The 72089-nt window shown below is 27.7% G+C and overlaps 2 protein-coding genes across 2 annotated transcripts in view; both read left to right on the forward strand.

Moving 5' to 3' along the window:
- The first annotated feature begins 762 nt into the window (after positions 1–762).
- LOC100204960 (tetratricopeptide repeat protein 8) lies at positions 763–32624 on the forward strand. The gene is made up of 15 exons (XM_065806249.1): positions 763–913; positions 1907–2027; positions 2574–2634; positions 15952–16068; positions 19951–19993; positions 22076–22165; positions 24477–24521; positions 24602–24687; positions 24810–24948; positions 25348–25407; positions 26365–26504; positions 27186–27357; positions 27425–27547; positions 31734–31817; positions 32401–32624. The coding sequence occupies exons 1-15, from the start codon at positions 812–814 to the stop codon at positions 32515–32517; spliced, it is 1500 nt and encodes a 499-aa protein (XP_065662321.1). The 5' UTR covers positions 763–811; the 3' UTR covers positions 32518–32624.
- Positions 32625–48785: 16161 nt separating this feature from the next.
- LOC100198031 (protein N-terminal glutamine amidohydrolase) overlaps positions 48786–72089 on the forward strand; it is a 34084-nt gene continuing 10780 nt past the window's right edge. Inside the window, exons 1-3 of the mRNA XM_065806250.1 lie at positions 48786–48962; positions 65958–66060; positions 66316–66369. Coding sequence (XP_065662322.1) covers positions 48871–48962; positions 65958–66060; positions 66316–66369 — 249 coding nt within the window. The 5' untranslated portion in view covers positions 48786–48870. The remainder of the gene's footprint in view (positions 48963–65957; positions 66061–66315; positions 66370–72089) is intronic.

Genomic DNA, 72089 nt, shown 5'->3' on the forward strand with positions numbered 1-72089 from the left:
CCTTGATCCGTCACTGAGTCCTGCCGATTATATTTTTAATAAAGCTCTGTAATTTTTGTTTATTGAAGGCAATTAATAATAATAAAAAAAAAACTATGAATTAGAATTATCAGACGTAAAGAACGCTTAACTTCGGATAGAAGTTTGACTAGAGGCGATTTTAGTGGGTGTGTGCATGTTCCACCCCCTTCCCCCAAACTAGATGATTTTCAAGTTATGGTCGGTATTTTTTAGAAATTTAGTCGGCGAGTAGGGTATTCGACACAATTTTATTTGTAGAATCGCTTTTGGGTTTGACAAGAAAGCCTATCTTCACAATTAATTCTGAAGATAAGCTTTCTTGTCAAATAAAAAAAACCTCTAGACGTAATTCCGGCGTAAAAGCCGTAACTTTCAATAAAACAAAAAAACTGTTCTACCGAAATGTTTGTAACTTAACAAGTAACTTTGGTGAGTATATGGTGCATTGGGGTAGTAAATTTTTTAAAGCAAAAGGTAGATATTGCGATTTATGTTGCCACAAATACATTCAAAAATGCGACTCTCGCAAGTTTGCCGAAAAATTGCGCGCATACGCAATTTTTCGGCTTTAATTAATTTTTCAATATATTGTTTATTTTCAATTTTTTAAGACTTTTTTTAACATATATGAGTTCAATTAACTAAATTAGAAGCTTAAATGAATTTATAGATATTTTAAATTATTTTAAAATGAGATTTGGAATGATTCTAAATTCAATTCAATTTGTATTGAATTTAAAATCATACAAAATCTTTCAATCAAGTATTTAGATTAGCTACTTATTAAAATATGGATCCTATGTATATTGCCATGAGTTACTTTAGAAGAAAAAGATTTGATAACTGTTTGGAAATACTGTCAAATATACTTTCTAAGAATCCCTATGATCAGGTATTTTTTATAGAATTGTTTGTTTCAAACTTAGTTGGAGTAAAGATCCTTTTATGTTAAGGTGTGACAACATAAAGTATATTTCAATCCCTGTCTGAAACATGAATATTGACAAACAAGTTGAACAATGGTATCACTCATATACAAAGCGATCACTATTCTACTTCACTGCTACCGCTTATAATGGCCTATAGTGTTCTTACCCTACAACATCAAAATGTCTTCAGTATTTATTTCATAGTTTACTACAACTAATTTTACACTTGGAAGAACATTAACACTTGAACTAGTGTTGCTTTTGCATATTAAAACAAAAATAGAAAGATCTTAGGTTGGAATCAAGTGTATAAATTTTAAAATTAATATAATAGATTTTAATATATAAAAATAATGCTTATCTTTTATCAATTTTTTTATAATAACTTTCTTTTCAATAAGTTATTTATAATATAATTATCAGTTTTGAAATTTTCATATAATTTTGCTTTACTTTAGACCCATTATGAAAAACCTTTTTTTTTAACTTACAGTTATGATTTTAATTAATACTAATCTATATAGTCTTCTAATTATTTTATTTATTTATATTAATTTTTTAGTTGTGTAGTGGTAAAGAACTGAGTTACAGTGAGATTTGACTGTAACCACGAATTACAGTGAAATCATACCATGACACAAAAAGTACTAGGCTCAACTTGTCTTTTCAGCACATCGGCTTTGTTTGTATTATATATAGGGTGACCATTGTCTCAGTTTTTATGTAGGAGAGCCAAGCGCTAAAGTAATTTTAGTTAGTTTAGCAATGCACTCTCCTACAAAAAAAACAGGACAATGGTCACCCTAATTATATAGTATATATAAGGTTTAGAGAAAAACAATACTATATATATATACACATGAAAATATTATAAAATATAAAATAAATATTAATTCTAGAGTCTTCTAAGCTTTGAAGAGATATACAAAATATTAAATTTTCTGCTTGTAATCTAGGCTGCATGGTCATTAAAAACTCGTGTTTTAACTGAACAAGTTTACGTAGATGAAGTTGAAGTAGATGAAGAGGGTATAGCTGAGTTACTAATGGATGATACAGCTATTGCACAAATTACCAGTATGATTTTTTTAATTGTTACTTCAATTGTAATTATTTCTTATTTGTCTAGTCATCAGAACCTATATACTTTGTAACTTTTATTTTTTAAGTTATTTACTTGTAGCATGTTTGTTTGTAACTTGTTTGTTGGTTAACTTATTTACTTACAAATAAGAAGTATATAATTAAATAATGAAAAATTACTTATGTAAGTTTTCATTATTTAATCATATACTTCTTATTTGTTGTCATATAAAGGGATGTAAAGTCTGAAAGATAACTCTGGAGTCGTATTTAATCAGGGTCATTGGTGTCCAGGAGCATAGCAAAGTATTTTGAAACTTATTAAACCAAAAATTAAAAGTTATATCTTTGAGAATCAAGTTTAGGGGATTTAAAGTCTCTTAAAATTTATTATTTTTTGATGGGGGATGATTTCATATTGCTGATCATATCATTGTTGTTTTGTCATTTATTTGCTTTTAACTTATTTATAAATTTTATTATTATTATTGCGATTATTATTTATTCCTTGAAATTTTATTGTCTTTTTGATCTAATTAGGACCAGGAACATCATTAAAACAAACAAACAATAACAATGGAGGCCCTAGTCCTGCAGTTAGGTATGCCTAGTTCTCCTGTCATGTATTTTTAGCAACTTTTACATATTTTTAATTTATATAACAGTTTATTTAAAAGAAAGTTTATATAATAGTTTATTTTAAAAATATAAAAGGAGGCCCTAGTCCCGCAGTTAGGTATGCCTAGTTCTCCTGTCATGTATTTTTAGCAACTTTTACATATTTTTAATTTATATAACAGTTTATTTAAAAGAAAGTTTATATAATAGTTTATTTTAAAAATAAAATATAATATATATAATAGTTATAATATAATATATATAATAGTTATAATAACATATATATATAATAGTTTATTTAAAAAAAAAAAGTTTTATAATAGTTTATTTTTTAAAAATTTACTAAAATATTAAGTTATATAATAGTATAGCACATTGAAACAAATAGCTTGACAATAACTAATTAATTCAAAAAATATTAATATAAAAATAAATCGCATTCCACTGTTACAACATAAGGTGACTTAGTATAAATATATTCCTTTCCCTATAACTCTAAGACATGAATATTGACAAAAAAGTTGAATTATGGTACCACTCATATATATATATATATATATATATATATATATATATATATATATATATATATATATATATAAATATATATATATATATATATATATATATATATATATATATATATATATATATATATATATATATTAGGGTGGCCTTTAGCTGTATTGAAATTTTCGAAAATGAAAATGTTGCACCTCCCAACCCCTGATCCTGTTCCAATCAACCAAATGAGGAACTGTGCAAAATTTCAGCTCAATCAGACAACTGCAAGGCGACCCTCAAACGCCTTTAAGTTGGAACATAATATGCATAATGATTAATTCCATTCAAAAGCGACATACTCTTGTCTATATCGACCATGTTCTTACTTACTACACCAAAAAGCTATAAGGCAAAAGCATTTTCATGTACAACAATAACGTCCATAGAATCAAACTATAATGTGAACCAATGACCCTTGAACATTACTGTTTCATAAGACAGGATTTAGTAGCAGTTGGGTACTTTTTACGGTCTCCTGCAACGATCTGTAAAACAAATTGTTTCTCAGTTTTGTTCATTGGTGAGAATGTTATTATAATCCTGAATGAGTTTGACTCCTCTTTCCGCAACATTCACAACCACTATTTTCTTAAGTTTTTCAATTCCACTTTTGTAACCAGGATTATCCTTCCATACTGAAGGTCTTTGTTCAGAAAATCGGTGCTGAGAGAAAATCTGTTGAAGAATGTTTTTGTACCAGGAGTTAACATAGATGGAAACTCAATGTTTGGAAAGGAAGAAAAGTCTTTTTCGGCAAGAATGTATCTCTTGACTTAATTTTTTTCTTCCTCCGCCTTTTCATCTTTCTCAAGCAAAACTTGAGCCATATTAGCCTTAACTGCTGGTGGAACATTGTCACCAAATAAGGTGAATGCAACAGTTTTGGGAACTAAGTACCAGAGGTGGTTAGAAAGTTTCTTTGCAGCAGCTTTACTGACTTGTGGATCTATGTCTCGATAATTAATCAGTTGGCACATAAATAGGAAATCATGATATGATGCTGTAATTGCTTCTGATGATAGAAACCAGGCTTGAACGTACACTCAAGCAAGGAACATACATATTCTTCTTAAAGAGTTCATCTTCGTATGTGATAACTGAAATTGATTTGGAGACAGGTATATCTTGAATGCATAAATTGCCTTTGCCATCTATCTAGCATGACTTAAAGCTCCTGGTATACGAAACGATATTCCCTTCTTCGGAATGCCACCAAGAAAGATCATTGTTAACTCCAACAATTCTCGGTAATCATCTCTCTGCTGTTTTTGTGTAGAAAGGTAGTATCACATCCAAACGCTTCTGCAGCAGCCATTAATATGTAAACCCCATTTCTATCAGTAATTTTGCACCTATCAAAAATTTCTGCAAGACGAGGAGGGAAAAATGGCAATGTACCTCATGTTGTTGGAACTTTTGCTGCTGCTCCTGCTGATGATATTTGCTTAACAATGGCAGGTGAACTTTCACTGTCATCACCACTATCAATGTCTTCACTGCTTGATGCTGAATAATCAGTTTTTGATGTAGAAAGCTCATGAGTACCAAAATATTGTTCCATTTCTTCATAAGTCCTTTTTCTCCTGGCAGTTTCCATTACAGTGCGCTTCAGTGCCCTTTCTTCCTTGTGTTTTAGTTTGTGATCCACACCAAGCATAGACCCTGGTAGTCCTTTTTGGTGCTGAAGAATTAAGAAATTCCTATCCTCTTCATTTTTCATCTGTTCCAAAGCTTCTGAATGAGATATGTCAAACAGATCATCCATATTATCTACAAAGATATCTCTTTTTTCTTTGTCTTTGCCTGCACCTCTCATCAAATTCTTTTGTAAGCCTTTCCATTCATCATACAGTTTCAGTAACTTCTCAACACAGTGGTCATTTCTTTTAGTAGGAATTCGTGCTTTTTGCCCAAAAAATGGAAACTTCTTGAATAACCAGTATTGCACTTTCTTTTGTTGTAAGCTTTACAACTCTTACATTGTAGAGGAAAACGCGTAAAACTTGCCGGTTCGAAGGCAATTTGGCTCAGACGATTTGATTTAAAATGTAGCCAACAAGACAGACATGAAAATCTTTTCTTAACTTCTGTGACGAAATCCCAGATGAACTTGATGCCATTTTACTGTCTAAAAAGAAGACAATCTAAAAGTGACTTTACACAAGCAGCGCAAACAGTTTTGAAAACAGTTTTGAAACTTTTCACCTCAAAAATGACTCTCAGGGCAAAAATTTCAAAAGTTCATGGCAATGAAGGTCCACTTACAGTTGTCTGATTACGCTAAAATATTGTATAGATCATTTTTTTCATGATTGGAAAAAGAAATGGGGTTGGGAGCTAAACAATTTGAAAGTTTAAAAATAAGGGCCACCCTAATATAAATATATATATATATATATATATATATATATATATATATATATATATATATATATATATATATATATATATATATATATGTATATACATATATACACATACAGTGTCTCAAAAAATTATCCAACCAATATTTTTTTAAATATTTTTCTTAAAAAAAGTGCTGTATTTTCATAAATTTAGACTTTTTTGGTAAACTCAAGATTAATAAAAATAAAAGAACATGTTTTTAAATAGATTTTTTTTTTTAAATGTAAAATATGAGTCACAAAGTTTTCAGTCTTAAAATAATGGAACTTAGGTTGTTTTTTTATTGTCAAAAAATATTCGACTAAACACATTATTTGTTTCATAATAAGTTATTATATAACAAAACAGTTATTTTAATACTTTGTTGGGCCTCCCTTTCCTTGGATTACAGCTTCTAGACGTCTAGGCATTGATTCGACTAAAGATTTTGTTTCTTCTGGTTGAATCTTTTCCCAGGCTTCTTCAAATGTCACTTTGAAGTTATCTTTTTTGGAAAATGACCGATCTCCAATTTTTCGGTCTAAAATTTCCCACAAATGTTCAATGGGATTAAGGTCTGGTGATTGTGTGGGCCATTCCAAGACCTCAACATTATTTTCAGCAAACCACTCCTTGCTTTTAGTGGCACTATGCTTGGGATTGTTATCTTGCTGAAATGTAAAATCAGATTCTAGCCAAAGTTTTCGAGCAGATGACTTTTGCTTTACAAACTTTGCTTTAAGATGTTTTTGTATTGCACCTGATCCATTATAGTATCAATAAATTGGAGTTTTCCAACACCCTTCCAAGCCATTAAACCCCATACTATCACGTTACCGCCACCATACTTGACGGTTCTTCTCATGCAGCTTATTTTGTAGGCTTCTCTGGCTTTTCTCCAAACTTTTTGGGCTCCATCAGATGACTTTAAGTTAAATTTTGATTCGTCGCTCCACAGGATCTTTTTCCAGAAACTTAACGGCATGTTTTTGAACTTCTTAGAAAACTTCAATCTTCTTTTCATGTGTTTCTTATTCAAATATGGTTTATTAAGCACAAGTTGTCCTTGAAATCCCTGGTCTCAGATATGATTTCTGATTGTCTGATGGGATAATTTGATTCCATAATTCTCTTCAGCTTGCTCAGCCTGTTTTCAAGCAGAAATGAAGCAAATTTTCTTGACTTGTATAATTAAGTTTCTATCAAAACTCTTAGAAGTCTTTTCTTTGCGACCCTGCCCTTCTTTTGTGGCTGTTTTTCCGATCAAGTTATACCTCTTCATTATGACGGATACTGTATTATGAGGAATTCCAGTCTCTTGCTGCACCTGACGATAGGTTTTATCCTGATTAACTAGATCGACAGCAAAATTTCTCTGAGAAACAGTCCAGTGCCTCCAAACAGTCCAGTGCCATCCAGTTTACCTCCAACCATTTTACTTAAAAAAACATGAACCTTTGAACATGAAACCTTTTTTTATACAAAACTTTTGTTTTTACTACAAAAAAAACAGTTTTTTGTTATGCAATTTCATTAATTGCATAAAAATTTGCTAAAATATTTCAACAAATTTTGCATAAAATTAATTAAACTTACCTAAGTATCGCTTGGTTGGATAATTTTTTTACAAGCCTATTCAATACTAAGTTTCTTTTAGGACAAATAATAAACCAACTGAAATATGAATCAAAAAATATGAACGCTAAATAACATACTATTCCCAATAGAATTAAAATGACAGACAAAGTATCGCTATTCATTGTTTTTAGTATAATTTAGAGGGTAAACATTTTTTTTTGGTAAAAACTAGTTTGGTCAGATAATTTTTTGAAACACTGTATATATATATATATATATATATATATATATATATATATATATATATATATATATATATATATATATATATATATTTATATTTATATATATATATATATATATATATATATATATATATATATATATATATATATATATATATATATATATATATATATATATATATATATAGGAATAACATATAAGAGTTCTATATATACATATATATGTATATATATATATATATATATATATATATATATATATATATATGTATATATATATATATATATATATATATATATATATATATATATATATATATATATATATATTATAGTATCGCTATTCATTGCTTTTAGTATAATTTAGAGCATAAACATTTTTTTTTTGGTAAAAACTAGTTTGGTCAGATAATTTTTTGAAACACTGTATATATATATATATATATATATATATATATATATATATATATATATATATATATATATATATATATATATATATATATATATATATATAGAACTCTTATATGTTGTCCAAAAGTTTTTTCCATATTTTGTTGACAAAAAGTTTTAATTGACCAGAATGTTTTTAAAAACATTCTGAATGTTTTTAAAACATTTTGAATGTTTTTAACAATATAGACAATGTTTTTATTTTAATTTTTTTTAATAAAATGTTTTTATTTTTATTTTTTTTAATAAAATGTTTTTATTTTTATTTTTTTTACTGTAAATCATGCGCGTAGTGTTGCTACATCGACTATCTTATAGCCTGACTCGCAAGGGAGTGCTTCTACATCGACTGACAAATAGCCTGACTCGCAAGGGAGTGCTGCTACATCGACTGACAAATAGCCTGACTCGCAAGGGAGTGCTGCTACATCGACTGACAAATAGCCTGACCCGCAAGGGAGTGCTGCTACATCGACTGAGGGTTTGGTTGGGGCAGGCAGTCTATCATTATTAAAAAAAAAAAATTCCGGTCTTGCATTTTAATTTTTACTTTTTGTCAACAAAATATGGAAAAAACTTTCGGATAACATCTAAGGGTTCTATATATATATATATATATATATATATATATATATATATATATATATATATATATATATATATATATATATATATATATATATATATATATATATATATATATATATATATATATATATATATATATATATATATGAAGATCTTATTCAAAAGTTTAAACTAGAGACAACCCATTTAACTAACTTATATAATGATCCAGTTAATATTTCCTTTTTAATTTGGTAATATGAATTATGATAACTACTACAAAGTTTAAAAATTTTTAACACATTGATTTATGTAAGTTAATTTACTGATATTAATGTCTATATATTTATACAGTGATATGCTGCTATGGTCTTGCACCGGCTCAATAGAGCCAGTTGTTAAAAAAAAAAGTTTGTAAGGGTGGTTCTTAACCCTTTGGAAAAGAATTTGTTTTTCTAATATTGAAAAAGTTCAATTGAAAAATATTTTTGTAATTTATTATCATGTAACATATTATCTTTGCACAAACAAAATCTTTGTATATAAATGCGTTCTAAATTTAAATTTACTAAGTTCTAAAAATAAACTAATCACTAAGTTCTAAAAATAAACATTTAAATAAAAAATAATTACTGGGGTGAGGGGTATGGTGTAAGTATATGCATGCTGGTTCTTAGAATTTCAGCAGCACATTGCCAGTTTTATATTTTATATAATAAAATGTATATAGTAAAACTTAATTATTTATAAATTTTTTTGAGACATAACTTGAAGCTGTAGCAAGTGATTTTATATATCTTCAAAATGTAATGATAAATTATATATATACAGTCTTTTCTGGTTAGCCAGCGCTTTTGTGCTCAAATCTTTTCAGGCTCGAACACATGTCCACAAAAACTTTGGCAAGCGCATAAAAAATTGCTTGCCAAAAAAATGAAAGCGTGTTATTTCAAATTGCAACAAAACTTTTTTGTTCATTTGTTAAATTTTTATGAAAAGTAGCTTTTTTTTACCAGTTTTTTTAAATTATTTTATCTAGTATTCTTTCAAAGCATTCTTCTCATTATTTTTGTTTAAATACCAGAAAAAAAATTTTTTTTAGATTGCGCAGACTAACTTAAAAATGACTACCCTGCCAGCACTTTTTCCTGAGGTGGCATTACATTTCAAATGAAGAAGACTGTATATGTTAAAAAAGCTATAGAATGTCCATTTCTGTGACACTGAACACTCTACATTTAATTTTGTGACACTTAGACATGATTTTACTTGTTTAATGAATTCAGTCATGATAAAATTATATGATATTTCTCCATGAAGTATAAATTGTACAACTTCTCCCAGATTTAAATGGTTTTGCCTGGTCAACAACTTTCTATGCGAAAAGTTTCTCAAACGGGATCTTGTTTGAGGAACCCTAATTCTTAAATAAGATAAAGTTTTATTATTATTTAAAACAAGTATTTTATTATTAAATAGATTAAATATTATTATTTCAAAATTTAAAAAAATGCAATTTTCTTGTTGTTATAAAATAAGAGTAAAAAATTAAACATTAAAAACAGTATATTTTGTTTTCTTTTTATAATTTTAAACAATTTAAAAGTTAAACATTTTGCTGTATTCTGAAAAATAAAATGTTTCCTTTACTAAAATAACTTTAATAAAAGACCTATAAACTGCATCAATATCTATATTTGTAATATATCTATATTAGGCCCTAATCAATATCTATATTTGTAAGGGATAATTTAACATTAAATGTGTCCCAAGTTATTATCTAACAAATTTATTGAAACAACTGTTTTGGCAAGGAAATTTTGAAGTATGATATATATAATTAATATAAAAAGTATGAAAAACAAAATTCCTCTGATTTTTTCATCTAGAATAATTAGACTAATATCTTGTAAGTTGTTAAATCTTCTATCAAGTGCATCTATTTGTCAAAAAAATATTTTTGTTGTATTGTTTTGTATTATTTTTTTTGTGTGACAAAAACAAGAAATGCAGACAAGCTTGTTAGTAAAGAACATGATACTGTGAGATAACATGTTTTTTATTAACCTTACTTACTCAGAAACCATATATCAAATCTTTACTAAACTAACTTACTCGGAAACAATAAATCAAATCGATTGCAAAGTTAACATCTGCTAAGGTTTCATCTTTGTACTCCAAAAAGTCTTAATCGTCTAGTTTTTTTCCTCGAATATCAGTTCTTTGGAATTCGCTTTCTTTATCTTGTTCTCCTGATTTACATTATTTGTAATCTTTTAAGTTAAGTGAAGGTGTTGAAAAAAAGAAAAGTCTATTATGCTTTATCCTTTTTGTGACTGAAGCACTTCGTGCAGTCTCTGTATCGATGGGTAAAAATTTTATTAACAACTTATATTGGAGAGTTTAATTAACAACTTATATTGAAAAAGTATTGAATAATCTTCAAATTTAAGGCCATTTTATCTCTGATGTTGCCTTTGGCGAAGAGGTATAGCTCCTTTTTGATGGGGATCAACATCCGAAGTACACAAAATTATTATTTGAAGTTGTCAATTTGAAATCATCTTTATCTGGTTTGATGATTATTTATTTTGTAGATATCAGGGTTCAAATTGGCGTGAACATATTCCTTTTGTCCTTGGGTATTATGTCAATAACATTAAAAGAATTCAGTCTTAAAATTTTAAATTAAAAGACAAAAAATGTAAGTTGTTCTTAGGTAAAGATTTTCATTTTATTTTTGATGTTCTGGAACTCCAGTGTTTATCTGCTACCATTCCTAGTTCTATAGACCTAGTTGAAATCAAATCTCTAAGAAGCCATCTATACCTCACACCTGCTAGCTCTAATATTCTAAGAAGAACATTATTATCTCTTGAAAGCTGACAATCAAAAATTGTTTGATGATAGACATGTTGGAAACCTAAGACCTCTAGGTAAGTTTTATTCAATTATTGTACCTGTGATTTTTCTTATAGTAGCCTTAGAAAATGTAGTGCCTCCTGTTTTGCATGTTATGTTGAGAATAGTGTTAAAGCTGTATAATTTATTCGAAGGAATGTAAGACTTTAGATTGTAAGGCTGAATTATCTTTATCTAATACCAAAGATATGAGAACAAGTGAAATGTGGGCTGTTGAAAGCATTGAATATTTTCATACAGCAGAAGCCTTGGGCTGTGAATGCAATGCATTATATAGAGAATTATTAGTATTTAGGATGTCAAGATGAAGTATAGAAAATCTTGATGTTAATATTTCTGAAAAAGTACTTTTATAAAAGTGCAACAAAAAGTTTTAGACATGGACTATAATTGATTGCAAACAGAGTGCGAGAATCACGAAGTAAAAAGAACTAACATAGGGTCTTATGAAATGACTCTTTTTCACGCTCTTGATAATATATGAAGATTGAGCCACAATGGTAGTGTGTTTTTAGGTAATCATTGCAAATAGCTTTAAAAAACCACTTTAAACTTTGTATTGTTATCGATAATGCAGCGATTAGTATTAGGTTTTTACACATATTTTGTGTTTTTAATAAGTTGTAAATAATTCTTTTTAAAAGAAAATTTTATTCTGATGCTAAAATAAGTAAGCTTTTTAGTTATATAACAGTATTTTCTTACACATACCATGCTTGTTTTCCAAAGGAAAATGTCACTCTAAAAATGCATGAGCTGATTTTTAATGTACCACTCTTTGTAAAACAGCTGTGTCTCATTTTAAAATGCTTTGAATTGCACAGCAAAGTTGATAGGAAACTTTAAACTACTAAAAGGAGAAAGATTGTTGTGTCTTCTGAGCAAGCTGAAAGTTCCTTTTATAGAAAAGATCTTTGTATTGTTTGTGGTCATCAGATTTGATTTAAATATAAACATATTTAAAAATAGACTTTTTAAATACAAGTAAATAAAAGATTTATAAATAAATTTATGAGTTTCAAACTATTGTATGTTTGTTTAATTTTTTGATATAAAAGTCTTTTATTATATTATTTATTTTAAATTGCTTCTTTTTATGGAGACATAAAACAACTATGTTATTTATTAGTAATATTTTGAGACCACTAGACAGTCTCATCATTATAACCTTTTATTATATATATTTCTTCATTATATTTAACTTTTTGTTAATTTTAGATACTAACTTAATGGCTTTTAAATAAGTTGATTCTAGTCTACTGTCACCTAACTATTGCATTTCTTTTAAATAAGTTGATTCTAGTCTACTGTCACCTAACTTTCTGTTAAACAACTGAGTTAACACAAGTATTGCAGTTTGTTGATGTCAAAGCTTGAAGTAAATAGAAATTTTTGTTAAGGTGAAAAAATGGAATAGTAAATTAGTATCAACTAATATGAATAAACATTTTTCTAATAAAAAACTTTTGATTATTAGACCAACTGAATATAAAATAATTTTTATTGTTAAGTAGTATAACAAATTATGAAATGATTTTTTTAGAAAACTTTTTTTTGTTCAAATAAATTTATTGATCCAAGTTAAATGATATTATTTAAAATAATTTATTGATTGAAAGCAAGAAAAATTGAAAAATTTATCATTGATTGTTGTCATAGCATTATTGTATTAAACTTGGTTTAGAGTGTTTTTATCTATTAATGATCATCCTTCCATCATCTTATCGCAATAGATATGCACACAAAAAATTGTGTAGCTCAAATTATACAGATCAACAGGAGTTACAATGATTATACAGACCAACAGGAGTTACAATGATTATACAGATCAACAGGAGTTACAATGATTATACAGATCAACAGGAGTTACATTAACAAATTATACAGATCAACAGGAGTTACATTAACAAATTATACAGATCAACAGGAGTTACATTAACAAATTATACAGATCAACAGGAGTTACATTAACAAATTATACAGATCAACAGGAGTTACATTAACAAATTATACAGATCAACAGGAGTTACATTAACAAATTATACAGATCAACAGGAGTTACATGAACAAATGATTTACAAAGCAGCATAAACATTTCTTTTATGATTTAAATGGTTCAAAAAGTGGAATGTTCTGCAAATCACCTCTTATAAATGAAATTTTACAAATATTGTAAAATTTCATTTATAAGAGGTGATTTGCAGAACTGTATGTTTCATAAAGAACTTTAACTGATATTAGATGAAAAAAAAAATAAGGTAAGGAAAAAGGTATAGTTTAAAAGATTTGAATAAAAGAAATTCTCAATATTAATATGAGGTAACTAAAAGCAATAAAAGTTTTACTACAACCAATAAAAGTTGGAATGAAAAGGTTTGATAGAAGTAATGCTACTCTACCTGGTGCAGAAGGTACTCTAGCTGGTGCAGAAGATACTCTACATGGTGGAGAAGGTTTACTGACATTTACCTTAGATAAATAATTTGGCAGAAAAAATAATTTTCTTTCTGATACCAAGCAGAGATACCAATTTAGTTAGTGTACTAAAATTTTTTAAATTTTAGTAAACTAACTAAATTGGTATTTAAAACCCACTTGTAATCACAAATCAAATATCAGTTTAACATTCGTCTTACTATTCAAACAAAACAAAAACATTATAAACATTATAACACTAAAGTAGTTTGACACTAATATTGTTTATATCAAACATGTAGCTCTTGAAAACCTCTGTAATTTAAAAAACCTCTTAAAAAAGAAATGAACATTTTTGAGGCAACTTGAAAATGTAATAAAAGTTTAGAAAAATATTTAATGACCATTAATCTAATATTGATTGAATCAGAAAGAGCTTTTTCTGCTGTGGGAATCACTGACACAATTAAGTGATAATCAATTGTTTGTGCTTTTTAAAACAATTTATGAATTAAAAAAATAATTTAAATTAGTTTGCTAACATAAATTTTTATTAGAAACCACTCAGTTGTTTATTATTATTTTTTAAATAATGATTTTGAACAAAATAAAAATTATGCCTGGATCCCAAAGTACATTTGCTTTACTTTCATATAGGAAGAAATTTTTGTTTGTAATATCAATCTTTATATGTCCTGTGAAAGTAGAATTACTCTACCTGTTGACTCATTTTGGCATTGCAAATGTAAATATCATTCAATTGAAATATCATTCTTACATATTGTTACATTTTGATTTTATTGTTCTTCATTATTCAGATATTTTACTTGGATATATGATTTTTTATAGCAAAATTTATAGTTGCTTGCAAAGTAACAATTAATTTTTTTGTCCATTTAAAACTATAATTAGAAATCACAATCTAAGCACTATACAGTTTACAAAAAATACAATTTACAATAACAGTATTTTCGTTTTTTTTTAATGCTTTTAAACACTATTAGTATTAATGTGTTTTTTAAAAATGTTATCTACAAATATAAACATTTTAAAAGTTGAAAAACTTAATGTTGGCAATTTGCTTTTAGTGATCATGTTGGTAGTTACACAATAGAATTAAAAGTATTAAAAAAATTATACGATAGCAGGGGTCATTTTAACGGTTTGACATCGCCACTCCTCAGACCATTCTTGAGACCTGCTAGAGGAGGGCAACAAACCATTGTTAATTTTTTTATTAAAAATGAACAATGGTTGGTTGCCCCCATAAATCAGATCTGAAAAATAGTCTAGGGGCAGCAATGTCCAACCATTAAGTTGAGCCCTGCGATAGAGGATTGAGTTTAGAATAAATTGTTTTGTGAAGTAATGTTGCCAATGTTTAAAAAATAGCCATAACTAACCTTTGTGTTATTTCACACTTTTTTTGAAAAGTTTATAAAATTTATGATTTTTTGAAAAGTATTTATTAACTAGATTTAAGAAAACTTTGCCTACATTATCTTGATGTTTATTGATAAAAAAAGGTTTAAACTAAATACTATTTCATGCTTATGATTTTGTGACTTTTTGTGCAGCTCGATCAAGTACTCCTTTACTCTAGGAAATATTTCTTATGTGTTTAGTTATAGATGAAAATATCAAATTTTTTTCTAGCCCTTTATGGAGGGGGATTATCTTTTCTGGATATTTCTTGCAACTTTTAGTTTTTCTGGATTTCAAAAAAAGTTTTCAGTAAATACAAATTTAAATTTTTTTGCAATATATATGTTTTTAAACTTTTTCAGATCATTACTCATACAAAAAAAAAAAAAAAAAATTTTTAATTTGGCAAAGCTTAAACAGTTTAATATATGAGGTAAATAAATTCCAGATTTTTTCCAGGATTTTTTTTGCAAAGTATTTTCTGGACTTTTTGAATATGACCTAGATGATCTCTGCATGTAAAAAAAACCCTAGATCCAACTCTTTTTGTCTCTTTTTTTAGTCTGAAGTGGGTTTTTGTAATCTTATAAATTTTTAACAAATTCAAGACTAGCTTCCAGACAGTTTACAAACTCTAAGTTATAAGTATTTAACAGGAGACATAAAAATATTGTGATTTTTCTATGGTATTTCAATTGAAATATTATCATGGTGAAAAAAAAATTAACTTATTTAAAATATTATAGGCCTACAACTCAATCAGGACGCCCAGTAAGTGGATTTGTACGACCTGGAACACAAGGAGGCAGGCCAGGAACTATGGAACAGGCAATCAAAACACCTAGAACTGCAAATACAGCAAGGTTACAAAATACATTTTGCAATTTAAAATTATTTTAGTTAAATTTTTGTCATGTTTTTTTTTATTTGTTTATTGGTATTTAAACTATATTCAATCTAAAAAAATAATTTTACCATTTGTGTTATCATTTTTTTAAATTTTCAAAAAATTTACACAGTCAAGGCAAAAAAAACAATGAAGTGGTTTTGTGTGATTTTTTACAAAATTTATTAGTAAAATTTAAAAAAAAAACATTTAATGAGTGATTTTATTTAAAGTACCAATGTACAAAAATCATGCTGCAAGTATCAATTAACAGATATATTTTTATTTAATTTATTCCTCTTGAACATAATTAAAAAGATTATCACTATACATTCTTTTTTTCTTTTTATCATTATTGACCAACTGGTTTTTAATTAGATTTAGTTCAGATGAATGAATTGCCCATATGCTTTAATGCTTTATTGCATTTTGCAGTGTGCTTAGGATCATTATCTTGTTAAAATTTGTCCACGGAACTTGCTTATATACTTGTAATAAAAAAGAAATTATATAGTAAAAAAGATTTTTAATTGGTAAAATAAAATTTAAAGTTTTCTGATTTTATAGATGTATCATACGTGCTTGTTTTATATACCGCCTGCAAACTTAACATATGCTAAAGAAGTTTACACTTAAAGACCTTTTTACATAACACTATATAAATGGCAGAACTACAAAGATCATAGATCATTAAAAACTTTAGACCATTAAAAACCATAGCCTTAGCTATAAAATGCTAATCCAAAAGTTAAACCAAAAATATTTTGCGCAGTGGCGTCAGTTAGTGGCAAAAAAAAACTTTTGTATGTCAAGTTTGCTTTTGCATTTATCTTACATTTTTTGATCAATTTTAATTATGGTGCATGCAATTGCACAAAAAGATATAAAACTAGTACATATATATCATATCATGGATAAGAGTTTGTATTTTATTAGAATATATCCCATAAAAAAATGTATTTTATACATTTTTAATAAAAGGAATTTTCCTAAAAAATTTAAATAAAATCTTATTTCTAGTTTGTTTTTTCTAGTTTTTGGCCACAAAGTAATCTCACTAGTTTTGGCTTCAACGATTTTTGAAAAAGCTGTGTATATCATTTTTAATGGTCTAAGAAGAAGTTGCTGTATTTTTAGCAATCAGAAATTAACAATCTTTTTCAATCTAGTCAATTTTTTTTTCTATTTAACATAAATACAAAAGTTCAAAACAAAACAGTTTAAGTCAAAAAGACTTTTAAATATTAAAAGTCTTTTTGACTTTAATGAAAGGATTTGTAAAAAGCTTTTTTAAAAATCCTTTTGTTTTATAAAGTATAATATCTTTACATATGTTATGTATATGATATCTATAAAACCTCAGAAAATTTTTATTTTGTATTTTAAAAAAATCAAAAAAAAAACAATAAAAAAAAAAAAGCTCGCCACGCTGGCAAGTTGATTAATGAAAATTTTTTAGTTATATAATAAATAAAAGACTTTAAAAAACAGAAATAAATGTTACAGATCAAATTTAAGGAAATATTGCCGCAATGCAAATTTCAAGTGAAAGTAAACTGTAAAACTTAATAAATGTTTTAGAATGTTTTAACTTTACATAATTTGAAGTTTACGCAAGTTAGATATTTGCATACACTTTTGTTCACTTTTTTTTATAAAAAAAGTGGTGCAACTCTTTCTCGCATTACCTCGGTTTCAATGACTGCCAAGAATAGTGCGTCAAACACGCTCGAATGAGCATTACTATTAAATTGCCTAATATGATAAGTCTGTCTATAAATTGCCTAATATGATAAGTCTGTCTATAAATTGCCTAATATGATTGTCACTATTTATGTTTTGTTGAAGTATTGTAAAATGCTTTTAGAGTTATTGAACCAAGATTATAACATAAGACTTATTAAGAAATTGTTGCAAAATGATAAAAAGAATAAACTTAGATTCAGTATGAAACATCTTTTATGTAGAAAAATGGGATAAATGAAACTATTATAAACGTATATTCAAAAAGCTGAGTTTAATACATATTTAAACTTTGTGAAATGCAAAAAAATAAATCTTTCTGCAAAAAAACATGTTTACTCAACTGCTGGCACTATTCATCATAATTAGATGTTTAATTTGGGTAAAAAGTTTCAATTATCTATACTATAATGGTAAACCCAACGTCTATTGGAAATACAGAAGCATTAGTGAAGAAGCCTAAGACAACTGATATTAAAACCAAGGATGGGCAGGCATTATTGATTAAAAAATACAGTGGTCTATGTCAAATTTATAAAGAACTTGATACTGCTAAAGAGTCTGAGAAATTTAAAAATGCAGAGACACTACTAATATTGCACCTACTATGTCAAAAAATGAAGAAGATTGAAGTATTTATGATTTGATTATTATTATTATAGAAGATTTGGATCTAAGATTAGAAGATTAAGATAAAAGATTAATCTGAAAACTTGATTGATTATTATATTTATTGAAGCTTTTATTGATAAAATTATTTACATTTAAGGTAGGAAATAATTCTAATTACCTAGAAAATATATTTAATGAAATAAAATAAGTTTATAAATACTTGAATATTTACCTTACTGTTTCATCATACTCATTATATGTTGAAAGCTCAAATTAGTCAAATCCTTCCAAATAGAATATTACAATGCTTAACTTTTTTTCGCTTGTTTTTTTAATGCTTCAAATCATAATTCCAACTTTTTTTTTAATTCTGTAAGATTGATCTTAATGAATATATTCCGAAATTCCTTTTAACAGTTTATGAGATTAACAATAGTGCTTTGTTTTATGTTTAAGGGTCTCTTTGTTATGACTCGGTTAAAGGAATAATTGTTAAATAATAAAAGAATAAAGCCATTGCATAGTTTCATGCTTAGGATGCTAAGTACTATCTATGTTTGAGTCAAATTTTCTTTTACAATTGAAATCATGAGTATACTAATACTTAATAAGTATTAAACCTAGTAAATAGCAGGGAATTTAAAGCTTAGTTGTTTACTGATAGTATTTATCACAATTTTTTAAATATTTTTTTATTTATGTCCTCTATCTCTACATTAGCATCTTGCATGGAGACCATAATAACTGTAGTACCGGCTAAGGTTGTCTATATTGTGCTTACCGTTTTCTTACTCCTGATTATTCTCTACCTTTATAAGTCGTGTATCTTTCCCTGTATAAAACACTGTTTTATACAGGTAAATCATATTTGGGAAATCATATATGAGCTGGTTTGTATCCTCTCTCTTAGACAAGGTCCAAAAATGCATTTTAAAATTAGTTGTATTTCCCCTAACTGCCAAGCTTCAGCCTCTGTTTGATCTCTGTATGGTTGTATTTTGTTTTTAACAAACGCTACCATGGTTACTGCCCAAGCAAGATAATCTCTTGTTCTACTAAAACCCATTAAAATTGCATGATTTTTTATTCAATCCTTTTAACTGGAACTATCAACTATCTACTTTATATTGTCTATCTACTGTCTATTGAAAAACTTTTATTGTTTTATTCCTCAAACATTTTGAAATTCTCTACTGCTTACAATTTTTGCAGTCATGTTAACCATTTTAGACAGCCTTATTTTAAATTTTTCGGAATAAAAAATCTAATTTTCCAATATTTACAAAAAAAATAATTGAGTTTACTTAGATATAAAATAAATAATCTAAGTCTACTTTTTATATTTTGTAATTATCAACTAAATTATAAAATATAGGTAATTTTTTTTATCTAGGAATGAAATTCTAAAGTTTTAACAGCATAACATTTCTTATTTTTACACCATATTGTAAATTAACATTTGAAAGTTTTAAATCTTTTGATGAATTTTCTATTTTTATTTTAGACCTGCAACAACTGCATCTGGTAGATTTGTAAGACTTGGAACAGTATGTTTTATTTTAAAATAAATAAGTTTATATATATATAAAACTATATATTTCAGATAAATTCTCATTTGATGCATTTAACATTTTTTTGGTTTTTTTGAGAAGAATATTGTAATTTTTTTAATTGTGTTGAAAAATTATTTTTAACATTTTTATATAATTTTCTTCTTTTGAGACCCAGGTTGGTATAGTTTTAAAGAAGTTGTTTTTAATAATATGAGGGCCATTTTATTATATAGAACTTATTTAGAGAATGGAGAACACCAATAAAAAAAAAATTAAAGAACCATTTTAATGTGTGTTCATATATATATATATATATATATATATATATATATATATATATATATATATATATATATATATATATATATGTATATATATATATATATATATATATATATATATATATATATATATATATATATATATATATATATATATATATATATATATATATATATATATATATATATATATATATATATATATATATATGAACACACACTGTACTGTAGTTTGATGAACTTTTACCTAAAAAGCATGAAATGAACTATTAATTGCATATCTTTTTAAAAAAGTTCACCCCGCCATTGAAAAATCGATTTTTAACTATGCAAATCGGTTTTTATTGTCACCATCATTGAAATTTATTTAAATTCAGTTAAATATTTTAATAAGTATACTTTTTTTTAAAATAAAAAATCTTTGAGACAGTTTTTAAGATGCACATTGACTGAAAAATATAAAATCAAGCAAATTTAATTAAAAATCTAATTAGAAGTTAAGTTTACAAAAAAACTATTTTAACTAAATATACAAAAAAATCTCTTTATTAATTAAATAAGTTTGAGTTGTTTCATTGTTAGAAGCAGGTTTGCGGCATTTTTTCATGCAAAAAAACTCTTCACCAATTTTATATTTTTTGGGTAAACAATTGGGTAAACAATTGACAAACCCAAGAATTACAACTAAAATCTTCACATTGGTACCACATGTTGTTTTGAGTTGGCAATCCTTCTTCCAATTTCTGTGACCTCTTGATGTCTTTGCCTTGTCTCGGTTTTTTTGAATTTTGCACTTGCTGAGTTATATCTGAAGCTTCACTGAAATGAATCTTGCTTTTCTTTAATTGCTTTGAAATTTTAGCCTCATTGTCTTGCTTTAGTTTCTTGAGCACCTCAGATGTAGACGCTGGCCTTCAACTCTCGGAATGTTGATTCTTGGTTTTTTTCTGTGACTTGAAAGCAATATGAAAACATATTTCATAGCCTTCAAGTTTTTCCGTAAGATAAGCGCAGCTAAATTAATAACCGTTAATTAATTCAGCCACACTTATCTAAATGCATAAGTGTGAACAATTAGTATGTTTAATCTCCCCCGAAAAGTTTTGTATATTGGTTTCTCGCTTATAACGTTTTTCTGGAATTAGCAAATTAAATTTTAAAATGAGAATCCTGATCGTCATAAAATTTTCTGCAAAACAGCCTTTTTTGTTTAGCAAAATTTAATTTTAGTTTTGGGAATTTTGAAGTTGATTTTTCTGTAAAAACATTTTTTTATTACTAGGGTGAGAATTTTAAAATTTGCTAAGGCGAAAATAAATTTTTTAAAACAATTTTTACACCTTCAGATAAAGCACAAAGTTCTCTACAATATAGTGCCTCGCATTTTAAAAGACTATATATATATATATATATATATATATATATATATATATATATATATATATATATATATATATATATATATATATATATATATATATATGTATATATATATATATATATCTATATATACATGTATATATATATAAATATATATATATATACATGTATATAAATATATATATATATATACATGTATATATATATATTTATATAATTATATATAAACATATATATGTGTATATATATATATATATATATATATATATATATATACATATATATATATATATATATATATGTATATATATATATATATGTATATATATATATATATATTGCATATATATATATACTACATAAATATATATATCTGTGCGTGTAACACATTTTTTGCATGGTTTAATATTTTTAGGCATCAATGTTAACCCAACCAGATGGCCCTTTTATTAATGTTTCTAAAATAAATTTTGCAAAGTATGTTGAACGGCCAAATCTTGCTAAGGTACTTTTAATATTATTAATTATTTAAAAAAAAAATTGTTAAAAAAATTTTTTTTAATTTAACTGGTATTAAAAGTATAAACATACAGTTATATTTTCTTAGAAGAATTTCTTTTTCATAATATTATATTTGCCTTTAACTATTATATTGTATAACTCTAATAATTTTTTGAATCAATATAATGCCAAACACATGTTTCTTAATTTTCATTTAACAATATGCTTGAAATTTGACTTAATGTATTGACTTGTTTTGTTTTAATGTTAATTTTATTTCACATTAGATAAAAACTTCCAAAATGGTAGTAATTATGGTTTTATCACATATTTTATTCATCAACTTATTTAACACAAGTTTTAACCAAAAATTTAATTTAAAAAAAATTTAACAAAAATTGTTTTAGTAGTAAACATATAATCAAACATGCAATCCTTTTCATTTCCCATCTTTTATGCTAAATTATAAAAATAAAATTTTTTTTCATGTTTTTCATGAGATACTTTTGAGATACTTGGAGTCTTAAATAATTGGGGTCAACTGTATATAATCCTTTCAGTTAAAAAATTCAATTCTTTTAATTATAAAAAGTAAAATCAATTTAAGTTGTGAGCAAGTTTATATGGCACAAGCTGGAATTTTTGGTTTGAACTATTGTTGGTTATCAATAATATTGAAATAATATATAAATAATATAATATTGGTTAATCATATCGCTACATTCACATCATAAGTCTAAAGGAATGAAACATTTGCATTTAAGTTCACAATCCAAACTTTAGATTGTTTTTAGTATATCACCCTTTGTTGAAATGATTTGAAAAGGTTTATATAATTTTTGAAGGTAAAGATTGCACTGCAAGGTAAGTTGTGGACATATGTATTAAGTATATAACATATGTATTAAGTTTGATGAGGCAGCTTTACTTGTGTTGCTTGTGCTGAATATTTAAGATCATAAAATGTTAAACTCCTAGAACTTGTTCTCAGGTAGTTTTTACAAGATTGAATTTTTTATTAGTATTGCAGTTGTAAAAGTGTAGTTAGACAGGATTGTTTTTACCAACTTTAAATTTATCTAATTTTATATTATATATATGCATTAGTCATGTATTAGTCCAGTAATATGTCAGTAGCACTATCTATCTATCTATCTGTTTTCAAAAAACAGTTTTTTGAAAAACTTTTCAAAAAACTGCTGTTTTTGTTTTAAATTTTCAAAACAGCTGTTAACAGTTGTTTTTAAGGTTTTACATTTTCTGAATTTTACAAATAAAAAATGTCTTTACATTAATCTCATTTTATTATATAACTTATATGTGTAAATAGCTTTTAAGAACATTTTTCTTTTTATTAAAACTTTGGAAGAAAAAAAAAGATCTAGAAGTGATATAAGTGTCTTTGGTGCAAAAATTATTGCAATCCGAAATGTTCAACATCTGTTAATGCTAGTTTGATGCAAAGTAAAGCATCATTTAGTTTTTGTAGACTTTTTGTTTGTTTACTGATGTTCTTGAAAAGTATGAATTCTGATTTGAAGTCTGATCTTCAAAAATGCAGCAATGGTTCTTCTTTATAAATCAGCATATTCAATTCATCTTCTTGTGATTTTTAATTTTAATAATATTTTCTGACACAAGAACTGCTTTGTTTACATCACTGATTCAAAAAAGACAGTAAGCTAATTTTCCTGCATAAGTTAGTATGGCTTTTGATGGAATAAGTGCAGGGTTCTTGAGGCTTTGTAATAACATCATTTGCTCATCTAGGCAAGTTTTCAAATTTTCTATTAGCTGACTTATTTCACTTTTCAAAACAGAAAGTTTATTGAGCATAAATTGTAATATTTATTCAGCCTTCACTGTGTGTCGTCATGACTTAAATTACAACAGCTAATTTAATGGGAACAATGACTTAAATTATCAACAGCTAATTTAATGGGACAAGTACTTTTAGAGCAAAATAGTCTAATATTCTGTCTTAGTTAGTGACTATCATAGTTGGAATAGAATTTCATCAAGTTTTTTACATCAAGATGACCCTCTATCTAATGGCTAAATTTGTGCCATAACTTAAAAATACGTACAACATAGCTTAAAAATACGCCATTGAAGACTGCAGATTTCTTGTTGAATTTCAAGTTTTCTCAAATTCTGTAGTATTTCGTGACATTCCTTATCTTCCTGTTCTATTACATCATTGCTTATGATTTAAATATCCATATTTAATTGTAAATCATCGGATATGGATATATCCAATGGTTTACCGTATTATATATGTTTGGTTTTATTTTTTGTTTGTTTGATTTTTTTAGGAGTTATTTGAATATATTTTTATGCATGAAAATGATGCTCGAAATGTGAGTTTTTTTAATTATTATTTTTTTTTTTTGATTGTGTCCCAACATTTATAAGTATTTATTTTTTTATAACTCGGCAGGCACTTCAGCTTGCAGCTCTTGCTATTGTTGCTACTGAATACAAAGATTGGTGGTGGAAAGTGCAGCTTGCAAAATGCTATTATCGGTTAGAAATTCTTTGTAAAGTAGACTGTTTATTTATTAAAATTTTATGTTTATTTATTAAAATTTTAATTTTACCATTTTCTTAAAGATTAGTAGCAACTTTTTTATTAAATGTATTATTAGGTTAGGTTTATATAGAGATGCTGAAAAACAGCTCATATCTTCACTCCGTGATGAGCAAATAGTTGATACTTATCTGTATCTTTGCAAAGTTTATGTGAAACTTGATCAACCATTAACTGGTATTGAAATTTTAGTAAAGGTATTTTTCAAATTTATACTTTACTTGCAATATCTCACTAGCACCTTCCATCAAATAATCACCAGCAATAACTATCTTCTACCTATAACCAAATAATCACCTCCAAAAATCACCTATCACCTAATATTCACCTCCAATAACCATCTCCAACCTACTACCATATAATCTCCACCAAAAATTACCTCTCATCAAATAATCACTACCAATAACCACCTTTCACCTACCAAATCTATTATATAAATCTATTATATCTATATTATATCTATATTATATAAAATAAATTTTATATAATATTATTTTATTAAAATTTTTCATCAATTTTATAAAATATTATTTTATTGAAAGTTTTAATCAAAAATATTTTCAAAACTTAAGTTTTACATATGAATTTTTACATAGGGGCTTGAAAAATTTCCACAGGAAACTACTTTATTAGTAGGAATAGCCAGAATATATGAGGTAACCTTTTTATTTGTTGTTTTATTTAAGTGAGTGAGTGTATTTTATTAGGTGAGTGAACTATTTGGCTTAAGTTTCTTCCAAAAATTTTTTAGATATCAAAATATGATAACTGTCATAATGACTATTAAACACTAATACTCAAGCAATTTTAATAATTATCAAACACAATAACTGTTGCAAGATATGTTACAATAGTACAAGATATGTTGCAATAGTACAAGATATGTTGCAATAGTACAAGATATTCTATTAGTAACCAACCAAAGTTCCAGTCAATTAATAATTGCAAATAATCAAATTTTGTTATCAAGCATTTAATTCATGACTAATTTCAAATATTTGTTTTTAGTAATGTTAACTATTTATTACTTATTATTGCTATTAGCAACCTACCAGGGCACTCTTTATTATATAAATTATAGGTAAGAAAATGTCAAAATAATAATATAATATGTATAAAAGTTCATGAAAAGTTTTATTAATTATTAAAAGTTTTTCTAAGTACACAGTGATATATTGTTTAATATATACACACTGATATATTGTTTACTAAAGTATACTATAATAAATTGTTAATATGGTACATACTGATATTGTTTACTGAGGACACTGATAAATTGTTAAAATTGTACGTATTGATTTATTGTTCACTAAGTACACAGTGATACATTGTTCACTAAGTACACAGTGATACATTGTTCACTAAGTACACAGTGATATATTGTTCACTAAGTACACAGTAATACATTGTTCACTAAGTACACAGTGATACATTGTTCACTAAGTACGCAGTGATACATTGTTCACTAAGTACACAATGATACATTGTTCACTAAGTACACTGTAATATATTTTTTACTAAGTTAATGTGTAAGAATTAATGGTGTTATATATTTTTAAAGAAAATTATAATGCTATTATGTAAATAATGTAAGTTTAATAATTTTTATGTAGGGGATGAATGATGTCATAAATTCTACAAAGTACTACAAAGATGTACTTATTAGCGACAATACCAATGTTGAAGCAATATCATGCATTGCAACAAATTACTTCTATTCTGATCAACCTGAAATCGCTTTAAAGTTTTTCAGGTTACATTATAAATATTTTGTGAGTGTGTGTGTTAATACATTTTTTTTATTTATTTATTTTTTTTTAGTTGCTAGGCTCATGGCTGATCTTGCCTATTTTTGGTCATGGCAGAGATAGCCGTGGAATTTAATTCTGATCTATTTTTATTTTTTTATGGATGAAAATTTTATAATATTTTCAATGGAAGGATATTTTTCCTATATTAGAGAGAGGCATCTTTTCAAATTTTACAATTAAAAAGGCTACTATTAAGTTATTTTTTATTGGAAATAATAAACAACAAAAACTTTTTATTTACTTGACTTGATTATTTGTTTACTAGTTAAGAAAGAAACAGCATAACAGCAGAGCTAATTGAGATGAATTCCCTTTTTATAGAAACACTATTAGTAGATTGAGTAGGTTTTTATCAAAAATTTGAAGCTGTACTGCTGCTACATTGATAATTTTTGATAAGTTTATTATCAAAAATTATCATTGATAAGTTTAGCAGAATGCTAACCATTAAACCATTAAATGTAAAATTGGAAAGGTGAATACAGTGGGAAAAAAACTGAGCTATCCAGAAAACACTACATATATAATATATATATGTAAAAAACACACTGTTTTAAGATATAAAATATTTGATTGTATATAGAAATGCCAAATTTTTTAATTTCACTTTTTTGTTTTTGTAGACGCTTATTGCAGATGGGAGTTTATAATTGTGAAATCTTTAACAATATTGGTTTGTGTTGCTTCTATGCTCAACAATATGATATGGCATTAAATTGTTTTGAAAGGGCACTTGCACTTTCTTCAGATGATAATATGGCCGATGTATGGTATAATATCAGCCACATAGCGATTGTAAGGTTTTAAAGTTTTAAATTTATTTTATTTTTAACAGTTTATTTAATCAAGATTTTTAATGTAGGGTATTGGTGACTTGAGGTTAGCATATCAATGTTTACGCCTATCATTATCAGTTAACAGCGATCATGCTGAAGCATTTAACAATCTTGGTGTTTTGGAACTCAGGAGAAATAACTCTGAAGAGGTTAATCAATTTTAGTAATACTATGCACAAAAAAAAACAGCAATACTATACAAAATTCTTTTTTTAATGTTTTATTAAAATGCTTTTTTTTTAAAAAAATTAAAAAGATAAGAAATTTTCTTTTTATAAAAGTCTTAAATAAATTTCAAATTTTTTATATGTTAATTTACCTCCCCAATGTCGAGAAGGCCACTACAGTCAAGGAGGCTGCTTTAATTGCAGTTACAACCCTCTCTCAATTCTATAATTCTGAAACATAAACCTTGACCACCAAGGCCACTGTGCAGAAAAACAAGTTAAGCGGGGTACTACCAGGGATGAATTGGGGATCGAATTTGGAACTTCTTGCTTATTAGGCGAGCGATCTACTACTACACTGAGATAAGACTGTAGGGACTTCTCAGAGCACCTAAATAATTAAAAAAAAAATTTTACTAAATACTAAATATTTACAAATAAATATACATATTATTTTTATTAATTTTAAAAGTTTACTTAATACTAATTTTTTTTTAATATATTTTAAATTTTTTTATTAATATTAAAATATTGATTTATTTTTTTCATACAGTGCGTTTCATAGTTATAGCCGCATCCCCCATTTCTCTTAGTCCATGTTTTCCACAACGAATAAACAAATAGTATTAATGCTACTTCTTATGGATAAGTAAGAGTAGAAAAAGTACATGTGTTATAATCATTTTTGTTTTACTTACAGCCAGCTATGGCCTAAAATCGATTTTACGTGCGTTTCATAATTATAACCGCAGTACGACCTATAACCATGAAGAAAGAAAAGGCGCAGGTTTTTTTTCTAATAACCGATATAGCCATTACTGTTCTTAATAACCTCAAAAATGCGATTCGGCATGCTTCTGATCAGATTCTCAAGCAACTGGACTTCAATTTCATCCCAAGCTTTCAAAATCGCCATTTTTAGTTCGGGCACGGTCTGAAACTGACGATTATTTGCATACACATGTCATACAAGCACTCCCCATAAATTCTCAATAGGACTTAAGTCGGGTGAACACGCAGGCCACTGTAAAAGTGGAATATTTTTCTCAATCAACCACGCTGTAGTGCTTTTGCTGGCATGAACACTTGCATTGTCTTGTTGAAAAGTCAAACGACGGCGTGGAAAACATCGGATGAAAGGTAGAAGATTGTTCTGAAGTACCAGTTGGTATTCTTCACTGTTCATTTTTGTCGAAGGAAACGCCAGTTGCAGTTTAGAGTGAACACAGAAAGCCCCCCATACCATTAGACTAGCACCACCAAAATTCTGTTTCGAGAAGAAATGTGGCTCTTTACGGAGGTCTCTCCAGTAGTGAGTTGTTCCATCTGGTCCATCCAGATTGAACTTTTTTTCATCACTAAAGATGACCTGATGTAGAAAAGTGAAAATAAAAACACCATAATTCTTTAAATATAATTATTACTACCGAATTTAAAAATTCACTACCTTGGTCCAGTCAAGAGACATATTGTTCCGACCAAAATCCAATCTGGCCTCTTTATGGCGTGGCAGCAGACGTGGCACAGGTAGCATTTTTTCTCGAACAATGTGTGGAGCATGTTGTATGGTCCTCCAAATCGTAGATTTTGACACATTCAGGTCTAATTCTCGTTTAACCTCGAGACAACTCTTGTTAGAATTCGAAACAGCTTGAATAATTTTGCGCTGGGTACGGTCACTGAGTCTTTTTGGACGTCCAGTATGCTCCTTTTGGCAGTAAGTAGCTGGACTAGCCAAGTAATTTCGTACTACGCGATCTGAACGTCCAATTAGTCAAGCAATTTCAAGTTTGGGTTCTCCCTTTTTATGTAGAATTTGTATTTGGGCTTTTTCAGCTTTAGTTAATGTTTTCCCGCGAGGCATATTGCTACAATGAGCAAATAAATAAATGAATTAGGTAAGGAATAGTAATATATAATAAAAAAGTCATTACGGCATTAATAACACACATATTTAAAGTTAACTTACATTTTATATAAAAGTAATCACAAGTGCGGTTATAATTATGAAATGCCCGCAAAATTGATTTTGCGCTATTGTGTCCACTAACTAAAACAAAAATAATTATTGCACCTACATTTTAATTTCTTTTACCTACATATTTAAAATAATATAAGTAATATTTATTTAATTATTGTATTATATATAGATCTCAAGAAATTATGTGTGCGGCTATAATTATGAAACGCACTGTAGTCTTACTTCTTGCAAAATTCACCGCACTTGTTGTTCTTAGTACAACTAATATAAATTCTACTATTTCTTCTTCAGATCTCAGTGTTGATGGGTACATCTTTTGATTGGCAAAGACTCCTGTAATATGTTTGGCTTGGGAGTATACATATGCATCAATTCAACTATTTTTCATGAAATCAGGTTCGAATTCTCTGACTATTCTTTTATGTGCTTCCGCTTAGCACCTCTTCACTTCACTACCTTTCTCTTTGTTCTTTATCGTTCTCCTTCTTCCTAAGACTACACTTTTTTTGATGTAATTTTTGATCAAGTTAACCATCCCCTCTCGCTTTACCCTCTGCCAATATTGTTGTTATTGGTGACCTTAATGCTCATCACACTGAATGGCTATTATTGCAAATAATCGATGTAAAAAGGTGCTGTCTGATGCTAAGCTTCATTATTCTCAGTTAACTAAATCTTGTATCTTATCTTATTAAAGTAAAAGAAAATCATTAGTCATAAGCAAGGTAGGTCTAACACTCAATCTCTCATTCATGGGACTGATCTAATTACCTCTATCAAGAATAAGGCAGAATTATTTGCAAAAAACCTTTCTTCGACTCTTGAATCTTATGGTCATTCGACTCTTGAATCTTATGATCATACTTTTCCTTCCATTCCTGTTAAACAGATTAATCAATCGTTAGACATTTAAGTCATTTCAGCTACTGCTGCTAAAGTATTTTAATTTAACTTTGCTACAGCTTGTGGTTCAGACAACATTTCTGACATAGTCTTACAAAAATGTTCTTCAGAACTCTCTTCAATTCTCTCTAAACTATTTAATAAATACTTGACTGAGTCTTGTCTTACTGCCTGCTGGAAAATGGCATCTTTTGTTCCAATTTTCAAAAACTTTGGAGAACACTCTGACCTTTCTAATTATTGTCCGATTAGTCTTTGATCAACAAATTTCTCATATTTCATCTTGATTCAAATAACTTACTGTCAGTGGTTTTCAATCCTCTTGCTCTGTCTGACTTGCTAACTGCTATGATTGAAAGATGTTATCATGCATTAGATGGAGGCAGTGAGGCTAGGTCTAATTGCTCTTGATATATCTAAAGCTTTTGACAAAGTTTGGCATGCTGGTTTTCTCCTTAAGCTTCATATGGTGTATCTGGAAAAGTTTTTGAGATTATTAAATTGTTTCTCTATAACTGCGTTATTAAAGTCATTCTCAAAGGCCAGCACTCTTCTTTATATCCAGTAATTTCTGGGGTACCTCAAGGTTCTATCCTTGGTCCTATTTTGTTTCTTATCTACATTAATGATCTTCCCAACAACCTTACATCTAAAGTAGCTCATTTTGCTGGTGACTCAACTTTATACTCCTGTATTAACAAAAAGTCTTCTCATTTCCATCACTTAGAACAGGTAGTCAATCTTAAAAAGTTGCATCTCTTTCTATTTTCTACCAATAATATCATGGTCACTGTTTAAGGGAGCTATCATCTTAGTTTCATTAACTAAAACTCATTCTCACTTGACTCATCATTCATCAAAGTCATTCGTTTACTGTATTTATCCCTGCATTCTTTAAAAACTTTTATTCGTCTAGTTTTAAGTCCTCGGAATTAGGGTTGGCATTCGGCATTGGCGACCTAACTGTCGATCTAAAAGTGTTTAAGGTCGGCAAAATCTCGCCGAATTCGTTTTATGGTAAGCCCTCCCAACTTAATAGTGGTTTCTTGCAGCCTTGTTTAATCTGAATTTAAGAAAAATTAATTGAAATCTTTCTTTAAACAAAACTTTTTATATGATAAACATTATTTTTACTATATAAAAGTAGCTATAAATTTTTATCTGTTACCACAGAAACAATGTTTTATGATACCAACCATGTTTTGCTAAAGAACAAAATTTTACCGTAGCAAAAATATTATACCTTAGCGACAATTTATTAAATTGAGCAAATTATACTTTTAGGCTCGATCTCATTTTCAGTCATCTATATCTTTTGGTGAACATATGTACGAACCACACTATAACCTATCATTTCTTTCAGAACAGGTAGTGTTTTTTTTTTTTTTTTTTTTGTTTTTTTTATGGTTACAATTAGAAGTTTGAGATGTTTTGTTGATTTTCCAATACACCATCAGAAAAAAATAAATGTGAATGTATTTTAATTTAGTTTTTTACACCTTATTGGTTTTTATATATGAGTGATGTAGGGATGAGTGATGAGTGATGATGTAGGGATGAGATGGATATGACAAAGTAGGAGGAATGATATATTTAAAAATCTTTCTTTGTTTTTAAATATGTCACCATACATATAAAGTTAGCTTTATTTACTTTTTTTTTCCAGTTTTTTGTTTTTTACGAATATATTTATAACTTATGTATGTATGTACAATATGTCTTGTTAAATTTAAATGTCTTGAATTATTTTACCTCTGAAGATTTTGAATTTTCCTTAATTTTTAACATCTAGCAATTTTTTGAACAACTACATAAAATGAATGAATTACATAAGTATTGCCAAACGCTTTTTTCATAAAAAGAAAACTATTTCTTTACAACTATGATGTCAATAGCAAATTACTTTGTATTACTTGTTTTAAATTTATTTATAAATTTTTTCTTTTTTTAGGTTGGCGATACTCAAACTAGTTTCCAGGCTTTAAAACGATCTTTAGAGATCTATCCTGATCATGCTGAAGGAAAAGATTTACTTAAACTTTTAAGAAAACAGTTGGCAGCAGTTTAATCAGTTGTGTCAAATATTAAAGGAACTGTTCTCTTGCAAAAATTCGACTCATTGTAAAACAAGCTATCGTGTAAAACATTTATAAAAACATAGCAATATATCAAATATATTAAAAGCTTATATATATAAGTATATATATATATATATATATATATATATATATATATAAGTATATATATATATATATATATATATATATATATATATATATATATATATATATATATATATATATATATATATATATATATATATATATATATATATATATATATATATATATATATATATACACACACACACACACAAATTAAAATATAATAATATATATTTAATAAACTATATTAATTTCAAATATATTGAAATATACATGTATATTGAGTACCGGATGATTTTATGATGACATTTTAACTATATTTATAAATTTTATAGAAAAAGTTATCTTTTTTTCAGAAAAACCGATTTTTCCCACGTTTGGGAGGGTGACGTTTACTTTTAAATGTTTTATGTTCACAGATTTTAATAAATGTGCAGCCGTGGCGCAGTGGTTAGAGTTCTGGTTCAGAACCAAGAGGTCCGATATTCGACGCCGGCTCTAACCCATAAGCGACATTGGTAAGAAAGGAGGCGTGAACTTCCTAGTTAAATGCTCTTCCGCCGTTCTCTTTGATAAGACCGTAAGGACTTCTGGGAGCACCTTAATAACCACAAAATAAAACAACAACAACAAAAATTCAGCTTTGCAGTCTATAGTTATGGTCAAATTAGCATGATCAAAAGTATAAAACATTAAAATATCGGAGTTAAAAAGTTTATATTCTAATGCAGTGTACTCCAAAACTAAAGCAACTTTAAATGTCATGTATAAAACACACTAAAATATAAAAACAAGATATATCTGTTATATAAATAAAAATAGGCAATAATTAGAAAATAACGAATATATTTATGTAAAGCAATCAAAAAAAGTAAAATTGTTTAATTCCAAAGCTAAAGCAACGTTTAAAAATTAATTTAAAACATTGCTAATAGCGCTTGTCTATAAAATGTGTTACTTCATAATTATTTTAACATCAATAATCAATGGCATATCCTTTGTTTTTTGAAAATTTTCCACAACATAATGGTATTAATTCAATCGATTTATAAATTTGTAATATATTTATTTTCTGCCATGCCTGTTTAAGTTCGATTTACAACTGATTAACATTACTAATTATCCTTTTCGGTCTGATGACGTCGTCTAACTGCTCACTGTTCCAAAAAAAGGCTTCCCACCCAAACCTTCTGACCCAGAGAAACCCTCTTGAGGAATGATAGTATGTACCTAGAGGATCAAAAAAGTATTCAACTCAAAATCACTGATTGGCGTCCTAGAGAGAAAATTGTATTTAAAATTTATGCTATAAATGAAAAGGTTCAAAGAAAATAAAATCAGTTGTATTAAAAAAATTTCTGTATTAAGTCAAAGTAACTCTACATACATAAAAAACAATGCAATTAAATTCACTGTCAACAAAAAAAACGAAAAATCTTTTTAAATTTTTTTTCTGAAGTTAAGCAAGCAAAGCCTTCGGAGTTTTGTAGCACAACACAAACCTAAAAGTCGCGTAAAATTCTGGGAAAAGACATGTATATGTTTGTTTACATTTGTCTTTTTTAGATTTTTGTTTATTTAAAACAAAAAACATAGTTTTTCATGACAAAATGCCTAATAGGGCAAAGACTCATGGAGAAAACCAAAATGCATCTGCTTTTTTTGTTTCAAAAAGGCTTCTAGAGCACTGACTGACGATATGAAAAAGATCACAGGTTATTTTACAGAAACAGGTTGATTTTCAAGATCCAAGAGTCCCTCTTGGTGTATATGAGGCCTGTAGATCATCACTTAGAAGATGTGATGAAGGTCAGAAGGTCACTTTGCCAGAACTTCACAACTTTAATTCAATCAGTCTAAAAACACTGACCAGAGCTTCAACCTGTGATTGCAATATTTGCTCAACTGCAAGACTATCTGGAAAAACTAAGCCTACTTTTCTTGAAAACTCATCCAACCCAGGACGAGCCAAGATTACAAAAGCTCAAAATAGTGTAGAGAAAAGATGTGGAAAATGCTTTTCAGTCATTGGCCGTGGTTTAGCTCAGATATGTACAAAGAGTACTTTACATAAGAACTTAGTTGAAGTCACATCAAAGGACAGACTTGCTGCTGTAGCAGTTGCAGTGTCTGTCATTTCTTTATCTGAAGCATCTCCACAAGGAACAATTCGTTTCAAACAAGCACAAAGAGGCAGTCCATTTCCAGTCCTTCAAGGTAAATAATGTCTATAATGTGATTAAGAAATATAATTGGTTTGTATAATAGTTGAGAATCTTGACAACATTTTGTAATTTATTTGCAGGTTCATCACGATCCAAATGCCTCTTTCCAGAAAAAGAAGTCCTTGGTGCTAAAGACTTAGCAAAAGTAACACTGGTCTTTCTAATTCTTAGGGTGCAGAAACTGTTTTCAACCTTGAACAATGTGTCACAGACCCGTATTGTAGAAAAAAATTTTGCAACTAACTTTCAGTCTTTTGGGCGACAACATGCATCTAAATTTACTCACACTAAGGTTTTGTTTTCATCAGAAAGTAAATCAGCAGAACCAAAAGTAGTTGCACATTGCATTAGTGCAAAGTCTCTTCTAAAAAAAACTCTACTCAAAAGAACATTTCTCAAAACCACCTTGTGAAAGTGGGTATAGATGGGGAAGGAGGTTTTCTCAAAGTCAGTTTGGGTGTTATTGATTTGCAACAAACCCCACAACATGTCACTAGAAGACTTCTGACTCATCAAACTGCAATAGATTCCTGTGTCAAAAGGCAGCTTTTACTTGCTGTTTGTGAGGAGCTTCCAGAAACCTATGATAATGTGAAAACAATCTTAGAACTCGTCCAAGTGCACCAAATAAGTTTCTTCTTGTCTTGTGACATGAAACTTGCAAACATTATTTGTGGAATTCAGTCACATGGTAGTTCACACTCTTGTACATGGTGTGACATTGATGCAAAGAATCTTGCAAGCTGTGGAATTCCTCGAACCTTTGGTTCTGTCAAGAAAAACTTTGAAGCTTTCATTGCCTCTGGGGGTGATAGCAAAAATGCAAAAAGGTTTAACAACACTATTCATTCTCCAATTATCAGTCTTCCTGATGATTCTCTCCTTATTGACCTTATCCCTCCAATAAAGCTCCATTTGCAATTAGGAGTTGTGAACCATCTGCTTAAGTCACTCAAAGACTCTTGGACTAATGTTGACAAGTGGCTTTCTGCATTACACATTAAAATTAAGCCATACCATGGTGGTCAGTTGGCTAGAACAGAATGCAAAAAGATCCTAAAAAAAATTGACTTACTTCAACAGCTAGCTGAAAAAGAGTTTGCATTTCAAGTTTATGGCTACGTTGACACAATGCGAAAATTCAATGCTGTTGTAGAGTCATGTTTTGGCAATGAACTTGACAAAGACTATTCTGAAAAAATCCAAACTTTCAAGGAATCCTACATTGCTCTCAATGGGCCATCTGTAACACCAAAAGTTCACACAGTCTTTCACCACATTCAACATTTCATCAACAGAAGGAAATGCTCTCTAGGCATCTTCAGTGAACAAGGGACAGAGGCACTACGTTATGAGTTTGAGCTTCATTGGCAAAGATTCAAACGTTTTCCTGGTCATCCGCAATATGCAGAGCACTTAACCAACTGTTTGGTTGATCTTAACAGCAAGCACGTGTGAAGAATGAAAACTTAGAATTTAATTCAGAATTGTGATCAGTGTTTAAACTTGTTAAAGAAAGAAAAGTTGTATTTTCTCATCTTATTTTTAGAATTTGATCACCTTTTCAATCCTTTGTATTTGTTTGATGAGTTTATGTTAGAAAATATATTTTTCAATCATAAAAATTAATAAATTCCTTTCAAAGGTCCTTCAAATTTTAGGCATAAATTTAAAATATAATTTTCTCTCTCGGACGTCAATCAATGATTTTGAGTTAAATATTTTTTTGATCCTCTAGGTACATACTATCATAACTCAAGAGGGTTTCTCTGGGTCAGATGGTTTGGGTGGGAAGCCTATTTTTGGAACAGTGTGCTTCCAAAAGTTTTCAATGGGGATGAGGTCCGGTGAGTTAGACGGCCATTTCATTAAACTGATTTGGTCAGTATTAAACTAGGTTTTTATAAGTTTAGATGCATATTTAGTTTTATTGTCGTTCTGGATTTGCAACCTTAAAGGCATAATATCATCATCAAAAGGAATCATTTGTTTATATCTCAAAAAATACAAAACAATAAAATATCTCAGTATACAAAACGGTCCAAAATGCCGTTGATTTGAAATAATGATCCTAAACACAAGATTTCGTTTTCGTGGAAATACACGAACCTTTACCACCACCATGTTTTTTTTTTCTTTTTTCTTTTTAATTATTCAAAATAAGTTTTACAATATAAGAATGAATAAAATACATATAGTAAGAGTTACAAATTTTGTTAACGTTACTATAAAAACGCGGATACTCGCAGAAGATCATAAGATCTTGTCATCAAGAACCGCCTAAACAGATTTTGAATAAAAAATAATTCTTTAATAATTCATATATAAATATTTATTCATAAATACACATATAACTATTTATGCACATGTAAACATACAAACATATAAATATATATACTTACACATACATATATGCATATAAGTTAAGATAAAAGATTTCGTATATATAAATTATGATAATAGATTTCTTAAGAGTATTAATAAAAAACAAATCAAACTTAAAAATATAAGAATGTTTTTAATAGAGAAAAGAATTTTTTTCAATTCTCTTTTAAATAAAGGAAAAGTTCTTTATAAAAATCAAAATGTTTTAAAAATAGTTTGTTCCATAAAAATGCTCCTCTAAATAAAATACAAAATTTACCAAAATTAGTTTTAAAAAACTGGTCGAAGAATAAAACTTTCATTACGCAAGTCCTTGTTATTTTTAACTTTTATAGAATATAAACTGTAAAAAGAAATCGGAGATATGCGAGTTTTACATTTTAACATAAAACACAATACAATAAAAATATTAGGTTGATATATATTAAGAAAATTCATTTCATTTAAAAGAGGTTTAGCGTGATAAAAGCGATGTTTAAAATTAATAAGTTGCGCAACATGTTTCTGTTGGCAATAAAGTGGTTCTAATTTAGTTTTGCTAACACTACCCCAAGCCGCATTAGCATAGTTTAGATGGCAATGGATAAAAGAGTGGTATAGCTGAATTAAAGTATGTCCATTTTGCATGCTTCTCATTTTGAATAGTATTCCTATACTTTTGGAAATTTTAAAGGATAAGTTTTCAATGTATTTTTTCCATGTCAGGTTTTCATCAATAAAAATCCCTAAATAATTTGTTGCCGTTACACTTTTAATTCGCATAAAAAGAGCTGGCAGTTCACTTGGTAGAAGAAGTTTTTTGTAGTATGGATGAAAAAGAGACTATTTTGTTTTTTCAATGTTAAGAGAAAGCTTGTTTAATTTAAACCATTAAGAAATTTTAATTAATTCTATGTTCATACTTTGAAATAGTGTCGTTATGTTACACTGAGATAAAAAAAAATTCGTGTCGTCAGCAAACATAATTGTCATTAAATTAGATGCTTCATAAAGATCGTTTATGTAGATGAGAAACAGTAGAATTCCTAGGACAGACCCTTGAGGAACTCCGTATGTTACATCTAAGAATTTTGATTTTGATGATACGTCATAGTGAACAAATTGCTTTCTATTGCTTAAATAACTTTTTAAAAACTTCAAAACATTGCCAGAGATTTCATAATATTTAAGTTTTTTGAATTAAATTTTATGATCAATCCGTATTAGACAACTCAATATGCCTAAAGTAAGTTTGAAATTTTCAAATGATTCAGTAATATATTGTGTTATTTCGAGTATAGCGTGTTCAGTAAAGTTATATTTTTAAAATCCATATTGATTTTTGTATTGGACATTATTTTGAGAAAAATGATAAAAAAATTTATTACAAAGAATTCTCTCTATAATTTTTCATAAAACAGAGAGAACAGATATTGGACGGTAATTACTAACATTAAGTAAGTCTCCACCTTTAAATATTGAAAGTATAAATTTTTCCACCTTTAAATAGTGAAACTATAGCTATTTTTAATTCATCAAGAAAAATTCCTTGTTGAATTGAACATTTAAATATTTTAAAAAGTATATTTTTTATGATATCACATGAATCAATAGCAATGTTTCCATTGATATCATTAGGACCGTTTTATTTAACTTTAACATTTGAAAAGTTCAAATTCATCAAAAGACAATTCAAAATAATTTAGACAAAATTACTAAAGGAAAACTACATCTGTCTATTATTTTGTTTATGTTTGAAATTTTTTTTGCTAAATTTGGTCCAACTGTGGTAAAAAATTTATTCATTTTATTAGCTACCACCCTTAAATCCTAAAATTTTTTATCATCAATTTTAATAGCTTTGGGTAAAGAGCTAGCTCCCAATACCTTACAGCCTGTAATTTCCCTAAAAACTTGCCATGGTTGCTTTAAATTCTCTTTATACTTTTCTAGTATATTTATGTGGTATCTTTTTTTTTAATTTTTCCTTTGGATTTCAATTTTTTTAGAGTAATTTTTGTAAATTGTCTTACTTTCTAATGTTCTCGTTTTTAAATACTTTATATACAATTTTTGCTTAACCTTAGAACTTTTTCTGAGATCTTTTCCATGGTGGCGTAAAATCTTTATTTTTTTTTATTATTTTATGTTTAGGAAAATTAATATCATAAATTTCACAAAATTTTTTTAAAAACGAATTATAGGCTAACTTTGCATCATTATAATCTATGTTTTTCCAATAAAGTAAATATAATTGTTCCTTAAAAGCAATGCAATTCGCTTCCGTAAAACAATGTTTAATGAAAGGTTTATTTTAAATGCAGAATTTTTTTGATGTCTGTGTGTATGGAGAAAAAAATAGGAAAGTGATCAGAGATATTACTTTTAATAATACCTTTTTGTAAAAATAAATTAAAAACATCAGTTGTAACTACATTATATAATATAGAGGCCGATCTTGATGATATTCTGGTAGGCTTATTTATTAATGGTATTGCTTCAATTTCAAAAATGTCATTCTAAAATTTTTTAATGTATTATGTTAAAAGTAAATTTCTTCTTTCTTACTATGAAAAGTATCTAAAATCTTTCTAAGCTTCTTATATTAAAATAAATAACATTAAGAAAATCCCCTATAAGAAAATCTTTAAGTTCATTGTTATAAAAATAAGAGCGGTTTTCCAGAGCACCTGCGTCACTAAAATAATTTATGTCAGGAACGGATTCAGTATCAAGTAAAAAATTATTAGTTTGAAAAAAGTTAAATGAAAGTTGGTTTGAATCCATTTCAGAATTTTAATGATTTTATAACTATGAAATGAAAAGAAAATTTACTTAAAATCGCGGTTGTATAATTTATTATAAGTAACTTTAGCATACTTTCTTCTGTAGCTCCTTTGCTTCCACGAATAACTTTCTTCTTATTTCCATAGTACGTTTGCTAAAATCTTCATTTATAAAGACACTTTCATTCTAGAGTTTTGCCTACAAACTTTTCCAAAATCACGTTCTTGTCTTTATAGCTTAGAAATTTTACATTAATAGTTCTATTTTTTTTTTTTTAATCATCCAACTCCTTTTTTTCCAACTCTATGAGCTCTCTCAATTTCAATATTACCATTTAATCCTAATTTAGTTTTTAAAAGTTCTTTTATTTCACCTTCAGTTTCTTGCCAGGTTTCAATTTCCTTTTCTTCTATTCCATTAAATCGCAAATTATTTTTGCGACTCCTTTCTTCAAGTTCAGCCAACTTATCTCTGATAACATTATAATTTTTCTAAATTTATTATTGTATCGTTCAGTTGATAAGCTGATGGTATTGCTGCTATTTTGGGTTTTTCCAATAGTAAATTTTCATATTTGTCACTGACAAAGTTCAACACTTTTTTTTCAGATCATTTACTTCATTTTTAAAATTTTTATTTTCTTCTTGAATAAATGATATTTTACATTAATTCTAAAGCTTTATGCCATGAAGACCAAACACTAAAAATAGTCGAAATCAATCATTTTAATTTTATTTGTTCTTTTGGAAGATTTCTTAGCTACAGTCAACACATTGTTTCACAATGGTTTGATTTTTTACAGAAATTTTGAAACTTGGAAATATGGAGATGCGGGACAAAAGACCCTACAGCCGTTCAGAGGTTTCAAATTGTAGTCCTACGCAGTCAAAAGTTGACTGATTGCAACATTACAAAGAAATTAAGAGTCAATTGGTCAACTATGGAGTTATTGTCATCAAGTAAAAAGAACTAGGAATCTACACTGACTAGAAAAAGAATGGAAGACCCAGAAGTATCACTAACAAAATTTTAATAAAAAAGATTTTTGTTTGAACTTCAATAAGTTCCATGAACAAAACCAGGGCCGAACTTCTGTGAAGATGATGCAAAGTTAATCAAAGTTAGTTATATGACAGTTTTTCGTTGTTTATCGTAAGAATTACAAATTGGATTACAACTGCTATGAAATCCAACACCCTAACATTTGCATTAAAAGTTTAAGCAGTGGGGCTGGGTACTACTCATTGACAAATATACCCTTCAACAGTTTGTAGTATGCAACCGCTACTTCAGAAGACCACCTGGCAAGCAATTTTACGATAAATATAAAATATCAACAATGAAACATACTCCAAGTCAATGATTTTAGTGAGAATTTTAGCAATCTCCAAGAGCGGGGTAACTAGTATCTACTTTTTAACGTTAGGAACCACTATGAATGGACCAAAATAGTTCAAGTTATCAGACAAACTCAAACCTCATATGAAGTTCATAATTACAATATTTTCATGTAGGATGGAGCGTCATGCTATTTTTCCAAAGTTGCAACAAATTCCAGGAGCCTAGCATTTGCATTGAAAGTTGTAAATGCAAGTTTTTGGCCCATGACAAAGTTAAAGTCTTCGAAGGGAAATAGCTTTAAAATTAATCCGGTTGAAAATCTATGAACGGAATTGAAAGATAAAGTTTCCGAAAAACAACCGCCAAGTGTCCCAGACTGGTAAAAGAAGTCTAGGTTAGGAAAATCTCGAAGAATTATTGTAAAGTGTAAAAGACAGTATACAAAGGTGCATTGAGGTGGTGATTAGGAAAAAGGAAAGACTTACAAAACCTTTAATTTGGACAATAGACTGATCATAAATTGTAAAAATTCTTCGTAGGGACATACTTTCGGAGTTATATGACAATTTTATTTAGAATGAAAGTAATTGTTATGTTTAAATATAATGATATTTGCCTTTTTTTTGAGTTTTTAAATTTGGTCTTAAATCAATAGTGGAAGCCTAAACATATTTAAAACTTTTATTGATAATAACTAGTGATGTGCGAAACTAAGATTTTAAGTTCGAAACGATTCGAAACGAAATTAAGCCACTTTCGTTCGAATTCGATTCGATTCGAAAGTACGCTGCACTGATATTGAAATTTGGTATTTAAATAGTAATAATTTGTAGTGTGTGACAGAACACAGAACAGAAATGAAACATTATACATTTTATATTTAATAACCAATCATATTGCAGTTTTATAATGTAAACAAAATACTAAGCAACACAGACTAGACTCTAGAGTCAAATAAAAGTGAATGAAATCAAATGAGACTAGTATCATACAATACAATTACAATGTGTAATAATTCAAGTTAAAAAAATCAAGTCAAGTACTTGCAATGCAGTGCATAGAATAAAGATTAAGACTAGTATTATATTTACAGTTGTAGTTTAACAGATAATACAATACAAGTAAAAGTACAATGCTATAATGAATGCAAATGCTATACAGTTATGTAAAGTAGTAGTACATGCATAGGTAATTGTTCCAGAAAGTCCGAGACCTTAATCTACAGTGTACTGTACTGACTGTGGCTGGCAGGGCAGTCTGGCTTCGGTACGCTACTGCTATGTGCTATACTACAAATTTTCGTGAATAAAAGTTAGTTCAGCCACATGCTCAGAGAGTAGATTACATCGCCTTCTTGTAACAATGTTACCAGACGTCGAGGTCAATCTCTCCGAATTTACAGAAGTTGCTGGAATAGCCAATAGTGCCCTCACTATTCTTGAGAGTTTTGGCAGACGGTGATGATTAACGTTCCACCAATCAAGTACATTGGCGTTCCTTCCAATAGGAGGTTCAATCATATACATTCTGACCTCCTCTTACACAGAAGCTGCATCATCAACTGGCAGCATCCTAATCGCAGTTGCTGTTGTAAGCATACTGTCGAAGTCATCCCATAAACTACTTGGCTTGGAGGCTGCAGCTGATGTCCGAGTAATCCGAGTTCCACCTAGTAGCAACATTGATTATCAGTTCTCGTTCTACCTTTCCTAATCGCTTCTGTTCTCTGTGCAAATTCTGTGTAGCCTGGCAGCTATGGTGATAATGTGACACAATACGACGGCTTTTGGAAAGGACAGTCTGCATTCCATCAATTTCACTCACAGCATCATTGATGGTTAATTGTAAAATGTGATCAAAACAAGAAAGATCATAAAATGATTGTGAGAGATTCATGGCGCTTTTCATATTACTGTCATTATCACGCAACGCATAAATTGGAACAGTCCGAAGATTTTCCCAATTATCAATAGTCTTGTCTAAAGATTCAAGAATGCTTTCGCCGGTATGTTCTCCTGGAAACGGCTTGTTTTCTAATGCAAATATCTTTAGCTCAAATTCAGGGCTTACATATGACAGACAGAAAGAAATAAATCCACAGGTCAGTTGTGAATGAATATGAAGGAATATCTTCAAAATCTCGATACATTTCATTAGCGGTTTTCTGTTTTACACTACAATATAACTCAGGTACAACTGATCTTGAAAACGTAGTTCTGCTTAGCACCAGATATTGTAGTTCCATTAATTTCATCAGTTCTTTGAATCCTCTGCCTTCTACAAAGTCGTATGGCAACATGTCTAGAGCAAGCATGCGACCAACCAAATTCGTTATAGCGATGGCATTTGGATGACTTGACGACCAATGTGCTTTCTTATTAAAAAGGTCATCAACTTTACTTTGCTTCTTATTTTCATTTTTCAGTTCTTGTTCTGCAAGTTTTCTTTTACGATTCTCTTTATTTCTCGCTACACACTCTTTATGCGCTTTCGGATGAGCAGCACGTAAGTGAGCAGAAAGACCTGTTGTTGCTCCAGTTGGACACTGAACAGGTAACTTGCATGTTCCTATTTTGCAAATGCCTATAATTCTATTGCCATTCGTTTTTTGTCTACTAAAAAATTCCCAGAAAATACTTCAACAATTACCATCGTTACTATCCGCCATTGTGGAACTGTATAACTTTTTTCTTTCGCTTTTAAACGATAAAATTCGATTAACTTTGGGTTCGCTTTGAAACAAAGATACTATACTTCAAAAATTCGAATTGTTCGAAACTAAAAAAAAAGTTCGATTCGAAACAAAACTAAAAGTCAGTTTCGAATTCGCAATCGAAGTTTCGAATTTCGCACATCACTAATAATAACTTGTATTGCAATAATTGTAAAGATAAACTAATCATACTTTTTATTCTTATTTAGTTACAGATTCTGTTTTTTTGAGATTTAGTTATAGGTTTGGAGGAGGAGGGGGGGGGGGGAGAGGTAACCCTTATTTAGAAGAGAAAAGGAGAATTTTATTCATTCCTTTTTACTAACGAGTTGAGTGATCAATAAAAGGTAATTCGTTCGAGTAAAATTTATGAAAGAAAGGATTTAGGAGTTTAAAGTATTTTATCTTCTTAAAGAAGAAAATTAAACTAATGGAAAGTTATCTTGCGCATGATCAGAATATGAGTTCAATTCCTTTCTCTTTATTTTATAATTGAATATTAAAATTATAAATTTAACTCCTTTCTCCTTATTATTTGATTAAGTATTTAAAATAGTTATCCAGCAATAATAAAAAAAATTTATTATTGCTGGATAACTCAGTTGTTTAAAGCGTCAAGTAAACTGTTTAAACCCGGATAGCTGTGCAATTTTAACTCAAATTGAGTCATTGCTAACTCAGCGCTCAGTACTTTGTTATGCAGAAATTTCAATTTCCAATGAATGTATATATATATATGAATGTATATATATATTTATATATATATGTATATATATATACATATATATATACATACATATATATATATATATATATAGTTCTATAGTTTGTTGGCTTTAGGAAGAGCGGAAGGAAAAAAGTGATTCTTACGCCAACACATACGTCACTTTTAATTACTTTTGACTTTCGTCCAACATTTCCGTGTTGGACGAAAGTAAAAACCATTAATTTAATTACAAATTAATCGTTTTTTAAAAAAACCACAAAAACGCAAATTTAATTGACCAGAATGTTTTTAAAAACATTCTGAATGTTTTTATAACATTTTGAATGTTTTTAACAATATAAACAAAGTTTTTATTTTTATTTTTTTTAATAAAATGTTTTTATTTTTATTTTTTTTAATAAAATGTTTTTATTTTTATTTTTTTTACTGTAAATCATGCGCGGAGTGTTGCTACATCGACTATCTTATAGCCTGACTCGCAAGGGAGTGCTGCTACATCGACTGACAAATAGCCTGACTCGCAAGGGAGTGCTGCTACATCGACTGACAAATAGCCTGACTCGCAAGGGAGTGCTGCTACATCGACTGACAAATAGCCTGACCCGCAAGGGAGTGCTGCTACATCGACTGAGGGTTTGGTTAGGGCAGGCAGTCTATCATTATTAAAAAAAAAAAATTCCGGTCTTGCATTTTAATTTTTACTTTTTGTCAACAAAATATCGAAAAAACTTTCGGACAACATCTAAGGGTTCTATATATATATATATATGTATATATATATATATATATATATATATATATATATATATATATATATATATATATATATATATATATATATATATATATATATATATATATATATTCGGGTAGGCCACAGTATCACATAAAATTTTCAAAGAGTCAATTTTTCTTATGTTCGCATCAAATATTGTTCTATTTACTGTAAGAAACATTTTTTGTTTTGAAAGTGTTTACGCAGCATATCTCTAAGTTCTGGCGAATTTCATTTTAAGTCTGAATTATTTGAATAACGACATAAACACAAAACTTCCATTACATCTGTTTTGTTTTTTAATTTGTTCGGTTAAATACTTATGAATAATGGCGTATTTCAATTGTTTTTTATATATAACAAACAAAATTCCCTCATGCTTTTTTAATTTTACCCCACTTAAAGATTGTTTCGCAATGCGATGACTTTTTATTCTTAAAAAAACACGCTTAAAATACTGAATAAGACTTTATACTAAACAATATGCTTGTCATAGCTTGTATTTTAACAAATTGTTAAAACTAGATATAACCGCTATTTAAAAAAACAATAATGTATAATAATATTAGTGTTTTTTTTGTAAGAAAGTTTACAATTTTTAAATAGTCGTTACTGAATAAATTTATATTATAATACTAATTAAAGTATCGTTATAAAAAAAGAATTAACTCTACAGCAATATTAACTTTTGCATTTGTTTTAATGTAAAAAATCAATCACCATGTTTTAGTTGTTAATATTTTTCTATTAGTCTTAAGTCTTAATTCATTTTAAAAATGGTATCTCTTATACAAAAGAAATATAAATGGACAAAAAACAATCTGGCAGAGTCAATAAAAAAGAAATACACAAAAGTATTGAAATCATCAGATGAAGTTTGGTTAGTTGGATACCCGCTTAAAGATATTAATACCAGTTCTCTGCCTACTACTCGCGATGTCTACAAATTTTCTAGGTTTATTTATTTTTTAAATTTTTTCAAATTTCAATTGGTGTATTACACACTTTTTTTTATATATGAAAATAATGTGCTTTAATTGAATTTCAGCTTTTGTTTGTTAAGGTATCAATTAAACTGATGAACAAATCATTTCAAGTTTTTTCCAAATATAAAAAAGAATTAAATATTAAAAGCGATATTTCAAAATTAAAGTTAGCTGCTAAATTAACTGTTAAAGTATTTTGGGATAAAGCTGATATTTTTTGCAAACAGGAAAAATAATGCTTGTAATGCTGGAGTGAGAAACGGAGCGGCAACTCTTCTTGAGGAAACCAAACCTATGAAAACGCTTCTCTGGCTTGCATGTCGCCATCATGTTTTAAAACTGATTTTTGGGTCATTTTGGAATGCTTTATTTCAAATGGAGACAACAATTGATGATAATATAGAGTTTAAAATTTTAAAAAAGGAATGGCTTAACTCTGAAAATATTCCTCTAAAAATTTCTAATTTTTATAAAAATCTTCAAATAATAAATCTTCAATAAATCTTCAAAATTTCTAATTGGACCCTTGATCTTGAAAATCCTTTCTTAAAAAAAAAGGCAAACAAAACTTGCAATATTTTAGAAAAAGTATTACAATATAAGTATCACGCAGGAGACGGTGGAGTGGTAAAAAAATATACCAACTTCGACTCCAATCGTTGAACTTTTCAGAGTACGGCTCCGACTCCAACTCCAAGTCCAAAGCAAAAATTTTGAAAAATTCTTTGAATTCTTTAAAAAGTATTACGCGATAACTTTAAAAAATTAACTTAAAAAATAGATAAAAGATAAAAATATAATATAAAAGATAAAAATATAACTAGAAAAAAGAATAAAAGATAACTTAAAAAAAATTTTACTTTGCCAAATTTATGAAAAGTTCTTTAAAGGTTTAAGATGAATTTAAGATTAATTGAATATTTTGTACATGCACGTGCAATACCGAGAAGTTTTACTATTGGAGTCGATTTTGTTTATCAACTCCGACTCCGCTAAAAACGTCGCAACTCTGCGACTCCGACTCCACAGCCCTGATTATAAAGAAGCTGCAGAATTAGCAATTTTTCTATTAGGTAGAAAGGAGCCCAGGAAATGTGGTGCTAGTCATCATGTCAGATGGATGGCGCAATTACTGTACGCACCAAAGATGTTAATCTTTAAAGATGAATTAATGGAATCTGATTTAACCAACTTAAAAATATTTTTGACTTTCAGCTCAGCCATTTTCATTAAAGCTTGGTTAGAAGCATCAAAAGCTAGTGATGCACCAATTAATGATATAGAGTTATATAACAACCTAGAAACTCTTAAAAGTATACCAAACTTCTGTGTGGCCGCTGAAAAAGCCCAACAATTTTTAAATAGATACTCTTGGTATATAACCCAACAGGTGTCTGTAATAAGTTTTTTTTTTCAAATAAACTTTCTCTAAATGATAAAGAAAGAATTGCAAAAAAATGTTAGATTAAGGAAAACCACTTTGTATCGATTGCAATAAACCAACTTCCATTAATTTAAAAAAAATTCTGAATTATTTTCATATATTGGAAAAAAGTCTTGGTTAATTTTTCACAACTTAAATGATGATGGAAAATGACTCAAAACTCCTTCATTGGAATGGGACGAGAATACTAACTCAAGGTAACTAACAATTTTGGAGCACTTAAGAACAGCCACAGTAAAAGGATGGGATTTTATAGAATGAAGAGTGATACGAGAATGAATTTTAGTAGATGGTACAAGAGCGAAAAAGGGCATTCTTGGAAGATCCACCCTAGATATGGCAACAGTAATCCATACAAGGACGGATTTGAGATTTATAGAGATAAAGAATAGAATCCGTGGTAAGAAAGTGTCGAGCACTATAAAGAGATGCAACCGTAGCTGATACTAATTTTTTAACCAATTTGATATATGATTTTTATGGATATTTGATACATGCAATCTTATCGGATGCTACTTTGTAATCGACTTCAATACAATGCTCTTATATCTTCGGATATAAGAGCATTGTTTAGGAAAAGATATCATGAAGTTCAAATGAATGAACGAGTAAATAAAGAAAAATAGAAAAGTCTTTGTTTAAAATGCTTACAAAATGGAATTAGTTATCATAAATTTAGCAGTAGTAGTTTCAAAACTGTAGTAGTTTTAAAAAAAATTTTAGTTTTAAAACTACTACAGCTTTTAATGTTAAGCAACTTTTGCGTGCTTTCGGGACCGGTAGTTTAAACAAAGCGTATTAAGAAAACAAGGCTATTGTATTTTACGGTACCGGGAAACCTATAAACAAAATATCTTTAAAAACCATTAGAAAAGTCGAGAAATATTTTATAAAATGAGCATTGATGGGTCTTTTATGCATCTTGAAGATAAAAAAATATCTTCTTTAAAAGCACTAGTTAATTGTGTTTACACAAGTTGTTATTGGTATGGTTGTTTTTCTTTACATTTTAGTTTTAAATGTTTGTTTTATATTTATAAACAATTATAACCGGTAGATTTATTAGGGTTTTCCAATTAAATATGTAATTTTTTCTTTCTGCTATTTTCATTTTTTTTCAAATTTATTTTTCAAACACAGTTTAATTAATTTAACTCTAACAAATTTAACAAATAAATTTATCCAAATCATTCAATGTATTTTTATGAAATTTTTAGTAATGTATATATATTTGTATAATTCTAAAATCTTCTCCTTTTTTAGTGTAAGAAGTCGCGCTACTAGGTCGTTCACAAATATTATAAACTAATTTACATTAAGCATATGCTATAAATTATATCAGATTATGACATTTTGTCATCTATGTCATTTATGACATTTGACTAAAATAATCTTTTCATTTTTGAATAAACACACTGAATTAGACATAAAATTTTAAACTGAAATACAAAAATTGAACATTTTTACAAAAAGTCATGGTCTCTTAAGTGCAACATTTTTGAAATATGGGTTTGTTGATGAAACTTTGGTGCTACTGCAGCCCCCCTCCTTCTTTGGTTATTATTGATTATGATAAAGGATTTTATGCTGATTAAGAATCGTATAAAAACATAAGTCAGCAGGAAGTTCTCTCATTTGATGTTGAAGTTCAAAAAATTATACTAAAAAACGCTATTATAATTAAATTTGCAATTTTTAAAAAGTTTCTTTACATTTAGAAATCAATTGTTTAGAAAATCTTTTCTTAATTATGCAACCTGGTTTTTATTATTGCCAAAATTAAATTTTATTTAAATTAAATTGAGTTTTTTTATGATTATATATATTTTTTGAAAAATATTCTAAAATCGCTTTAAGATATTGCTTTTTAGATGTAAATACATCAACTGACAAATAAAGATTAGTGCAACTAAATATACTTACCTGACTGAAAATTAGGGACTAATTATACAATTTTTAAACCGCATAAAACTTTCTATCATAATCAATAATAAATTTAAAAAAAGAAGGGGGAGAGGGGGGGAGTAACTGTAGAAATGCCAAAATTTTGACCAAATTTTGAGTTTTTTTTTACTTAAAATTTCATAACTTTGTTAATTTCAACAAAATGTGTATAACTTGGTATCAAAAGAAGGGTATTAAAAATATATATAAAGGATTGAGGAGCGTCTACAACATCGTCTAATTTAAATTTTTTTTAAGTTAGGCGATTTTAAATCATATCTATCTTCCAAGTGTATAGCGTTGTTACAACCAACAATGTGTTCCTAGTTTGGCAAATTATTAAGGTATCTGAACGAGCTTTTTTTTTTTATTAAAATTTGGCAGTTTGTATATCTAAAGATATTTGAAAATGAGAGAATAAATTAGAAAAATAGCACAGTATTTTTTTAATATAAACTTGATGCAGTAAGTATGAAAAAGATTTCTTTTTTTCATTGTTATTGATATTGATATCAATAACACAAAAAAAAGGTTTATTAGGATAAAAAAGTCATGTAAAATGAAAGTTTTAGAATAAGAGTATTAGAATAGAAAATATTAGAATAAAATAGTCATGTAAAATGAAACTGTTTTTGAAAATCATCCATGAATATTAAAAAATATGATTTAAAAAAAATATATATATTTCTAAAAATAACACAGCAAAACATGGTATATATTATCTTAAAAAATTTTCAAAATGCGAATAAAATTTAAGCAAAAAAATGCTTGTTTTTAAAACATTTACCTAGCTATTCTGCAAAGCTGGAATACTTAGATAAATGTTTTAAAAACAAGAATTTTTATTATTTAAAAATTAAATTCTCAAATTTTTTAGTCATTTTAGTTCTACAAAAGGATTTTTACAATGCTGATCATATTTGTTTCATAATAAAAATAAGACTATTGTTTGACTTTAGAATTTAGGCTGTTTATTATTAAAAAAAACACCTTTAAACTAATTTTATAAAAATAATTTTATTGAACCCTTAGTTCAATAATAATAAACTAGCTAATCGGGCCCATAAAATTACGGGTTTGTGTAAGTCATACTGACATAAAATTATGGGTTTGTGTAAGTCATACTGACATAAAATTACGAGTTTGTGTAAGCCATACTGACTTTTTCTACACTTTTTCATTATATATATATCCTAGCTTTCCAGACCCATAAAATATGGGTCTTTACCAAACTTACCATTTCTATACTTATCTTTTCCACACAGATCATTTCTATACCTATTCTTTGTTTACTTCAATATTTTTAAGTGAAATAATTCATTTTAAAAAATTGCTTAAAGAGCAAAAAAACTGACATACGCACCTTTTTCGTATACCTAGAGCTTAAAAGAGATTTATAATTAAGTTGGTTTTTCTTCTAAACCCATATCATTAAAAGCTCAGTGGTTTAGTGCGCTGTCATCAGTTTTGATTTGGGGGATTTAAGACCTCCCTTTAGCATAATAAATTTTGAATATTTTTCAATCTTGCTGTATTTATAGCAACATATATAGCAAAATTTTTATTATAGTAATTATATCTATTTTTATTATAGTAATAATATCTTTTTTTTATTTTTCATTAATAAATAAATCTATAGTAATTAAAGCAATAAAATAATAGCAAAAAAGTTTTTTACTAAAAAGTTTATTTACTAAAATAAAATTCAAAAGTTTCCTCATTTTTATAGATTTATTATACACAATTGTTTCATATATTGCCTGCAGTCATTACATAGATTTTGATGTTTATCCATTACATAGGTTTCTATATAATCTCTATAAAACTTCAAAAGTAATTTGTATTTTAAAAAATAGAAAAAAATTAAAATAAGAAAAGTTGCCAGTGGTAGGACTTGATTCACAACTTTTGTCTTTAGAAGCTCTGCACTGTATCCACTCGGCCACACTGGCACATCGACTTTTTTTAAACTATATAATAATTTTTTTTAACAGAAATAAATGCTATAGATCAAAATTAAGGAGAGGTTGACGCAATGTAATTTTCAAATAAAAGTTAAACTGTAAAACTTGATATATGTTTAATTATGTTTCAACATTACATAATTTGTATATGTATGTTCGATATTTGTATACACTTTTGTTCATATTTTCTAATGTAGCAAAGTGCTGCGACTCTTTTTGCCATTACCTCGGTTGCAATGGCTGTCAAGAGTTTTGTGTCAAACACGCTCGAAAGGGCACTACTGCTACTACTACTACTACTACTACTACTACTACTACTACTACTACTACTACTACTACTACTACTAAGTTTAGCAATATTAGATAGAACCCAATTAAGGAAAGAGAAGATAGAACTCAATTAAGGGAAGGGAAGATAGAACCCTGTTTATGAAGGGAGATAGAACCCAATTATTCTAACATCATGATATATAATGGATTATATAATAATATTTAAAGTGATCCCCAAATGCCAAGAAAAGTTGTATTCATATCATAAATAATCCTTAAAAAATAAGTTTCATGTTAATTAAACTTTCTAGAACACCTTTTTTTTTCCTATAAGGTAAGTTTAGGCTCTGCTTTTTTTTAAAAAAAATACTGGTCTGATTAATGCGTTTTTGTAGTAAATAAATGACCTCAATACAGAAAAGTTCTTAAACTCAAGTTATAAATGTTATGTTTGGGTTTTCTATTTTGCAATGAGTTTTCATGAAGAAGAATACCTTAATATATAGCCTTTTATAAAAAGAAATTTTATATAACTGAATAAAAAAAAAAACAATCACAAGCTTTCTCGGGAAGTGTGTGCGGTCGTACGCCTTGTTCGTCCATGCCAAGTAATTTTTTAAGACACTGACCGCGGCAGTTCGTATCTTTTAACTTTTGAAGCGTTTTTATAATTTGTGGCAAAAAGTTAAACTTTACTACTGAGAAAAAAAAAACAATCCTAAAAAAAAGTAAACAAAATTGTTACAAATATAAAGTTTTATTTAAATGAACTAGAAAAATTTATTAATTAAATAAAGAATATTAAACAAAAATTTTTTTTCATAAAATTTTTGTACAACTTTTTTATTCTTTTTTAAAGAGTGTTTTTAGCTACCAAGTTTGATGAAAAAAACATCTTTTATAACAGTTTACTATTTTTGATATGCATTTTATTCACGATTTTTATCAGTCCGCATATTTAAGAAACTAATTTGCTAGAAATATGTGAAATTTTGTTAATTTTTTTTCTTATGTTTATTAGATTTCAAGTCTTTTCACTTTTAAAAATGTTTTTGCTATATTTGATTTTTTTTCTAAATGCTTATATAATAGAAAAATAAGAAAATAAATTGCTATTTATTTGTAAAATATATTATTTGATTAATAAATTTTGTAATGATGGGAGAAATTAAATAAAAATTAAATAACATGGTTTCTTGTATAAATTTATTTACCACATTTGATGGATGTCTGAAATTGTTTCTTTTATATTGCGCAATTTCCAACATTAATATGAATTACTAGTGAAAATAATGAACATAACAGTTGCAATGTTTGAAAAAGTCTATTTAAAAACTTAAAAAAAGTTGAAACAAAGTGAAAACAACCAGTTATTTTATATTTTTATATATTAATGACTTAAATATTAATGACTAAGTATTAATGACTTTTTATTTTTTTACACGAAAAACTTGTTAAAAATAAAAAATAAAAATTTTCTCTCTTTCCTGTGCATTAATAAAAACTGTAAAGTTTTGAAACAATTGAAAAAAAAACAATTGAAAAAAATTTTTAAAATTGTTCATCTTTCTAGCACAAATTATAAAGTATTTCCTTATTATACTGACCGAAAACTTATACTGAATAAAAAAAGTAGCAGAAAAGTTGTATATTAAAAAATGTTTTCATTTTTGTTATATTGTTATATTATTTTGTTATATATTTTCTTTTTTCCTCAACTTGTATCAATTTTAATAGTGGAAAATAACAAATGCCCAATAAAAAAATTAAAAAAAAACAAGCAGTAAAATATTTAGGTATATTATTTTTTTGACAAAATTTTTTTTTTAATATTTTTTTTAGTTTATCTTATTTAGATTTTCTATTTCATATAGTCTTCGTTTCCTTTCTTCAAGTATTGCTGTTTTACTCTCTCTAGTTTCTTATAGCTTTATTTTGCCACTAATTCTTAAAACGCTTACTATATAAAAATGTAGTCAAGTTGTGATCATGAATTAAATGCTTTAAAAGTCTATTTTATATTTGTTTTACTTTAAAACAAAGCTATTAGTATTGCTATAAATACAAGATATGTAAATCTAAAGATTATACTGACATTTTTGATAAACACAAGTTCTCCTAATTTAAACCTTAAATCCGAAAATACTTTTGTTTTATTTTATGTTGAATTAGTATGAAATAGTAAAAATACATTTGATTTCATAGTAAATGAAAATGAAATATATAAATAGAAATAAGAATAAAACAAAAGTGGTAATCTTTGTTTAATTACAAATTTATTTTGTCAAAAGTGTGTCGTTGAATTAATATATTTAATGCAGGACAAGCATTTTTATAAAAGGGGAAAAACCCAATCTATTTGTGTAAATCGTTTAAAAAACTAAACTTTATTATTTAAACCAGATACTTTTATAATGAAAAAAACTTGGCTGATTCATGGAGTTAATATTAACCTCACAGCCGGAAGTATAATGGCTAAACAACAAATATTTTTGTGAATATCTCAATAAATAAGTTGTTTTGGTAATTTTGATAAACTCAAAACTTATTTTCTAATGTTTATTTACAAAATAAGCATAACTTGTCTTGGCACTTGGGAATCCCTTTTAAAATTAGTTAAAAAAAGGTAACTTTAAACAATGAAATTTAAACAATTCTTTTTTTAGAACTTTAATCAAATAAATATTTAAATCAAAAAATATTTAAATCAAAACATAATAATATAACAAGTCTTTAAAAAAAAACATTATACAACAATAACAAATGAGAATTTTCTTACTTAGAGCTTTCAAGATTCCACCATGTCTATCTCCACAAAAATGTTCATCTTTAGCACCTTCTAGAGATAGTATTCTCTTTAAGATGTTGCAATTAACAAATGTGATTAGGATAGAAGCATTTCTTAGTAAATTCAACTAATTTTACAGTATTAAGCTGAACCCTGGTATCCGAGTCATTGATGAAATGAAGCATAAAAATTGTTGGTTAATGAAAGTTAAAAAACTGACAGGTAATCCCACATCCAATCACCTAGTCCATTGAACCTATCATTTCTATTTATAAAAAAAAGATTGCATTCAAAATTTCAGCTGAGAATATTGAGCAGTTTATGAGATATAACAATTTTAATATTGTTTTCCTAAAATGACCAAGTTTTTGTGACATTTAAAAATAAAAGTTGTTGTTTTTCTTTAAAAAAAAAAAAGGAATAACAATGGAAAAGTGTGAATTTTTTTTTCCAATACTTTTAGCTACTTAATCTTACATATCACCAAAAATTCAACTAGAAAAACAACAACATATAGAACTATAATTTAAAAGTTATATCATTTTTTTTAAGAAATTACTAAAAATATTTAAAAATACAGTAAAATAAACTAACTGTAATTTAAAAAGTTATTTTAAAATATAAAAGATTTTTTAAGGCATTGAAGTTATTATTTTGATTGTATTTGTAATAGTTCATGAGGGCTTTGGAGCCAAAGTCTAAAAATTGGCACCGGCTCCATTAGAGTTTTTAGCTCCAGCTCCAGAGCAGCTCCAGAGTGGCTCCGGAGCTGGAGCTAAAAACTCTAATTGATTCATCCTTCTAAAATATCAGGTTTGAGTGAAGAATGCAGATCGCTCAATACAAACTTAAAAGCAGAAAATAGCCTCTCTACACTTGCTTGTGACAACTCACGCTTCTTGTACTCTTTTTTGGGTATTCTTCAATTCCCTCAAAAGGTGAATTTACTTTTAAACATCCCATTTCTTGATTATCTTACAGTCATCCAAAAAATTTGTATTAAAAGTATTTTTATAAAAAAATAAAAATAAAAAAAGAAGTGTGACCAAAATTAATTTTGGTCACACTTCTTTTTTATCAAGCTCCTTTTCAAACTCACCCACTTTTCCATCGGAATTAGATTCACTTAAAACTGAAAAAAGTACTGTAGATAACAGCAGTATTTCTTATTTCTTGACTTTCTATTATATTCTTGGCAACTCTTTAATAAATTTTTTCTGCTATTGTTTTTAAGCTTTGTTTTGCTTGTATTATCTGGTTTTCTTCCAATAGTATTCTATATCTAGCATCAACATAAACTGCAGCTAGAAATATATCATTATCAAAAGATTTTTCTACTTGTTTCTGCATAGATTTTTAAATGTCTTCTGCAAATAGTCCTTGATTCTTCTCTAGGTCAGATGTCAGTTTCAATCATTCCTTTAGGAACTCTCCTGGAGTAATGTCGATTCCTTGAAGTTTAACTGTCACATCATGTGGCTTTTTAAACAGATCGCAAAGATGACTTGATTTATCTCATATTTTAGGGCATAGAAAGAATATCTGATCAACTGCAGCAAATTGCTTACATAGTGGATGCAAAAGTAATAATCTTTCAATTGTTTGGAATGTAGAACCACAGCGTGTCTCATCATCCAAAATTGAAACAACCTTGTATGAAATTGAAACAACCTTGTATGAAATTGAAACAACCTTGTCCTAGCTAAAAATATTGTATGAGAGTTTCTTAGTTTCTTTACAACATAATGGACTTTTGCCAAAAGTTGGGCAATGTATGTTTTTTTTAAATCATCCAAATAGCTAGCTGCAAAGTGTGAATAACACAGCGCATCAGCCTAATGTCAGTAGACAATTGTTGACACCATTCTGGGTTGATAAAGACTAGATTTTCTTCCTGAGCTCCTTTACTTTCTTCTTCATTTGTATCATGTAAAAATTCCACTTGCTCTTAATCATACAAAGCTTCATCTCAAAAATTTTCATCACCTTAATATTTGTTTAAAATTGTGATTGCTAAAATTTTTATTGTTTAAAATTGTGATATCTAGTCATATTGGCTGCATTGTCTACACTTGCACATACTATTTGATCATTGCTGATACCAAATCTATATAGAGTATCTTCCACCATTTATTTGATAGCAACAGGGTCGTGCTGTCCTTGTGTATCTATCAGTGCCAAAGTTTTTTTTTGCATAATAATATTGAATATTTATTTCCAAATAGTTATTTTGGTGTTGAGTGGCTGCATTTATTTTCACATAAATAAATTTCTGTTACAATATTTCCTTTATTTCAGCTTTCTTTTTTTCAGCAAATTCATTAATCAAATTGCATACAGAATTGTGTCCAGTACTGTATCCAAGAGTTTTACCTATTTGTCCTGTAACCAACTGAAATCCTTCATCCGCAAATGTTTTCAACAAAACTCCATTATTCACTACCATTTTAATAATTCTAATTTTAAATGTTCTAGCACTAACTTGATTTATTGTTCAACTTCTAGTGATAACAAAAGGATCTAAAGTAATCTGTTTAGTTTTTTTAGTATTGATATCTTGTGAATGTGATAAATTGATTTTGAAGATTTTCTTTTGGCCATAAGCCTCATTTCTGATTCAACAATTTTATATTATGATAGATGTGATTTTTCCGAATGCTGTTTCATATTGTAAACTTTTGGTTTTTTTATTTGCATGGCACATGAAATCACTTTATCATTTAACTTTTCTGTAATCTTACATGTAACCAGTTTTGTAGTTTTATCAATTAAAAAATACGCATCTAGAAACCTCTCAGGATTGTTTGAGTTTGAAGCTTCATTTTATAAAAAACTATGAAAATAAAGTTAAACATGTGATTTAACACATAGATAAAGTATTTTTTCGTTAAGGATTGTCCTTAAAGTACGTACATAAAGAATAATACATAAAGTATCCTCGAATGGAGGAGAGAGGTCAATTATGAAAGTAAGGAAACACTTAATTAAAAAGAATATCATAAAATGTTGAGTAGGTAGGTTGTAAGGGTAGGTACTTTTAGGAAGGTGGAGGGTACTCAAAAAAGTGTAAAGCAAAATGCAGGATTGGAGGGAGGGGGGGGGGGGAATCGAAAAAAAGCTTATCTACTTTATGGACGACCCATAACCAATCATTGACATTGTTTAGAAGTATTGTTTTAAAATAACTTATCTTACTCTTCAATAAGAACCACATGACATTACACAAAATAATTAGATAAAAATTCTTCTTGCTTTTTTTATAAACCATATGAGAAAATGCATTATTTAGAAATTATAAATATTTTAATGAGCGTAATTGTTTAAGTTTTAAAAAAAAATCTCATTATATAAAATAATAACTCGGAAATTTGATATTTCAAAATGGAAATTTGATATTTCAAAATATCAAAAAGGTGCAGGAAATATTTTAATTCCAGCTCTGGCACAGCTCCATGTAAAATCACCAGCTCTGGATAGCTCCGGCTCCAGTTCCAGAGCTGCTCCAAAGCCCTGTAGTTCACAATATTTTTGCTAGTTTACTTGTACTTTTTTCATTTCAGCTTTTTTTAGTCTTCTCTGTTTGAAAAGAATGCTAGATAAAATAATTAAAAAAAAAAAAACTGGTAAAAAAAAGCCATTTTTGTTGAACAAGTGAACAAAATAGTTTTATTGCGATTTAAAACAAAATGCTTTTATTTTTTGGCAAGTGCGTTTTTTATGTGTCAATGTTTTAGCAAGCGTGTGGGTGAGCAAAAAAAGACTTGAGCATGAAAGTGCTGGCTAAATGGAGAAGGCATGCGAAGAGAACATATATATATGCTCTCTTCACGTGTTCTACTTATTTGTCAGTTGGTGTAGCTGCACTCTTTGCCTGCTGTACTTGTTTATCAGTCAATTAAGCAGCACTTCTTGCATGTTTTACTTTTTTGTCAATCAATGTAGCAGCACTCCTTGCATAATCTATTTATTTGTCAGTTGATGTAGCAGCATTCTTTGCAGGTTTTACCTATTTGTCAGTCGATGTATGTAAACAATATAAAAATAAAAACATTCAGAATGTTTTTATTTTTAAAATAAAAGACTTCTGAATGTTTTTAAAAACATCTCAGTCTATTAATTTGCATTTTGGCTTTTTAAAAAATAAAATTTAATTTGTTTCCTAAATTAAATTTGATGGTTTATATATATATATATATATATATATATATATATATATATATATATATATATATATATATATATATATATATATATATATATATATATATATATATATAACTTTTTTAAATATTATTTTTTAAACATTATTGTTCTTTTTATTTTGTTTTATTTTATTTTGGTCGCTATCTATATTACTTTGTTTCTTTTACTAAGGCGTCACTCCAATGACTAGTTTTTAACTATACGAGTGACACAGAACCTAATTTTGTAAAATTGTAAATAACTTTGTATTTTTTTAAATTTTATGGTTTAATGAATAAATTTATATATATATATATATATATATATATATATATATATATATATATATATATATATATATATATATATATATATATATATATATATATATATATATATATATACATATATATCAGGGTGTTAGCCAGGAATAAAATTTATACAGCGTTTTCATAATATTGGGAATTTAGGTTGCTGTCGGCTGGTAAGTAAAAAAAAAAAAAAAAAAGGTTGCGCATAACAAAATTTTATAGGCAAATCTTGTTGCGCCAATACCTAGTACTAATAAAATATATATAAAATATAATGAAAATACAAAAAATTTATACTTTATAAATGCAAAATTTTAAAACAGATTAATTATCAACTTGTTTCTTTCTTAGCAATCGTGTCTTTTCTTTGCTAGAAAGAAAACAACAATGATCTTTTATTTGCAAATAAATAATTAATGATGCGATACTTTGATCTCCTTTACTTTAACTGCTTTAATTGGGTAACTCGCTTTTAATTAATAATAATTAAAAGAAATATTATTTAAGTAACATTTAATATGATAAAAAAAAAAAATTACATTTTTCAAAAAAGTTTCAAACGATTATTTAAGTATAGAATAAAAAATTTTTACAACAGAACTTTTTTAACAATTTTAACGTTTCTCTAGTTTTAACGTTTATGTTGCTTTTTAATAGCGAAAACTATTTTAAAAATAACGGCTGTCTTTAAAAACAATATACATTATAAAGAAAGTTTTAACAATTTATTTAAAATACTTAGAACCGTTTTTTTAACCTTTTTTATATTTTTTTATATTCATATTTTTGCAAGCTAATTTTATAATATAACTTTTATCAATAAATAATTTGTTAGTGTAAATTTTAAACGTCTTCATGCTTTTAAACTTTGCCTTAAACATCATCGGCGATAAGAAAAAATAATTATTTATATCATAAGGTTGATAGCTTTCAGATAAACTTGGCTCGCAATGAGCCTTTTAAACGAGAATTTCTCTACATACGAGCTTGTTTATTTAGGTAATGATTGGGTTTAAAGCGATAAGAAAACTAGGTGATCATGCAGAAAGTTTTGTCACCCAATAATATTTAATGCACAAGATAATGATTATTAAAACCATTAGCTCTAAAGCTTAGGACTTGTTGTGTGAACAAAAAGCTTGTATTTTGCATACAAATAAAAATTCAGTAAACTGCTACAAAGAAAAATTGTAAAAACACGGCCGGAATACAAGAAATTACCGTGAATATTCTGTGAAAAAACTACAAACATTAAATATTCACCAATTGTCTGTAAGCTCAAATAAAAAAATTAAATAAGATTTACGTTGTAAATTTTCAATTTACAACGCAATTCTCACATTTTGATTTTTACGTTTTAACTCGTCGACAAAGTACTCTAACAAATTGTCGTCAAAACACTACTTCAGACCTTCTGTTGCAATCATCATCAAACTTTCTAATGTGCTTTGGCTTAGCTGATTTCGAAGACGGTTTTTAACTATTTTTAATTTTGAAAAAAATCTTTCAACGCAAGCTACACTCAAAGGAAATATAAGAAGTAACTTAGTCAAAAACATACAATTAGCATAAACACTTATCAAGACAGGGTCATTATTAATCACTTTCCATAACTCTTGAGGCGTAAAATTGTTTCTTGACTTAATTAAATTTTTTACTATCTCTTGATCTTTTTCTTTCGATATACGTATATCGAAACTGTTTTCCCATTCTCGGCGTTTAGTAAATAACATAATTTTGAAACTTTCAAATTCGTTTTTTGTCTCGGTTTCTGAGATATCTGGAACTTGAATGTGTAATGCTCCAAATTTGTTACTGCTTTTTGATCTGCCATAGTGAGTTATGAGTTGCTCTAAGCTTTCTTTACCATAACTAGGCAGTTGGCTGAGTGTTTTAGGCAATTGTCTTGGGTCAAAAATTGAAAGCCATTGCCAAAATTCCATTTGCGCGAAAGTGTTTTTTAGTTCACTTTTAAAACTGTTGACAAAAGATCTAAAAATGTTTAACTCAAACTCACTTAGGTCAAAGTTTTTATTTTTTTTTATTCGGCTTGTGGCTGGTAACGAAAAAGTTATTTCATCAGTCACTGATTTTATTTCAATAAAATTTATTTCAGTGAAATACTTTCGTCGAGTACCCGAAATTAAATCATCTAAACAATGATTAACATGATTGACATAAGTTGGAATGTCGCTGAGACTAATTTCTACTTGTGAACTTTGCAGTGCTAGCACAAGTGGGCGAATCGCTTCAAACACATCTAAGAGCATTAATATTGTTGCAATGTTAGATTGTGAACTCGCTTGTATAGATAGCTCGAGTGCTTCTGCTTCTTTTCTTTCGGTATAGCATGTTGACAAAGCTTGTAAAATCAGTTTATAACCTTTGAACACAACTAAACAAGTTCGATCGTGTGCAGTCCAACGAGTTACACTTGGACACACTGGAACTATTGTTTCTAGTTCTCCATAGATTTCGGAGCATTCCTGCAGCAAATGCATGACTAGTGTGCGGTACTTAAAAAACTTCCATAGGTTAAGTAAAAAAGTATCTACCTCCATAATAGTAGGAAAATCCTTTAAAATATGTTTAAAACATAACGCAAGTTTATGACGTGTACACCCAACCCAAACACACAGTGGCACAGCATCCTCGATGTAGGCTTTTAAACCTCCTTTTATACCTGAATTGATGCTTGTTGTGTCCATACAAGCAAAGCGAGCATTTTTAAATGAGATATTATTAGCTCTAAAAAATTTTTGAATAACATCAAAAACATTTGGAGCTGATAGACTAGAACCGGTGAGTTTACTTAATGGAACTATTCCTATAAAATGTTCTTTTACGAAGCCGTTGTGTTCGAAAGTGGCATGTATAGTTAACTGTTCAATCGAAGTAATATCAGAAGTTTCATCCGAAAAAAAAGAAAAACTCCCACCATTTCTAAGTGACTGGAGTAAAGGATTTTTGACAAAATCAAAGATAATATTTATATACTTAGAAATATATTCCGGAGACATGTATGTTGCATTTGCTGGGCTAGACAAAATGTGTGCCTTAACTTCCTTACAACCACACGCAGCAATAAGTTCAATTATGTCTGAAAAATTATGAGTGTGTGCCCAGTTTTTCATGATTAACAAATGCGTGACTCGAAAGAAGGTTTTAATAATGAACCGAGAGTTACTTATTTTTAATGTTTCTTTTGCAAGGGTATTTTCACGCAGCATTTTAAAGATATTCGAATCTTGCTTAGTCATTTCATCAAAAGCTTGTTTATTTTTTAAAGCTATAGTATGCCGATGCGTATTTAAGTGATCGTTAGCACGCTCCGAGGGATGATCTGCAAATTTGCCAAAGTTTTCAATAAATGCATGATTACTTTTTTTTCCAGAGGCAAACGATATGCAAACTTTACAAAACCAACCTTGTTTTGATGACAAATAAAAAAAATTGGGAAATAACACCTCATACTTTTCTGTTGTTTTAAATCGTAGGTCTTCTATATTTTTGATTGGTATTTGTGCTGGCTTGACTTTCTTTTTTTTTCTTTTTCCAAGAACTAAAGTTAAAGGAACGGCATATACATTGTTTTCGCTTACTGCTGACGTAGACTGATGAGGACATTGGTATACTACTGGTGTAGTATGATGAGGACTTTCACTTACTGCTGGTGTTGACTGAGGAGGACTGTGGCTCACTACTGATGTAGACTGATAAGGACTTTCATTTACTGCTGATATAGACTGATGAGGACTTTTGCTTACTACGGATGTAGACTGATGAAGACTTTCACTTACTATTGATGTACATTGTTGACTATAGTTTTGCACACTTGTTTCTTTGTGTTTCTCAAATAACGTTACAATAGTTTTTGATTGAATTTTTTTATATTTCTTTTTAAAATAGTACTTTCCATTATTTGAAGGCATTTTGTTGTCGCTTTTATTTTATTGATTTGAATCTAAATTATTAATAGAACGCCAATTTCATTCCAAAATAATAAGGTCTTTGAAGCAAAACGTTTTTCAATAGAATAGAACTTTTTTTAAATAGAATGTTAGAAATTTAAAAATTTTTGTTGTTAAAAAGATTTTGTTGTTTTAGACAAATAGAGCGTCAATGCATTTTGAGTGAATTTTTTCTAATCAAATAGAAGTTCGGTCGAATAAAAAGTTAGTGATAAGAACTTTCACTACTTGGTGGTATTTTAGAATTAGTTCAATAAGCAACTACGGCCGAGGGAGATTGGTTGACCGCGCAAATAAATATTAGCGACATATTTCTTTTAGTTGTAACTTTAGCATGTGTAAATTAAAAAAAAATTGATTTTTGTATTTGTAAATTTTGTTTAACTAAATTAAACTTTTTTTTTTTTCGTTATTAAAACTTTTGATTTGAAAATTTAAAAAAAAAATTGTAAAAATTGCAAATAATTTTTAACATTAAAAGCACAAATGATTTATTAACTTAATTAATATTAAAACGCTTGCACTAAAATGCGTCTCAAGCAAATTTCGTTTACTAACAGTATTTTTAATTACCTTAATAAAAAACTTTTTTATCTTTTTTTTAAAAGTAATTTCAAAATGACATTTACCTCCACAAAAGTCATTTTTTGAATAATTACTATGTTATAATCTTTGTTACTTTTCTAACTAAAGTTAACAGCATTTGTTAGTTTAAAATTTTTTATTGTAAATAAAAAGTTTAAAATAAAAAAAGTGAATAAAAAAACTATGTAATAAGCGAAGTGAAAAAACTTAAGATCAACATCGTCAGTTAAAAAATAAAGTTTTATTTTATTTTTGAATGAATGACTGCTACGCTTTTTTTCTTGTAAAGAAAGTAATTGTTCTCGATCGACTAAATTATTTTCTTCGTTTTGAGTACCAAGTATTACAACGAGTCTTGTGTAACACCTTTAAATTTAGGCCTGTTAATAACCTTTTGGGAAATTTAAATAAAATTGGAAGCGCCGCGTTAAACGCGGTGCCATCAGGCTGGCTAACACCCTATATATTTATATATATATATATATAGATATATATATATATATATATATATATATATATATATATAAAGATATTTTTATATAAAGATTTGTATTTATATATATATATATATATATATATATATATATATTTTTATATATATATATATATATATATATATATATATATATATATTGAATAATTGAAATAACAATTGAAATAACTTGAGAACTATAAATGAAAATTGAATTTTTTTTTTATTGTTAATATTTTTATAAAATTTACATACTTTAAATTTTTTTTAAATGATTAGAACAGAAAAAATGAGGGTGGCAAAATCACCCCAATATTATCTAATTTGGGGGAATTTTGCCACCTATGTTATTTACAACATAAATTTTTTAATTTTTATTATAAACCTTAAAAACACATTTACAATCAGTTAAATAAAAGAAATCTAACAATATTCATTAAGTGGGGGCAGGACCATAATACCGAGAGGTATTGGGGTATGTCCCCCATCCACCTTTGTTACCTATTTTTTTATTTTTTAGAAATGTAGGATACTTTAAGAGATTTTTTAATGTACCAGCCATCATTTCTGGATATTGAGTTCTTCCTCCTAGTGTCGATTTGTTGATTTAATTAATTTGAATTAATTATAAGACCAACATGACCTAAGAAATTAATTTACCAAAACAAGAGGAAGGGAAATAGTATTAATTATCCAATCAAAGCATATTTCTATTTAATATAAATAGGTGGAAAAATTCCCCCATTTAGTATTAAGTTCTGTAATAACTTTGGAACCAATCAAAATTAGAAAAAAAAAAAACAATACAAAGATTCTTTGAAAAATGTCCAATGTTTTAGCCTTTTAAATGTTGAATGGAAATAAATAATTTGATTTTTATGAGAATTTTAACTTTCCAATTTTTTTATAAAATATTTTTGTCAATTAATTTTTTTATCAAGTTTTCACTAAAAAAAAATTTTTAAAGTGACGAAATTACCCCATTCTACTCTCTCTCTCTCTCTCTCTCTCTCTCTCTCTCTCTCTCTCTCTCTCTCTCTCTCTCTCTCTTTTCATATATATATATATATATATATATATATATATATATATATATATATATATATATATATATATATATATATATATACACACAGTGGTGTACACTGGATTTTTAGATGTTTGGGTTTTGACACTTACAGGCATTGTGCAAACTCCAAAACTTTTGCATGTTTATGCTTATATCAAAAAAGAATGTTTTGCAAAGAATTTGGGTGATTAGAGCTTGGGAACAAAAAAACCCTAATTTTGGGCCCACCCAGCCCTTAACGTGGGAGCAACAAGTTTATAAAATATTTTCTTTACTATTTTTATCTAAATTTATATTCATCGACAAGGGCTGGGTGGGCCCGAAAATTAGGGTTTTTTTGTTCCCAAGCTCTTAGATAGTTTAGGATAGATAGATTTTAGATAAATTGTAGGATAGTTTTACTAAAATGTTTATTCATATTTTAGTGAAGAAAATGTCTGGAAATTATGTCAACAAATAAAAGAATCAGAGGGAGTTGCAATACTGAAAGAATATTTTGTTGTATTTATTTCAAATAAAGATAGAAAGGTTTTTTTTTATGGTTTCATGTATAATTATAAAATATTTTAATTACTGTATTTATTTCAAATAAAGACAAAAAGGTTTTTTCCCTTTTTTTTTTTTTTTATGATGGGGGGGGGGGTTAAAGTTACTTCAATTTGTAAAACAATTTATTTACAGTGTTTATTTCAAATAAAGACAGATAAGTTTTTTTTTGTAGTTTTAAGTTAAATAATAAATTAATAAGTCAAATTATAAAATAATTTAAATTTCATTTTTTAGATACCACTGTGGATGCAAAAGCAAGGAAAAGATCCACTTACACCTGTTTTATGGGTATTTTTTTTTTGTCTTTACTACTTCTTGCTATAAATCATGCTAAGCCACTCTACTGCATTAGCATCATACTCTGAGACCAAAGTTTTTAGCATGTTGTATTTATATGTTAAACTTTTCAGCTTGTTATATTTGTTTAATACTATTTGACTAATGTAATGTTAAAATTAGTCATAATATATATTTTACTTATAAGGTTTTTACATTTCCTTTTTAAACAAGACAAGTTTATATATATATACAGGTCTTGTGATGAAATGGGGGCGATCGCGCCGCGCTCGTGAAACACGCCCCTAAATGGTATTTTTAAACCTTCTAGGTGCGATAAACAACGCTCGCTCAGCTTATAACAAGAGCATAAAATCACGCTCGTTCAAAAGTTTGTGATGGAAAAAATAATAAGCTTTTATATGGTTTTTTTTATAAAATATTTGTAATTAAATTTATTAGGTAATTATAAAACTTGTTGATTTAACAGTAAAACTCCGTCTTCCTTATATAGCCTTATACGAAGTACTTATATAAAATATAATTATTATGTCACTCGCTTTCTGCACGTTTCTGTTTTGCTCTTTTGTCAGCATTTTTCCGTTTTGCACTAACATAACGAATGAACAGTTTAAAGTCGTTACAGCTAATTTCAATAACGGAATGTTAACTATTTTAACCAAGTGCGCATGGAAACACAATGTGGATATAAAAATGTGCAAATGAAATTGGATTAGAAAATTAGGAAATAACTATAAGAAAGTTAAAGCTTCTGAATACTTTTGCTTTTGTAAAAACGTAAAGTAAGATTTATTTGATTTATTGTTAATAATACTCCACACATTGTTTACACATTTGCTTGATAATAAGGTTTATGTTAATATTAAATGTTAAATTATTTCAAAAATGCGTTAAAAAAACTAAACTAAGATAAAGTTAAAAAAAATGTTAATTTGAAAAAAAATGTAAATAAAAGAGAAAAAAATTATAAACTAAACATTTTTACACATTTTACTCATTACAAAAACTTAAGTAAAATAATCTTTTTTTGAGCAATGTTACAGCATTCTTTTTTTCTACAGAATTCTTTTTTTAATGGCGCAGTTAAAACTTATATAATATATACTGCTGACAACAGTTGAGGGGAACATCTGTTATTTAACTTACAACTAATGGTTTTGAAGAATTCCAAATTATTCTTGTGTTATAATCTACTAATTTTTTGACGATAAAAAAAAAGCGTTATTTAAATAAGAAATTATAAAAAAATATATTTAATAATTATTAATTAATTCACAAAAAACATTAATTATTAAAAAAATATCAAGTAATATAAAAACCATTAATCGTAAATATTAAGTTAACAGCGTTTTAAATACATATCAAAACAACAAAGGCAAAAAATTTTAGCCACGAATTTATTCTTCAATACTGTTATAAGAACTTATTAAGCACTTGCTTTTTTTTTTGGTTGTGTTTTTTTTACCATTAATAGTTTAAAAAAATAGTGATCTGGCGCAAATAAAAAACAAGAAGTTGGTAAGTATAAAAAACTACATTGTTGAAGTAGTATAAATGCACCTGTTGTAGTTACTACTTCAAACATTGACGAATGAAAGTCATATAACAAATAGAAAGTTTTTCATAAACACAGTCTTGTGCAATTTTCAAATTTTAAGATCGCTCTCGCGGCCCTGACCTCAAGCGCACATAATTGCGCTCGATGACAACATATTATAACTTTACGAGCGTGATATAACATGCTTGGCGATTTTCTTCGCAACAAGCCCTGTGTGTATATATATATATATATATATATATATATATATATATATATATATATATATATATATATATATATATATATATATATATATATATATATACATGGATATTTATGTATATACATGGATATTTATATATATACATATATATATATATATATATATATATATATATATATATATGGATATTTATATATATACATGGATATTTATATATATACATATATATATATATATATATACATATATATATATATATATATATATATACATGGATATTTATGTATATACATGGATATTTATATATATACATATATATATATATATATATATATATATATATATATATATTATATATATATATATATATATATATATATATATATATATATGTAGATTTATATATGTACATGTATATATATATATATGTACATTAGAGATATGACAATTTTTAAAGATCCTATCCCCATGCTATTTTTTGTGGAGTTTTAATGCAAAGATCAAGAAAAATCCAATGGCAAGTGTCAACATTAAAAAATTGTCACCCCCTTATTCAAATTTATAAAAATATATACAATTATACATTGTACAAAATGGTTTTTTTTAATCAGAAATACAAACATACAGGTTTTAGTGTTCATTTGTCAAAAAAATTTAATGTTAATTTTTTCAATGCTTTTGCACAATGGAAGTAAATCCTGCAGAACTTTAATTGCACGTTCAGCGCAAATGTTTGACCTTTGAGTTGGGATTGGAGTGGGCTCAACTGACCAAAAAGTCCTTAAAGTCTTTATTGCCTTTGAGTGATCTTTGCAAACGGCTGCCAAATTATTGTAGTTATCCTGATTATAAACCTGACCAGAAAACCAGATGTCACTCCACGTGCCACTAATAAAGTCACATGATGACTGACCTTCGGCTGACTGTCGAAATTCTGGAAGTAAAATATAAGCTAGCAAAGCATAGATTGCTCGGCTATTCCATCTTGCATTGCTTATATTTGGCAAAGTTCTGAAATTTACTTAAGGGAAGCATCCTGTTTTCTTAAACTGTCTGTAACAAGTGATCAAGTGATGAAGGAAAGCCATATCATCTCTCCAAACAATTTCTTCTTCCTTCAGAGCATCTCCAGAATTGTCAAAAGATGCTTTCAGTTGCTGGTACTCTTCTGTTATTCTGCTAATGAACCAATAATTGAGATTAGGCGAGGTTGTTGCTGCTTCAAAATAACCATTCATCACATATTATAGTAATGTATCAAGAACATGATGCTGGCATCCAATATAGAGAGGTTTGTCTAATCCAAGCTTAACAAAATGCTTCTGTAGTAGTGTGACTGCCCCAACAGATTTTCCTGTATTTGCAGAGCTTGTATCAGAAATTATTAACTTAATTGCAGGCCATAGCGTATATTCATCAAGCACAGTTTTTATTCCATTGAATATTGTTTCCCCTTTTCCATTGATCAGTGCAAGAACTGCTAGTTTAACTTCTCTATTTTCATTTTTTAGAACTACAAACTGGTACTCTGTATTTTTTATGTGCTTCCCATCAAAGTGTAAGCTCCAGTTTTCGTTTCTAAGAGTTTCAATAAAATGTTCTTTTAATTTTTCTCCTGCTTTCATTGTAGCTTTGTAAACACCACTTTGACTTGGAGTTGGAATAGAAATTCCATCTTTTGCAAGAGTTTTGCAGACTGAGTGTGCCTTTCTTGAACTCAGTTTTGCTTTTGTCACCAAATTTATTGCATAATCAGTTTTTTGTCTTTTACATGTTGTTGGAGCCTCTGAATCTTGAGAACCACTGTCAGAATCTTGTTTTTCTTCTTCAGTGCTAAAATGTTCTTCATCTTCACTGCTTAAATTATCCTTAGTATCTTGACTTTTTGCTTAATCAACTTTAGTTTTCTAGATGAACTCCTTGTGTATCTTCAATTGTGGTGCAGTAGCCAGCTCTACCATTTGTTGGCATCTGAAGATTATAGAAGGCTTTATCACAACCATTCTCCATTTTTATCAGTTACGTTGAACAAGTTGGTAAAGTCGTGCGTTCCTGGTTTTCTGCTGTCTTTTTCATACTTGTTTAGTACATTCTCGATTTTTCTTTCCACTGTAGATTTGCCTTTTTGAATTGGAAGATTCAGTTTTTTTCCATAAGATTTTTACTTCTTTGACCACTATCACAACTCTCTCCTGTCTACTTTTCACATTTGCAGCCAAACACTTAAATCTGTCCAGGATATGCTGTTCTGTTGACATTTTGTTCATTTGATCAAGACTGTCAACAATCTTTGCATACTTTCTTGAATTCTTGGCTGTTTCAAACCTCACCAAATTTGATTTTCATAGTTCCTTATTCAAATCTGAAGGAAGACTATTTTTAGACATCTTGACTATAGTCTTGTTGAATTATAATTTGAGTGTAAATTTAATTATCTACAAATAAACAAATCTTATGAGTTTAGGTTATCAAAAGAAGTTTATAAAATATCAAAAGTCAGGTGATGATAACAAATATAATATATAATATGAAAGATTATGTAATAAGAATGCATACATTTAGCAAAATCACACCAGCAATAAACTGAAGCTGTGATACCTTAAACTGTACTGTATCTAACAATAGATACACTATGAGTCATAAAAAAACATGCCACTGAACTTATTGTAATAACTTTGCTCATTGTGAACCGATTTTAAAAATGGTGTCTTCTTCAAGTAGAGAACCAGAACAATACTTGACTAATATAAAATATTACTTTTTAAATTCTTTTTTATTGTCTCAACCTAGAATTTTTAAACTAATTTTAACTTCTATATAAGAAATCACACAATTTTTCTGTTGTTGAAGTTTGGAGTGTTCGTGTGCAGTCAGTTTTTAGAATTGGGTCACCATCAGACGAATGTTTTTTTTTGCGATTCAATTCTTAACAAAACCTGAAATTTTGTTAGGCATCAGACCAAATTTGACAAAGTTATGGTAGAAAGTTCAGTGGCATGTTTTTTTATGACTCATAGTGTAGATGGGAGAAAACAGTTTTCAGCTTAGGGAGGTGAAGATTTAACACTTTCAAATGGTATTTCCAGTTTTAAAATGTAATTTCTCCACTCATAGTGGCATGGGAAACCAAAAATTGCCAAAAAAAAATTTTAGTCATACCTTTAATGTACATGTATATATATATATATATATATATATATATATATATATATATATATATATATATATATATATATATATAGATCTATAGTTTGTTGTCTTTCGGAAGAGCGGAAGGAAAAAAGTGATTCTTACGCCAACAAATATGTCACTTTTAATTACTTTTGACTTTTGTCCAACATTTGCGTGTTGGACAAAAGTAAAAACCATTAATTTAATTACAAATAAATCGTTTTTAAAAAAAACCACAAAAACGCAAATTTAATTGACCAGAATGTTTTAAAAACATTCTGAATGTTTTTAACAATATAAACAATGTTTTTATTTTTTTTAATAAAATGTTTTTATTTTTAATTTTTTTAATAAAATGTTTTTATTTTTTTTTACTGTAAATCATGCGCGGAGTGTTGCTACATTGACTATCTTATAGCTTGACTTGCAAGGGAGTGCTGCTACAATGACTGACAAATAGCCTGACTCGCAAGGGAGTGCTGCTACATCGACTGACAAATAGCCTGACCCGCAAGGAGTCCTGCTACATCTACTATCTTTTAGCCTGACCCGCAAGGGAGTGTTGCTACATCGACTGAGGGTTTGAAATAAAAAATAAATAAATAAAAAAATTCTGGTCTTGCATTTGAGTTTTTACTTTTTGTCAACAAAATATGGAAAAAACTTTTGGACAACATCTACGGGTTGTATATTTTTAAATATATATATATTTATATATACATATATATATATATATATATATATATATATATAAATATATATATATATATACACATG

The sequence above is a fragment of the Hydra vulgaris genome, chromosome 09, assembly GCF_038396675.1.
Source record: "Hydra vulgaris chromosome 09, alternate assembly HydraT2T_AEP".
Lineage (NCBI taxonomy): Eukaryota > Metazoa > Cnidaria > Hydrozoa > Anthoathecata > Hydridae > Hydra > Hydra vulgaris.

Bases quoted from the DNA above. Each gene is read 5' to 3' on its own strand.
- LOC100204960 (XM_065806249.1), top strand. From the start codon at position 812: ATGGATCCTATGTATATTGCCATGAGTTACTTTAGAAGAAAAAGATTT. The intron at 22,166-24,476 runs GTACTTTTAATA...TGATTTTTTTAG, and splicing joins AACGGCCAAATCTTGCTAAG to GAGTTATTTGAATATATTTT. The intron at 24,522-24,601 runs GTGAGTTTTTTT...ATAACTCGGCAG, and splicing joins ATGAAAATGATGCTCGAAAT to GCACTTCAGCTTGCAGCTCT.